We start from the raw sequence: 57,936 nt of genomic DNA on the forward strand, positions 1-57,936 counted from the left end.
TGAAGTTTGGTGACTCTGCGTGCATCCAGGGTCTTTAAACCCCAGAACCCTGTCGTCCATGTGCTGCTAGTTGAAGTGTCAACTACAGGTAGCATTAAGAGGTGAGGTTTTGGACTTCCCTGGTGGTCCAGTGGTTAAGACTCCGAGCTTCCAATGCAGGGGGCACGAGTTCGATCCCTGGTTGGGGAAGTTCCGCATGCCGCCCAGCAAGGCCCACGAGAAAAAAAAAAAAATGAGGTTTCAAAGAAGATAGTGAAATACTGAAGCCTGTGGGATTCTGTCTGACGTCCCTGACTGCTGCAGCTGACGTTCCTGTTATGTTCTTTGTATCTCCAAGCAGCCTAGCGCTTGCTTAAATGTGATGAACAGGACCTACGTTCCTTTCTGTCATCTTTTCCTCATTCTCTGGGGTCTGGCTGGAATTCCGTGGGGGAAATTCGGGTGTCTCATTAATCAAGTCGATTTATCAGACTAGATTGTGCATTTCTCAACACAAATTGTCCTTTTCCCAGGCATACTTAGATTTCTCTTCTTGCTTTTTTAAGTTTTTTCTATATTGTAGACTTATATCTGCCCTTGGGGTGTGACTTTGTAAGAAAAGTTTTTAGAGAAAGCCCTGCCATTACATCAACCTGGGGTCCTGGGGGTCCTGCTTTTAACACGTCCTTCCAGCTTTGCCGAAGCTGTGCTGTCTACATGCTGATTACAGGCAGTTGTACTTTCCTTGGCAGGATTAGGGACACTTGTGGAGGCCGTGCTCACCCCTGAGCAGAAGTTCTCCCTGAAGTGGCTCCCACGTGAGCTGTTGGCAGCCACCCAACTCAGTTTTCCTGCCTTCTGCTCCTACCTTCTCCTTTGTCTTCTTTGAATTTGGATAATTCTCTCTGGCCCAAGCTCCTGTCTCCGGTCAAATGCTGTTTTTTTCTGCTTACTGAGACTAGATTGTCAAGAAGTTAAAAAACTCCGCATGCTTAGTGAAGCACCAAAGGCCTCCGTGATGTCAGGCAAGAAGGTGCCGTGCTTCTCCTTTAAAACCAAGCTGGTCGACCGCAAGGCTGGAGGGTTTTGGTCCTTTGAATGCCTGTTGCATCTGTTGCCTCGCTGGTGTTGGTGAGGGACTCCAGCTGTCCACGTGGCCGGCTGCACGCAAGCAGAGACGCCGAGAGGGGTGAGCGGTGAGTTCTGTGTGAAGCAATTACGTGTAAGAAGGACCACGAGTGTGCCGCCTTCCTGTATGCCGTCGTCCGTCCAGAAACGCATTCGGTGGCAGTAACCCGGCCACTCACCACTGCCTAGTGCTATCTTAGGATTCATTGCTTTTTCTCCACAATGAGAGAGGCTGTTAGAGTCCAGGGATAATTTTGTCATCACAGAACTTAAATTATAAACAGGGCCAAGTTCTTAAAGATGTGTCGCCATCATTCCCACCACGTGATCCATGAGTCAGAAGCTCTCTCTCTGTAAGAGGGTTCATGATAGTTTCCCCACTTCTTGGACCTGCAGACATTAGGTGGGGATCGTGTTACCTGCTGGGAATAAATGCAGAGGTGGTACCTCTGGCCTTTGGGATCTGTTTAGGCTTCTAACTAACTCTGGTAGGCACTGCCCAGCGGGTTCCATCTCCTGCCCTGTCAGTTCACCTGCTTGCCTTCATCTGTCCCTAAATTCACCCTAAGAGGGGGTTGTTGAGGGCGTGCCCCCGTGAAAAGCATTTTCTGGGCTGGAATGAGGAAGGGAAGGGCACCAGCAGCTTGGAGCCAAGGAGCTTCACTGGTGCAGAGGTGTGTGGGCAGGTGGCTGGAGTTGTGTGGTGTTGTCTCTCAAAATCCTCCCTTCAGGGCTTCCCTGGTGGCGCAGTGGTTGAGAGTCCACCTGCCGATGCAGGGGGCGCGGGTTTGTGCCCCGGTCCGGGAAGATCCCACATGCCGCGGAGCGGCTGGGCCCGTGAGCCATGGCCGCTGAGCCTGCGCGTCCGGGGCCTGTGCCCCGCAATGGGAGAGGCCACAACAGTGAGAGGCCCGCGTACCGCAAAAAAAAAAAAAAAAAAAATCCTCCCTTCAAGCAGGTGTGATCAGGGGAACCCTGGTCGCTTCTTTGCCACATGTTCCATGTTTGATAGACCAGTTATCACTTCCTGACTCTCTGGGTCGGTCGTGTGGCTTTTACTCTAGAAGGCTGGTCGCCTATTTTGTCTTCGTCCAGTTTTCTGCATTCTGAAATGCCAACCAAAACACGCGTCTGGGTTGGATGGACCGTCTGCTCACTTCCTAGCATCGCTCTACCTGCCACTCCCCCTCCCTGGCCCTCTGGCTCCAGTGTCTGTGGTTGTGAGCAGATCCAAACCCTGAGAGATTTTATTCATATTTGAATGGCATTCCTCCTCGTTTTTTTTTTTTTGTTTTTTTTTTTTTTTTTCCTTTTTGCGTTATGTGGGCCTCTCACTGTTGTGGCCTCTCCCGCTGCGGAGCACAGGCTCCGGACGCGCAGGCCCAGCGGCCATGGCTCACGGGCCCAGCCGCTCCGCGGCATATGGGATCCTCCCAGACCGGGGCACGAACCCGTATCCCCTGCATCGGCAGGCAGACTCCCAACCACTGCGCCACCAGGGAGGCCCCCTCCTCGTTTTTAAAAAGCTTTTCTTGACAGCTTCAAAATAGTTTTTTCCTTTTCCCAGTGTTGCTACCGGGCTGTCACACTCACTCCCTTTCCTCTAAAATCCATACCAACTGCGCCTCCCTCCACTTCAGTTTAAACGATGAAACCACCAAACAGGCTTCTTGCCACCAGGGGGCGTGGTGGGATGCATTTGCAGCAGGAGGGATGGTAAAGTGGAAGTTTGGTTTGAGAGACTAAGCCACCCAGTTTTACTTCCCCAGATGCCAAAAGCGATTCCTGTTTGAAAAACAATACCCAGATATAAGGGATCCAGCCCGTCTGACAGGCCTGCAGTCACCGCTCCTGAAAGTGCCTGGGTAGCACGGATTACGTTTGGGTCTCGCCACCCCACACGAATGACTGTGGGACACTCTTTCGTTGGCTTAGCCAGGCCAGAGATTCAGCAGCCCCCCTTTTGCTGTCACTGTGGGCCAGGCAAACACACCATGTGGAAGCAGAGCAGGGCCGAGGTGGGGAAACAAAGCAGTGGAGTGTGGCTGGGTGATCACGGTGAGGTAGGAAGCAGGAACCAAGGGTCCATCTGTTCTAAAGTTAACCTTTCTACCCACCTGGCGTGAGCTACTCCTTTGAGTGGTGTCAAGGATGGTAAGGAGAAAGATACAACATTAAACTATTTTTAGAGATTATTTTCTGAGACGACAGCAGATCTTAAAACCAACAAGCTGGGTCCTGGAAGAAAGGATCTGGACTAATAACTACTGTAGAGGAGGAGTGGGATGGGCGAGACAAGAGCGGGGGACCCAGGACTTCAGGAGGGCTCTGGGTCTTTGGGGATGAGGGAGGTACCAAAGGCTTTACTGTCAGCCCGAGGTGGCCAGTGCTGCACACAGACGCCTCTGGGGTCAGTAGTGCTGTTGTGTTGAGGGTAATGCCTTTGGGGGGAGAGCCACCAAAAGCAGGGACGTTATTCACGGTTTGCTCACGCTTGCAGATGCCCATTTGTTAATTATTAAAACAGTCAACAAATGTTTCAGCACCAGACACTGTTCTAGGTGCTGTAGATGCCACAGTGACAAACCCAGCTCCCTGACCTCGTGGAGCTTCCCAGACAGTGAACTTGGCTGTTGTTCGCAAGGGCCACGGGTCAGAGCTGGTAGAGCCGTGCACGTCCATCTCCGTGACCAGAAAAGCAAGTTCAGTCCTTACTAAATGCAAGTTTATGAGATCTTCATAAAAGAACAGAATTATAATTATAGCTGTATTTTTAACTTAGGACACAGCTTCTTTGTGAATCAGCTAAAGGTATTTAAACAAAGGATAAGCAAGAAGGTTGCTGGTGCAAGTGCTTTACACATTTATTAGAGTTTCCGCCTTGATATGCTTTAGGACTCCAGAAAAGAGTGTGGGGTGGGACGGGGGTTTTGCAGTAAATGTTGTAAAAAGCACTGTCTAGGAAGTAGGCGTATAAGCACGCAGCTGTAGGTTTCTTGAATTGTATGTAGCATTTCCACAGATAAGTCATTCCTGCTGTGTACTGGGTCCCGCTGATGGTTCCATGTGGAGTCTGGTTTCTCCTTATACTCCACCCCTCCCCGGCTTCTGTCGTGATGTTACACGGTTGTTACATTGTACAGAGCAAAACTGCAGAGGTGGCTCTCAACGTTGTCTCATGATTCAAATTCAAAAACTTGGAGCATCTGGCCCCATCCTCTGCTCTCCTGGGAGCAGGAGAACTGGCCCCGCCTGCCTGCTGTCTCCGCGGGGACTGGACACTACAGAGGAACTGGGACTGTCTGCTGAGCGCCTGGTGCCTCCTCCAGGGTCATATAGAGCACCCTGAGCGCCTCCTAGTTCTGCTTGGGTCTTTCCCGTGGGGTCCGCCACCAAATGCCGGTGGGGCCACAACTGGATTGGCATTTTTAACTTTTCACTGGGATGAAACTTGTTCATCATTTTAAATAAAGCAACTTGATTTGGGGTTGGGTTGTTTGCATTGTCTTGTCCTTGTTTTCATTCTTACTCATCTGAAAGTCAGTAAAGTGTACTGAGTTTGTCTGCACAATAGGACCTCTTAGATATACACTTGATCTTGAACAACTCAGGGTTTAGGGGTAACAACCCTCCCTACACACAATGGAAAATTCAAGAAAAACATATAGTCAGCCCTCTATATCTGTGGTTCTGGTTTCTGCAGCCAGCCTCGGATTGTGTAGTACCACAGTATTCGTTTATTGAAAAAAACCCGCATCTAAGTGGACTCATGCACTTCAAACCCATGTTGTTCAAAGGTCAACTGTGTATTTTAAAACAAGGTGGACAGGTGACAAAAATAAGGCCCAAACACTTTGGCTGAAAGTGCCCCCTGGTCAAAACCTAGTAGCCAAGAGATAAACCTCACTCCACATTTTATAGCTGTGGGGCATTTTTCATCAACTGCGGCTAAAATTCCTTTTGCGTGTCCCCCCAGTACTATGTGATGCAGCAGGATTAAGCTCACCCTGTGTGGCGCAGCCAAAGAAAGAAGAAATAAGCAATTCAAAAAAAAAAAAAAAAAAAAAGACACTCCTTCCAGCATCTTGGCTTTCATCAGATATCACTGTATGTTTTCTAAAAAAGTATTAAATGCATCCTAAACAAAAACTTGGAACCCTGGTTTTTCAATATTAGGCCTGTGTTTGGCATGATACCTTACAAACTTTGTCCACTCTTTGGTTTTTAAAAATAACTAGAGCAGGGTTTGGGAGTGGTAGGAAATAAAGTTTTCGGTTACAGTGCATTTGTCTTCAGCATACACTGTTCAGTGACAGAGACCTGGAAGGGTCTGGAGAAACAAAAACAGTAGGCTTTTCCTTCTTTCCACCGTCCTACATTCCAGAATTATGCGAAGAAGAAAGACAGTAGGGGAAATAGAGTTGACCCACAGCACCTGGTGCTGAATTCCTGAAGCCCGTCCGTGGAGGCAGCCTCCATACCCTGAGGCCTATGTGGAAGGCTGTTGGGTCCAGACCGGGAAGGAGCCTTCACCGGCCAGCACCTAGAAACGTCCTCTTTGTGAAGACGTATCAAAGCAACCCCAAGGAGTAAAAGCATCTGGTGACGGGTCTATAAAGTGGCTAAAAGTAAGCAGAGTTGGTGTTTTCATTGTCTTACAGGCAGTCCAGAGCTACCGTCTAGTGAAGCCTCCTGTCTTTACTTGGCCCTTAGCATTCCCCAACTAGCAATTCCAAAGTGCCTAAGATGACCTGCGCGGGTCTAAAATGATGCCGAAAGGGCCCCGGAGTACTGGGTATTTCAAACTGCTTTTCAAAAGGATCCTAAGCCCAAAGTGCCCGGGCAGGGAGGCCTCGGCCCTTCTCAGGCCTCAGGAGCACTTCCCAAGGGGCCAGGGCTCTGGTCCCCAGCGTCTTGAGTCACCCCCACCCCCACCCCGGGTCCTGGGAGGTCGGGGGCGGGCAGGGGGCGGGGCGCGGTGGGGGCTCCGCCCCGAGGCGGGGCGCGGCGCGGCACGCTCCCTCGGGGTCCCAGCGGGCGGGCACTCGGGCGGCCGCGGCGCGATGGAGGCGCCGGCCGAGCTGCTGGCTGCGCTGCCCGCGCTGGCCACCGCGCTGGCGCTGCTGCTTGCCTGGCTGCTGGTGAGGCGCGGGGCGGCCGCGAGCCCCGACCCCCCGGAGCCCGCGCCCCCGGAGTCCGCGCCCCCGGCCGAGGCCAGCGGGACGCCCGCGCCGCTCGGCCCCTGCGCGGCGGAGCCGGCAGCCGCGCCCGAGGGGCCGGGGGAGCCCACGCCGCCGGACGAGTCCGCGCCGCTGGAAGAGTCCGCGGCGGCGCCGGCGGAGGCGGAGGAGCAGGCCGCCGAGGAGAGGCAGGTACGGACCCGCCCTCCCGGGCGCCCCTTCCCACTCTGGGGCCAGGTACCCTCCGCGGCTCGGCGCCCCCTGGCGTCCCCGGCGGAGCCGAGAACCGCGCCCCCAGTCTTGAGCCGGGCTGCCTCAGGGAGGGCAGGAGCCCGCGGACGGCAGGAAGGGAAGGTCCCGGCGTGCAGACTCAACGCCCTCCCCCACGAAGTGTCGCCGAGCCTGTCGGAGTTGTGTTTTGTCGCCTGGCTGGCTTTCCTCTTCTTGGCCTCTCCTTCCCCGGCACGGGTCATACCCCACTCCCCACCCCTCACCCTCCAGCCCACGGCTTCCCAAATCCACGTGCACGTGACTTATTTCAAGGGCTGCAATGACAGTTGTCTTGATAGTGGAAAATATAATACTTAAAGAAAAGAAAGAAAAAAAGGAGAGCTGCCTTTTCTTTATAGGCTAATTTGAAATCCAGATTTCTGAGTCATTTATGTGTGAAACCCATTGGGTGGGACTGAAAGAAAGGCACCGGACAATTGCAATCCTTTTTATTGCCGTTTCCAAACTGCACGGTGCTTTGCACACTCCCCCAGGGGCTGCAGATCAGTCGGGCCAGCGTGCAGTGAGGAAGCAGGATAAGGCCCTCCTGCGGCACAGCTGAGCCCCCCAAAGCCGCCCTCCTGCTTCTGCAGTCCAGCAGCTCTGTCCTGACCCCGCGGCTGCCGTCTTGCTTCAGGATATCCAGATGAGCGTCTGATGGCTTGTGGGCACTCCTCTGCCCAGCCCGATACACTTTTTCCGACGTATCTCTTTAGATTGGAAGCCTAGTTGCCAGGCGTGAAGCCATGCGCCTTCCCAGGACTTCAGCACCCTTGGCCCTTCCAGGCCACCAGCAAGGGTCCAAGCCTGATCAGAAGGCCTTGTTCTGACTCCTGAGGTCCCTTTCTTGGAAGGGAGGATGGCCAGGACGGTCAAAACTGTGAGCCAGCTGCTTTGGTGCGTTGTGAACATGTCTGCAGCGCCCACTCTGAATTTTGCTGGACACAATGGTTTATACTGGAGAGAACCCTTCCGGGGAGGAGGAAGCAGCGAGGCTGGGCGGAGGCATTTCTCTTTGCTGAGTAATTGTTCCAGACCCCCTGTGAGCAGGCGCTTTGCTTGACAAGAGGATGACTAATTGTGTCATTAGAGTGTATTCTGACCAGCCTGAGGAGAGCTGTTGTATTCATGCCAGGGAGCACCGAGGCCCTGTGGTTCTTGCTGACCTCACCTGTGGTGATGGCAGGTGGGGTTTGGACGTGTGCTGATGTGTTAGGTTTGCTCCCATATTTAGGATTCTCTTGGGAACAGGGGAGGTATAGGGGCTGTTCCCAGGCTGCCACTTGCTCTCAGTCAGCCCTGCTCCTAGAGTTAACACAGTGGCCCCTTTTCACCCAGAGGCAGCTTCTGGACTGAAGTTTAAAATGTTCTGTAGGGAATTCCCTGGCGGTCCAGTGGTTAAGACTCCACGCTCCTACTGCAGGGGCCCAGGTTCGATCCCTGGTCGGGGAACTAAAATCCGCATGCCACATGTCGCGGCCAAAAATAAATGAATGAATGAATGAATAAATGAATAAATAAATAAATAAAATGTCCTTTAGTGGTGCTCAGTCATCTCGATCCTCTGGGTTACAGCACTCCTCAAAGAACTTTCTACAAGGCCTCTAGGCTCTCGGCAATATGATATCTATGTAATGGGTTTAGTGGTTCTTTAAAAAGCAGCCCTGGTTTGCCTCTGGCTGGGAGAAAGCAGTCCTGTGAGGGTGAGTGGGGGCTTCAAAGGACAAGGCACCTTACGGAGGCTAGTGTGGTGGACACAGCCTCGGAGCTGGTGTGCTGCCAGAGCAGATGACTGTGACAGTTGAGGCTTGTGCGTCCCTCCTTCTTCTCCACGGCCTGACATGATCCACCCAACGGGAGAATTAAGTTTAAGTCCATTTCCTCCTTTGGAGGCCTCGCCCTTCCCTTTTGGGTTCAGGTCTCCAGCCCTCTCTGAGCTAGCAAGCCCCCGTCGACTCCAGCTGTGCACAAGGCCCTGGGCCAGGTGCTGGGGGACACAAATATCCACTGTTACTCACTCCCCCGCCTTCCCGGTGGTGCGGTTACCCTGAAAGGAGCTGCTAGAAATTGTCTGGAAATGGACTTGGGCATTTGCGAGAGCAGGTCCCACCGCTTTCTTCTGATGATCACACTGCCCAGTCCTGGAGAGCAGACCGGAAGGCCCACTGGGGAAAAATAACTCAAGTCAGGGTTTGGGAAAGCAGCAGGGACGCCCTCAGCCAGCCTCTCCCTAAGTGAGCAGCGGCAGAGGCTGTGGGAGTGGAGGGAGGGCAGCCCCGGCTGCTGAGAGCGGGAAGGCCCAGCCCCAGCCCCGGGAGAGTGGCACTTAACTCACCTCTCCCCTCCCCCCTGCATTTTCCATTCTAATCCAATCGCCTTCCTTCTTGGAGGCCTGGGAGGCCTGAGGCAGCTGCTGCCCACGCTCACAAAGCTGATTATTGAGAAGGATCCAGAGCCCAGGGAAGCAGCTGCGGCTGTGGGTCATGGGGAAGCGTCCCCTCGGTGCAGGAGAACCAAGTCGCATGAAGGGCCTCCACGGGCTGGGAGGCTGAACTGGGAGTGAAGAAATGCGGGCAGAGCAGCCAGGGCAGGGAGGCCGAGCAGAGGGCAGAGTTGTATTATGAAACCTGTAGTCATTTCTCTCTGAGGGATTAGTGTGGGAGCGGGCAGGGGAGGGGGTGGGCGTGCCCCACCCTCACAAAGAATTATGGAGAACAACGTCAAGAACGGGAGCTGGTCCCTTTTAAGCCCAGGAAACAGTGCTTTTTGGGAGCTGAGGTATAGGTTAGGATTTTAGGATTTGCAGGCCTCTTACCTAATGGAGATGTGGATTCTAGCAAGGCTGTATTGTAGGATACCAAACAGTGGTCATGGGCAAAGGGTCAAGTGTCCTTCAATAGTACCAGAGTCAGATAACTCTGTCTGTGCCAGGACTCAGACATCCTGGTGCTCGGGCCCTCAGTCTACTCAGAAACGGAGTAGGGACTTCCTATAAGGCAGCTGGCCAATGTCACAGGCAGGGAGACTGTTCGAGATTGAAGGAGGCTAAAGAGGCAGGAAAGACAGATGAAATGCCTGATCATTGATTGGATTCTGGATTTGGGGTGGGGGGTGTGGAGCGGGGGTGTGGGGAGCTATAAAGAATATTTGGGGAACTTCCCAGGTGGTCCAGTGGTTAAGACTTCGCCTTCCAATGCAGGGGGTGCAGGTTCCATCCCTGGTCGGGGAGCTAAGATCCCACATGCCTGGCGGCCAAAAAACCAAAACATAAAACAGGAGCAATATTGTAACAAACTTAATAAGACTTTAAAAAAAAAAAAAGAATATTTTGGAGATAACTGGATCATGTGTCAAATGAATGGTTTATTAGATCATTTTATTGTATCAATGCTCACTTTCTTGAGGGTGATGCCGGCATTGTGATCATGTAGAAAAATGTCCTTGTCCTTAGGAAGATGCATGCTGAAACGTTTAGGGGTAAACATGTCATGATTCAAATAGTCGCACACACAGATCATGGGTGTGTATGGAGAGAGAGTACAAAGATGGATGGAAAAATGTTAAGGATTGGTGAATCTAGGTGAAAGGGTATATGAGTGTCCATTGTATTATTCTGTCAACTTCTCTGTAGGTTTGGAATTTTCCAACATACAATGTCGGGAAAAAGGAGCCCAGTGCGGAATTTCTCGGGAAACGGCTTGGTTTTTCGAGCACTCTAGGGGTGCTGGTCTGATGGAGCTGCAGAGCCTCCTCTGTCTGTCCTTGCCATGCAGCTGGGCCCTGGTCCACCTTTTCTGAAGTTATCTTGCTGTTAGGTCCATCTTGTCACCAGCCTTGTCACCGCAGGTCTGCCCCCTGGGAGCTGCAGAGCCCCTAGCCCTCCCAGAATGATCAAGAAGCAGGTAAATCCCATCCCCCATTATCTGCCTGAACTTCATTTATTTTTTTTTCTTTATTGTATTTTATTTTCATTTTTTCTTTTTCATGTCCTGACCTTCGTGATGTCAGCATGACTCCACTTTTCTGTTCTCTTAACAGAAGCCAGTTTAGTGGAGGCTAACAGATATCTGGCAGTTGTTCACAGCACTTTGAGTCCACTCGGGCTGCTGTAACAAAGTACTGTAGATTGACTGGTTGAAACAACAGACATTTATTTCTCCCAGTTCTGGAGGCTGAGAGTCCAAGATCAAGGTACTGGCAGATTCGGTTCCTGGTGAGAACCCACTTCCCAGCCAGCTGACAGCTGCCTTTTTGCTGTGTCCTCACACAGCACAGAGGACACTCTGGTGTCTTCCTCTTCTTACGAGGGCCCGAACCTCATCACGGGGGCCCCCACTGTCATGACCTCATTAAACCTAATTGCCTCCCCTAGGTCCTACCTCCAAGTACCATCACATTGGGGGTTCAGCATATGAATGCTGGAGGATACAAGCAGTCTGTATCAGATCTAGTGATTTTCTGGGGGGGTGGGAAACAGAAATAATCCAAATGTCCATTAATTAGGACGTTAGATTAGTAAGCAAATTGGTAGCAATAAGTAAGGAAAAAAGCTGAACACAAAACAGGAATAATGTCTTCCCAGTCATCACCATGATGTACATCAACTAAACAAGATGGCGCAGAGGGCTGGAAGCAGAGTTCAACGTTCAGAACTGCAAGAGGGTGTGTTTTATAAAGTTCTTTAAGCTCATAATTTTTTTTTCATATGAGAAAGAAGTCGGGGCTTTCCTAATAGCTAAATTTCGTTCATTCTTTCAGAGATAGAGTCTTGTTTGCACATAGAAATTGTAGCTGTCAGAATTTTTCTACTTAGTGGGAAGACGTGAACTCCTAAAGAACATACCTTAAGAAGAAAGCTGTCTGCCTTCAGAGAGTTAGAAATAAAACACTGAGCGTGTTCACTTTTAGACAGTTTCTTTTTGGTAGCCTTTTCCTTCCCAGACCATCGGCCCAAACCACAGCGTGGGAGGGGTGAGACCAACTTAGACCCTTGGTGGACGTTCTTTTTGAGAAATGCCAAGTCCCTGGTAGCCAGAGCATTTCTGGAACAACCTGAGTCTGAGCGCACTTGGTTTGCCCCTGTTAAGGACAGATAAATCGAAGAAGGGTCCAGAAACCTCCTCCTGTCAGGCCCTGATGCACAGACAGAGCTGTTGGCTGCCATTCTGATTGCCTGCTGCCTGATCAGAACCAAAAAAGGAAGCCTGGGATGCTAATAGCAATCATTCCTTCTCTCTTGCCAGGGAGGTGGGCGCATGGGTCACTTTCCCCTGGCCAAGGTGGCTAAAGAATAGCTAATGAGATTAAATAGCCTGAAGGAAACCCAGTACAAGAATTCATGGAACTTGCTTATCTAATTTTTTTGCCTCAGAATAGCCTTAGGACTTGGGGAAGTCACTTAACCTTGTAGATTTCCCATCTACAAAATGAAGGGGGTGAACTAAAATGATGTCTGATACCTCTGTAACAATCTGGGATTGTCTGCTTTCTAGTCATCAGCTCTTGTTCCATGGCCTGGGTAGAGCGTGTGTCTGCGCACGCTCGTGTTTTTTTTTCTTCGTTTGTGTGTTTGTTTTGGCTGCATTGGGTCTTCATTGCTGCGCACAGGCTTTCTCTAGCTCTGGCGAGCGGGGGCTACTCTTTGTTTCGGTGCATGGGCTTATCACTGTGGTGGCTTCTCTTGTTTCGGAGCACGGCTCTAGGCTTGTGGGCTTCAGTAGTTGTGGCACACGGGCTCAGTAGTTGTGGCTCGTGGGCCCTAGACCGCAGGCTCGGTAGTTGTGGCACATGAGCTTAGTTGCTCCACGGCATGTAGGATCTTCCCGGACCAGGGATAGGACCTGTGTCCCCTGCACTGGCAGGCGGATTCGTAACCACTGCGCCGCCAGGGAAGTCCGTGCTCGTGTTTAATATTTCCAAGTTAGAAATCCTTGCAGACATTGCTAACCCTCTGGACAGTCTGGTTGAGACAATCCTGGGCTTGGTCTCAGCAAGGGCCTAATTCTGTGACCTTGGTATTAATACTCTTTCTCCCGGCCAGATTCTTCCTTGCTGAAGTCTCACAGTCTGAGATCAATCTCAAGACAAGAAAATACCTCTGGCCCAGTGGCCTCCTATGAAGATCTGTAAACCTACTCCAGGGTCAGACCATTCTTTGTCTTTATTCCTCATGATCTAAAGCTGGTTTCCCTTCCTCGGGTGGAGGCCTCCTCAAGAGATCTTAAATGCTGGCCCCCTACATTCTGTTATTGCCCTTGGAGTCAGTCATGGTCAAAATTCTTCAGCCTGGCTTTCCCCAACACAATGATTTCACTTCTTCTGACCCTCTCAGATCTGATTTGGTCAGTCCCTTAGTTTTCTTCCCTGTCCTTGACCTTCTCTATTAATCCCAAAATGTAGAGACTAGAATTCAACGTAATACTCACTGATTGAGGGTCTGGTAGATGCCTGATTGCTGCTTCAGGGTATTTTTTTTAATGAAGCTTTTGATGTCCTCTAAATCCGATTTATAGGAACAGTGCCAAAAACTGTTAATCTGATAGGATTGAATCTGGCAGGCTGATGTCTGAGCCAGACAGAGTGTGTTTGGGGCTTGTGAATGTGCCCTGATTGGGATCTGAGGTCAGAGTCTGGGATGGTCCCTTTGGTCTGGACGTTTGGATACAGCGCCCTACAGGCTGGCTCCTCATGCCCTGGGGCAGTGTGCAGCTCCGAAATCTCTCTCTCTCCCTCTCCCCACAGCCCTGCCCCTTGAGTCAGTGGTTTAGCAGGTACTCTCCTTTGCTCTTTGCTAGAAAAGCTCCTGCCCATAATATCAAGTGGAGCACTTACATCAGGGCCTGGACCACCATCGCCATCTCCCAGAATACACTGGCGACGATCGGCCTCCTGGTCTGTGGTTGATGGTGCCCAAATGTATATGCCCAGCCCAGCACCGTCCCAGCTGCCTCCGGACACCTCCCCTCTGTTGTCTAATGAGCACCGCAGACAGTCATGTCTGATAAGTGTGCCTCATTTCTGTCCCCCTGGCATGCCCTGCACCTCCTCCCCAAGCCCAGTGATCTTCAGCCCATTGGGAGTCTAGCACCACTCCCACAGCTGCTCAGACCAAGCGCCCACGTGTCTTCCTGGTTTCTTCTTTTCCCTCTCCCGCCCACCCGCAGTCACTCCATCCGCCAGTCCTGTCACCTGTGTCTCCAGAAGGCCTCCTGCCTGCTGCCACGTCTGCCCATCTTTCTGGCCACTGCTCCAGTCCAGGGCTCATCCGGCTGTTCAGTAACCTCCCAAGCGGTGTCCCTGCCTCTAGTGTGTACCCCACCCAAGCCCCACCCCGCAACCAACATAGAAACCTCATCTCCTCATCTCCCACAGAGTAAACTCCGGGCTCTTACCAGGGCCCCTGAGGCCCAGCAGGCACACACACACAACACACACACACACACACACACACACACACACACACACACACGCACGCGCGTGCCTGGCGCCGCCCCTCCCTTGCCTGGCAGACTCTCCCCAGCCTAGGTCTTCACAGATTGCTCATCCTCCCCTTTCAAGTCTCTGTGTCCTTGGCCACCTTGGCGGATATAAATTCCCCCCAGTACATCGTCCCATCCGGCTGGCTTCCTTCTCAGCACTCAGTACGGGCTGAGATCATCTTTTATTTTAGCCTGCATTGTCTGCCGCAGTGGAATGTCAGCCCATGAGAACAGAGTCCTTGCGTGCCACGTTCATGGCCACGTCCCCAGCTCCTACAACAGGCCCGGCGGACAAGCGGCACTCAGAAAGAACTTGCTGAATGAATAAAAGCTGCAATGACAACAAAAAGGAAAGAAAACTCTGCTGGTTCCTGCCGAAAGGCAGGCGCTGCCTCCTGGTAGGACTGCCCTGGGCAGCAGGGGTCTTATTTCCCTTCACGCCCCGGCCTCTAGCCCAGGGCCTTGCGTGTCGCCTGCCTGCAGTGCACCCTAGAGCTGTGTATTATGCCCCAGCGAGGCAGACGGCTCTGCAAGGTAGTCACCCCCCCAGTGTGAGACGTGTTCAAACAGACTGGATAACTGGCAATTCATCAAAGGTTTTATCCACTGGAGTTTTGTACTGGGTAGAAGCCATGTTAGATCAGTGGCTTTCTAACATTTTTTAATGCCCCGATACCTTTTTCCCTCTTTAATCTTACACGGGAGGAAGCCCAGTGCACAGAGGAAAAGCGGAGCTGCTCTGGGCGAGGGTCTCCGCCCTTCTGCCCCTCCCCCTCCTCCTCGCAGTGGTCCCCGCAGCCCCTCCACTCGGCTCCAGGGCTCTGCCGACCGCGGGTAGAATAATAACATCAGCTCAAGACCGTCCAGGTCAGATCCTGTGATCTCAGAGGACCCCATCCAGACAGAGGAAGGAGAGGGGCTCAGGGGTGAACAGCCAAGGACAGATCCTGTGCCCGAGGCTGTGGTCCCAAGGATGACCCTACGTTCCAGCCCACCCCCGCACCCCATGGCACACGTGGTGGGTGGGAGAGGATGGCACTTGCCAGTAAGCCCTTAGAGAGTGACCTCCCTGAGTCTGGAAGCAGGAGAGCTTTGAAAGCCAGGGGTTGTTTGGATTGAACGTGGCAACCGTCATTATGGGGCTGTGGCAGGAAGAGCGTCATGAAGTCTGCGTTTTAAGCTGTCCTCAGAGCAGATGACTGGAGGAGAGTGGAGTAGAGGACACCGTGCCTGTGAAGGCACTGAGTGATTGAGACAGGAGTGGGGAGAATGAGGGGGCGGATCCCAGACGGCTCTCCAAGGCGGGGAGAGTCTAGAAGTCAGAATAGAAAGGAAACAGCAGGAAATTCCCTGGCGGTCCAGTGGTTAGGCCTCCACACTTCCACTGCAGGGGGCTCGGGTTCAGTCCCAGGTCAGGGACCTAAGATCCCGCATGCCGTGTGGCATGGACAAAAGAAAGAAAAAGAAAATCAGCATTCCCGAGCTGTGATAAAGTGTCAAGATGCTGTGACTGCAGGGATAAAATGGACACGTTGAGGGGGCCAGTTTGGGACAAGAAGACTTCAGTTTCTTGTCACGGGGCACGTGCCTTGTCCAGCTGCACGTGTGGATTTAGAGAGCTGGCCTGAGCGGCCTCAGCCTGGAGCGAGGGTGGCTGAGTTGTTTTGATGGTGCGGGCAGAGAGCGCAGCCTGGTCGTGACCTCTGCTGGCCCGTCCTCCCCACCCAGAGCCGGCACCCCGGGGACTGGCGCCGGCTCTGCTCTCTCTGCTCGTCCGACAGCCGACGCTCCCCTCTGAATGCGGAGGATGAACAGCCTGACTGCCTGATGGAATAATCCTTCTGGAAGGAGTGCCAGCCATGTCCCGCCCGCTCCCGCCTGAGTGGGAGCCTGGAAGCAGCCCTTGCGCCAGGAAACCCTCTCCGGAGAAGGAGGGGTCAGTTGGCCCGACCCAGGCTGCGGGGTGGCGCATAGGGGATGCTGCGGCCCCTGGAGAGCTTCCTGTTATCTCTGTCGTTGCCTCCTACGCAGGGAGGGAGGGACAGGCTGGCCTCCCCCTCTGCCTGCCTGGTGGAGCCATGGTCCTCCCTGTCTAAAACCAGTCCGGACTAACTGGGGGGCAGGGGCGTTGGTGCAGCCACAGCAGAAGGCAGCTCAGGTGGCTGGTCACAGGGTCCAACAGACCCTATTTGCAGGACTCCAGGGCAGACCCATCTCCTTAGGCAGACAGACAGACAGACGGACAGACAGCTGTCTCTCTGCCTCTATCTCCCCCCATCTCTGCTCTACTTCAGCCTGTGTATCGGGCCTGGATCAGCCAGGGCAGCCATAAATGGCGATGTGCTGCCTGTCAGCTATGCATGTGGCCCCTGGGGGCTCTGAGAAGCCTCCTTCCAAGCCCCTGTGTGCCCTACAGCCCCCTCCCATCCCCTCCGCCACCCACCCCTCTTGGCCTCTGGGGGACTCCGGTCTTGGGCTCCTGGCCTTGGCAAGGCTGTCAGGAGGCCCTCCCTCCACCTGCCTCCATTGGTGGAAAAGCTGAATTAGAAAAGTAGCCCATATGGCAGGCTATAGTCAATACTAATTTTAGTAGATATTGCCGTGTCTTTTTTTAAAAATGAATTTAATTTGTATAGGAACAAAATATATCTTTCCCAATTATAAAAAAAAAAAAAAGAAAAGTAGCCCAGGGCTTCCCTGGTGGCGCAGTGGTTGAGAGTCCGCCTGCCGATGCAGGGGACACGGGTTCGTGCCCCGGTCCAGGAGGATCCCACATGCCGCAGAACGGCTGGGCCCGTGAGCCATGGTCGCTGGGCCTGCACGTCCGGAGCCTGTGCTCCGCAATGCGAGAGACCACAACAGTGAGAGGCCCGTGTACCGCAAAAAAAAAAAAAAAAAAAAAGTAGCCCAGAACGTGTGAAGTTAGAACTAGTCTCTAACCTGCTGAGACGCTGGTCACTGAGCAGACCGGGGCAGGGTCTCAGTCCCACGCCTGCTCTGGGGAGCAGCCAGGATGACACCAGCTGTCAGTCTCAGAGGGTGTCACCAATTCACAGTTTTCATTAAATTGATTTACTTTCATTTGCACTTGGGGTATTCGTCTGCTAGGGCTGCCATAACAAAGTACCACAGACTGGGTGGCTTAAACAACAGAAATGTATTTTCTCCAGAACTGTAAGGTCAAGGTGTCGGGGGTCTGGTCTCTCCTGAGGCCTCTCTCCTTGGTTGCACATGCTGCCTTCTTGCTGGGTCCTCACGTGGTGTTTCCTCTGTGTGCAAGCTTCCTGCCGTCTCTCCGTGTGTCCACATTTCCTCTTAAAAGGACACCAGTCAGACTGGATTAGGACCTACCCGAATAACCTGACTGAACTTACCTCTTTGTAGACCCTCTCTCCAGATACAGTCATGGTCTGGGGTACTGAGGGTTCAGACCTCAACATATGAATTTGGGGAAAGACACAATGCAGCCCTTAAGGCACGGGTACCATGCAACAGTCTCAGGACCAAGGGCATGGACCAGAAATCAACAGTGGTGATGGCCTCCTGTGAGATCTGCAGTCAGCGCTCTGAGCAGCTGCTCGGTGCATCCTGCCTCCAGGCCTGGTCCTGGCCGAGCTGTGGGGCACGGCTGCCCCACCGGCCACAGGAGAGCAAGCCCCAGCGTGGGACTCAGACCCTGAGAGCCCTGAGGGGTCGTCTTGGGCCTTCGAGACTCATTCAGCAAAGACAGAGATGAGGGCCCAATTCCTTTAGCCTCTCGGTTCAGGCCCTTACATCTCTCAGCTGTGCTTTGAACATCCCACTCACCTGTGCTTTGAACCTTCCTGCCTCCTGTCTTGCCAGTGCATCCCCCACATACTGTTCCCAAATGCAGCTCTCATCCTGTTTCTCGGCACTTTGAAGCTTCCGGTGGCTCCTCAGGGCCTTGTCCTATATAAGCTCTCTAGTCCAGGCCCTGCATTCCTGGCCTCCTCCCCGCCACGCAGTCACACCAAACTCCAAGGAGTCACTGGAAAAGCCGGGATGTTCCAGGCCTGCCCAGCTCTTCTCAGACCCAGCTCAGGATCCTCGTCCCTTCCAAGGCTTCCCCTGCGCCTCTCAGGCTTAGCTGAGCTCCCCTCCTTAGGGCCCCCCACCATCGTGTTGCTTGAATGCATAAGGTATGTACCTGCCAAAGCAGAACTTAAAGATGGGATGTGTTGCGAGCAGGTACGCAGGCAGGTAAAATCTTTATCTTTTGGCCGCACTATGCAGCTTGCAGGATCTTAGTTCCCCGACCAGGGATGGAACCTGGGCCCCAGCAGTGAAAGCGCCAAGTCCTAACCACTGGACCACCAGGGAATTCCCAGTAAAGTCCTTACTGACTGCTCTTCCAGACAAAGGCTTCGACAGAGCAGTTCCAGCATTTTGCACACGGTCGGTCTCCCTTTATTCTTTTCCTTTGCTGCCGTGCACACAGCTCACCATCTTGAAGCAAAGAGCACTGGACTGAGGCTAAAGAGTCCCAACCTCCAGAAGGGTTTCCATCCTTGTCTCAGTCGCTGTTACACATTTTTTATAAAATAAGGGCAAAATGCAATAAAGAGTGATTTTTAAACTTTTTTTTTTTTTTAAATAATGGAAGGCTTTCCATTATTATGATGTTGTCTAGAAGACCAGTAAGTAACCCAGATAAATGTGAGGCCTTGGGCACCACCCTGGAGCAGCACCCCCTACCCACCCCCTCTGCTGTGTAGCTGGTATTTGACAGAGGCAAGAGCCTCCTGGCAGAACGTGAGATGTTCTGGGCTTGCAGAGTGGGATGTGAGTGGACAGTGGCCGTGGTCAGGACTCTGGCTGTCGGTGACAGAAACTGGGTTCAGGTGAGCTTTCGCAGAACCAGGATTTGAGTCGCTCACATACAGGGGAGGCAGGGGTGGAACAGCCAGGGACTCCCCGCCCCGGTGACCCTGGGCAGCTCCCGAGCTCCCAGTTCTGGAACCAGAGGTCCCTTGTGCCCAAGCAGAAGTTGGGCCCTGGGTCACATCCGCCTGCCCTGCCCATCATGGTGTGCAAGGTGGGGTGGGGTCTGATTGCCCATCTGGCAGTTCCCACCAGGACCACAGGCTTCAAAGGGCATCTTCTGAAAGAAGGGGGTTTCTGTGCAGACAGAAAACAGTAAATGGCCGATTCAGCAATGTTTTCCAAACTTCATTAAGTCTCAAATAAGAAATCTATTTGAATTGCATCCCTGTCTATAAAGTCACAGAAGTTTTATAAAACGGTATCTACATCAACCACACACACACCACTATTTATCTTTAATTTCATATTGGGATACAGGGTCGCCCCCGAAGTCTTAGTGTAGTTTTAAGTCTTAATAACTGAAGAAGTGTAAATGCTACAAACCTACAAAATACATCAGTTGAGTATTTACTTATTTAAATTCCTTTTATACTTAGTTTCCTGACATTTGAATGCTGTGTTTTTCATTTTAAGTCTTTGTGAGTGCTGGAATCTGGACGGGCGAGCAGGTAGAGGGGTCCTCTCCTGTGGGCACCTCAGATACCTGGTCGACCTCCCTTGAGGTCATGTCCAGACTGTCACGTGTGCCTCCAATCCTCATAAGATCACAAGGCTGGACTCACAAAGGCAGTCCCTTTAGTCACTGACCATCCGCCCATGAATGGTTTTCCAAAGTCTGAAAATCAGCTAGAGCCACTAGACGGGGGTATTATATGAATCTGGATAGGAAACGTCAACATATTTAAAATGTAGATAACTAACCTTTCAAATGTCATTTTTTGGTATGTTGGGAGCATTTATGCTTCTGAAGTTATTAAATCTTAAAAAATCACATTAAGATGTTGGCTGCACAATTTTTAAATACTAGTAGCAACCTCTAAGTTGCTTTCGTGACTCACCAACGGGTCATAACCAGTTTAAAAAGTACCACACTTCAGGGGCTTCCCTGGTGGCGCAGTGGTTGAGAGTCTGCCTGCCAATGCAGGCGACGCGGGTTCGTGCCCCGGTCTGGGAGGATCCCGCGTGCCGCGGAGTGGCTGGGCCCGTGGGCCATGGCCGCTGGGCCTGCGCGTCCGGAGCCTGTGCTCCGCATCGGGAGGGGCCGCAACAGTGAGAGGCCCACGTACCGCAAAAAAAAAAAAAAAAAAAAGTACCACACTTCAAAAGTCAAGTGCAAAATCCAAATGTAGACCAGCCTCTCCCCAGGGGGGTGTTGGCAGGTCAACTGACACCGTGTCTCTTTGGGATAAAGAGGTCTGCCTTGGTTCTTGAATTTACCATCCTGGGTAGCAATTATCTGGGTATGTGTCTTTCCTACCGGACTGTGAGTTCCTTCACGAAGGGGCTGTGCTTGCTTTTTCTGTTGTTTTTCCTTTAGCCTTTGTGTCCCTCGAACACAGTAGGAGAATTGGCCTACCCTCTAGTCTTGATATTGGGCTTATTTCTGGGCTCCAGCCCTGATTAGATTAATCTGTTTTTCTTTCTGTGTTTTTTCTCTTTCTTTTTTTAAAGAAAAAACTATATAGTAGCCCCAAGCTCACTGTTCAGAGATCCCTGTGTAGCATTTTAAAAATGCAATTCATGCCTATTGTTAAAAAATCCAAATTATACTGAAATGTGTAAGATGGAGAGGAAAGGCCGCCCCCAACCAGCTCTTCTCCCCAAAGGCGGTCGCTGTTACCGGTGTCTTTGCGTGTCCTTCCAGAAAACGTTTTCTCCGCATTTATGAGTGTATATGTGCACTTCTGTTTTGACATGCACACCAAGAATGTTGCACTCTTCACCCTGTGCTGCTTCTTGCTTCTCCCTTTGGTAATGTATCTCAATGTGCTTTTCACATCGGTACGTATGGTCGCCTCCTTTTTTAATTTTTTTTTTAATTTAAAAAATTTTTATTTTTCTGGCTGTGCCATGTGGCATGTGGGATCTTAGTTCCCTGACCAGGGATCGAACCCGTGCCCCCTGCAGTGGAAGCTTGGAGTCCTAACCACTGGACCGCCAGGGAAGTCCCCAGTCGCCTCCTTTTTAAGGCAGTGTTGCACAGTATATGCGTGCACTGTAATATATTTAAGCTGTTAATATTTTGGTGAACATATCGACCAAACTGTTTAACTATAATATATTTAACTATACTATATTTAACTCCATGGATGAACATTTAGTTGTTCCCAGTTTTGTCTTGTTCTCCCCTGCACCCAGAGTCCTCGTATAAAAACCCGGATAGATGGTTTTCCAGCCCAGAGCAGATCTCTAGAACTGGGTTTGCTGAGTCAAAGGGGTGTCTCCTTTGTCCCCCAAAGAGGCCTGCCTTCCCCTGCAGCCACAAAGACGCTCTGCTGGGCAAAATCCCAGAGGCGTCTGGACACCCGAGCCCCAGGTGCTGGCCAGCGCTCAGGGCAGCGTGCCTCGCATCAGATGGTGCTGAGCCTGATGTAAACTGCTCACTGGAGAAGAGCCAGCTCCTGCCTCCGGCCCTGCTCCTCCCGGCGGCATCTTGTGGGGTCCAGTGAGAGAGAAAGTCACAAGAGACTCGAGGCCCTTTGGGTTTGCCTAAGATGACCGGCTCTTGGGCTTTTGTGCAAACTTTGCCTCCCAGCTTAGCACTCTCTGATTTGTTGGGGGGGACTGCCTGCCCGGCTTGCTGAGGCTGCAAGCCGCTGGACCCCCGGGCCGGGAGCCTGAAGGCCTGGGTGTGGATTAGTCCGCCGCGCTGTCTCGGCCCCCGTGGGGCAGCTCATTCACGTCTGGGCTCCCCTCTCCTAAACCTGCCAGCTCTGCCTTGTCTGCTGTTGGGCTTCCTCGGGCCGCAGGTCCCCTGGCTCTTCAGTCCCTCAGAGCCACAGCACCGGCACCTCCCTGTCATCCTCCAACATTCCTGCGAGTTGAAGTCACTCCTGCCTTCCACTGAGGCCATCCCGGGACATTCCTTCCAGCCTTCTGTTTAATTTGTCTGTGTGCGTGGGAGAGAACCAGGCTGAGGGAGGTGGAGCTCCCATTTTGGGAAAAATGGAGCCTGAAATGGTCAGGGATGGAAACAATGTTAAAGAAAACAGAGATGGAGCCTCTGACCACAAACGCAGCTTCTCTGTGACACCCAGCCCATCCCGGACCCCAGAGAACCCGCCAGCTTTCCTCTCGTGCCTTTTGTTCTACTCACTATAGCCAGGAGTGGGAGTCACCCAGTCCACTTATCGAAGTGGCACCCACCACTTGACCAGCACCCACCTGGAAAAGGCAAAGGGACCGAGGTCAAAAATTCAGACACTGGGCCTCCCTGGTGGCGCAGTGGTTGAGAGTCCGCCTGCCGATGCAGGGGACACGGGTTCGTGCCCCGATCCCGGAGGATCCCACATGCCGCGGAGCGGCTGGGCCCGCGAGCCATGGCCGCGGGGCCTGTGTGTCCGGAGCCTGTGCTCCGCAACGGGAGAGGCCACAGCAGTGAGAGGCCCGCGTACAGCAAAAAAAAAAAAAAAAAAAAAAAAAAAATTCAGACACTGATGTCCCTGTTTCCTTTTTTGCTTGTTGGTGTGTTTTGGCCGCACCGCATGGCTTGCGGGATCTTAGTTCCCTGACCAGGAATTGAATCTGAGCCCACGGCAGTGAAAGTGCCGAGTCCTAACCACTGGACCACCAGGGAATTCCCGCTGATGTCCCTGTTTCCACCTGCTGTTGACCGTGGCCCCCACTCAGGACCTCCTGGCCACACTCTAAGGACAGCGCGGGTGCTGTGAGTGGTCACGCTGGCCCTGGGCGGCCCCCTCCTCTCCCCGCGACGTCCTGTCCACCAATGCCCCCTCTCCCCGAGGCGGTCACCCGCTTCCGGTCCCCAAGCACATCTATCCTAAGAGCAGACCCAGGGGTCAGGTTGCTTTGACCGAGGGGTCAAACCCTGAATGACAGTATCAAAAATGTAAATCAGGTGCGCAGGCACTGAGCCCTCCCCTTGTCTTGCAGGAAGAGGAGCTGGATGGCGTGGAGGGCCCACCCCTGGCAGGGCCTGAGGAAGACAACGGTGAGTGGGACCCGCGCACCACTGCCCGCTGAGGCCGGCCAGATCGTGTCTGGCTGTGGAGGCTAGGCTGTGCCACGGCCCTTTGGATTCCCCAGCTGAGGATTTGAGTGGCAGGAGGAGAGAGGATGGAGGGGGAGAGGATAGAGGAGAGGGGCTGCGAAGCCGTGTCTGCTGCAACCCAGAGGACACTGAGGCTGGAGCCCACTCCTCTCTGACCCCCTGCTTTCCTGCACGCATCTCCCTGACCACCTACTTTGCTCTTTTGTTTTTGTTTTTTTTTTTTTGGCTGCACTGTGTGGCATGCAGGATCTTAGTTCCCTGACCAGGGATCTAACCCGAATCAGTGCCCCCTGCAGTGGAAACCTGGAGTCTTAACCACTGGACCACCAGGGAAGTCGCTGCTTTGCTCTTTTGGCCTTTACTTTTCCATTTATACAATGTGAGTTGTCTCCAAATACAGGTGGCCCGTCACTGACCTTCTGTTTCCTGCAGTGCCTCTTAACTCCTTTCTCATCCCCGATTTGTACATTTCACATTTCTCTCCAAACATCTCGGACCTATTTTATGGAGACTAAAGCCACTTACAGGGCCGCCTCCCAGGGTTCTGCAGGTTAAAGTCCCCCAGAGAGGAAACGCCTGATTCCCAAGCAGCTCCAGCTGACTAGCGTGGCCATCAGGTTCCAGGCAGCTAGGGGAAGAGAAAGGGAGTGACCGGGAGCATTGAGCAATTTGGACTTGACCAGCTAGAAGGCAGTGTGTTTGCTCTGGCCACCCACGGACCAGTGCCCCAGACAGACAGACAGGACCAGACACGGTGTGGGGCTTCTGCTGGTTCTGTCATGTTTTATTTCTTTAAAGAAAAAAAAAAGAAGAAGCTGAAGCAAAAATAGCAAAATGTCAACATTTGTCAAATCTGTATGGCAAGTACAGGGAGGACTTATTACTTGCTGTACTTTTGTGTACGTTCGAAATATTTCATGGTTTTTTAAAAAGGGAGTCTGTTGCTGTGATTTTAAGTCAACAACTGGCTGGAGCCCTGGAAAGAGAAGGTTGCAGGAATGCAGTAACCAAGGCTGGTGTGGGCCAGGCAGGCAGGGCTGGGATGGGGGGTGGGGAAGCTTTCCCTGAGGCCCAGCAGGGATGGGCCTTCAGTTTCTATCAATAGAGCCTTAGAGGAAGAGGGAGGGGCAGGAGGCTGCAGGGGGGCGGGGGTTGGGTAGGGTGGACATCAGCCCCTTGCCAGGGGCTCTCCCTCCAGCTGTTGACTCTCCAGATCCTCTGTGGGAACCGTGGGCCTGGGGTCTGCCCCTGCCACGTTATTGGATCCCGGTAGTGATTTGGGGACACAGGAGGCAAGCGCCAAGGCTGCTGGAGGCCCCTCGGCCAGGACAAGGGGAGGCTCAGCAGACCCCTCTTCTGAAACACCGTCAGACCCCATAGATGTGCAGCCCCACACCCAGCCGTGGGCAGTGTCTCCGGGCCCTCCGTCCTCATCTGACTGCTGCTCCTGGACCTTGCCCATCCCCCAGCCGCCTCCTCCCAGCCCTGACAAGGCGGAGGCAGGAGAGATTTAGGGCCCCAGCTGTCAGAAGAAAACGTGAGAGGCCCCTGGCCCCTCTGCAGTGAGCCGCTCAGTGTCCACTAAGGTGCCTTCCCTAAGCAGCTGAGTGGATTCAGAAGACTGCAAGAGGAAGTCCCCCCTCCCAGGGGTCTCTCACGTTGAACCCACCCCCCTGGTCTAGCAAAATTGGAGGCTGCTGTGGAACCCTCGTCACACCATATGTGATTAAGTGAAAGCCTTTTCAAGCCTTGTTCTCTCTGGCTCGAAGCAGCATAATCAGGCCCCACAGATTGAAACCTTGAGTAGTACCCAGCTGGCAGCATTTTTTATGTTTTATTTTTCTAAAACATAGCAACACAATGACCTTGAAGTCGAAGTTAATCCGTCGTCTTTGTCCGTTGCCTCTTTCTGAGGTCCAGAAGCCAGCATGGTTGTGAGCTCACTCTGAGACTAGCTCCGTGTGATTCTGTCCCATGGCAGGTTCTTTCCTGACAACCAAAGACCCAGGCCCCTTAAACGGCGGCCCCAAATTACTCAGCATAGTTCCCAGATGCCCGGACACCGCAGTCCAAGCCCTGAGCCTTTAGAAGCTCCTGATGCTGCGGGCCCTTTGCTCATCAGCCTGAGCTGAGCTCAGCCTGGAGGGAAGAGAAGCTGATGGGAGCGGGGTCTCCGGGGCTGGGGGGTCGGGGGGAGTCATCCTGTCTGCGCTGAGCCCCAGCCCCAGCTCACCAGGAGGAAGAGCCAAGGCCTGCCCTGGCAGCCTGGCTTCTCACCCCATGTCCTCCTGTCCCCTTGCTTCCTGCCCCCCGCCTCACTGGCTTCCTTGCTTTGCTGGATCTGTCTCCCCAGACCTGCAGCATCACCTGTAGAGCCCTTCCTGACACCCCCCCTTAAACTTCCAAGCAGCCCCCTCCCTGCCTCTCTCTCCCCTCCTGCTGTGCTTTTCTGAAGAGCTCTCAGGACCTACTGCAAACTCTGTATTTTATTTTATTTTACTTATTTATTTATTTTATAAGATTTTTTTTAACATGGACCTTTTTTAAAAGTCTTTTTTTGGCCACGAGGCATGTGGGATCTTAGCTCCCCGACCAGGGATCAAACCTGCACCCCCTGCAATTGAAGGCGAAGTCTTAACTACTGGACCGCCAGGGAAGTCCCAAACTCTGTATTTTAATTACTAATCTTTGCTTGCTGTATGTTTGCTTCGCTGCTAAGTCCCCAGCACCGAGCAGAGTGCTCGCTAAGTATTTGCTGAATGAATGAAGAGCGAATTAATCCTGGTACAAACACCGTAACTGCTTCTTAAGGCAAGGGCTCAGCCCTGGCGGCCAGATTCTCCTGCAAAGTCAGGCTGTGGTGAGAGCAAACACCACCCCAGCTACAATGCCTGGGTTCTGAATTTGCATCCAGAACCTTCTTTTAGCCCAGAGAGAACTCGAATCTCAGAGGCTGCAGCCTTTTCCTCCCTGGAGCCTACATCAGCCTGTCTGATCACTCGGGACAGCTGCCAGCTGGAGGAGGTCCGGGTGGCCCCAGGGCAGGATGTGGAGGTGTTTGAGATCCCTGACACTGGAGTGACACAGAACAGAAGTGAAAAAGAATACGTCCATGTGGGAGGGTGATTTGCTGGTCTATAGAACAGAAGTGAAAAAGAATACATCCGTGTGGGAGGGTGATTTGCTGGTCTTGCATTTCCCATGCTCAATTCTTTATACATTAACTGAAATTAGATAAGACAGGCACTGAGCCTCTATCCCCGAGGCTGACCGGAGGCCACCTACCCTCCACCTGCTGGGCTGAAGGACCACATAAGGGCATTGCTTCCTAAGGGAACTCTCTCCACCTGGACACTCAGCCAGGGGAATGCTCTAGAGCTCTTTCCTTTTCTTCCCTTGCAGCCTTCACCTGTACATGCTGCCTCCTCTGGCCTGGCTTCCCTACATCACACGTCCCTGTCTTCCTCTGTCCACATCCCCTGGTGTGCCTTCTTCAGGCCTCTAGAGCTGCCCTTTCATTTGTTCCAAAGCAGCTACGGGGTCTGCTCTGGGACTGGCAAAGCTGGGTACACCTGTTCAGCAATAAGTACTGGGGATTTTTGGTTTGGTTTTTTCGGTTTTTAAGTTTTTGACCACGCCACGTGGCTTGCAGGATCTTAGCTCCCTGAGCAGGGATTGAACCCTGCCCTCGGCAGTGAAAGCACCGAGTCCTAACCACTGGACCGCCATGCAGTTCCCTAAGTGCTGGTTTTTGTGTTTTGTTTTTGTTTTTTTTGCTGTACGCGGGCCTCTCACTGTTGCGGCCTCCCCCATTGCGTAGCTCAGGCTCCGGACGCACAGGCCCAGCGGCCATGGCTCACGGGTCCAGCCTCTCCGCGGCATGTGGGATCCTCCCAGACCGGGGCACGAACCCGTGTCCCCTGCATCGGCAGGCGGACTCTCAACCACTGTGCCACCAGGGAAGCCCTAAGTGCTGGTTTTAATGACCGATTTGAACACTGTGTGAACAAGCCACATCATTCCCATATCCCACTGTGGGCTGGATGCGTTGTTTCAGATTTTTAATAACTGGTTGCGGGGAGGGGCATAGAAGGGGCCTGCCGACATGATGCCCCTGGACGGCAGGGCGGGCACCCCCAAGCCTGGGAGACCCGAGGACCTTGGCAGGAGGGTCGGGGGTCCCTGGAGCCTTCCGGACCTGGGACCCGAGGAGAGGCAGGGCACCCATCGCCTTAGCACAGGCTGTTTCCCAGAGATAAGGGCCCTCCGACTGTGTAACGAGCGCAGCAGTCATGGGGAAGGGGGTGGTTCAGGCTGAGGGGGAGAAAAGCCTTGCGGGCAGCTGCTGGGCCAGAGCCCTTGCTGGAGAGGGGCCCACAGGCAGCTCTGTGGATGGCTCAACCTGGTCTTGGAAGGGAACTGGCCTTTGGTGGATGGAACTGAATAGCATGGGCGGGGGTGGGGCGGCGATGCTCCCTTCACTCCGGCTGCCTCATCCCCGGTTCAAGTTCCCAAAAGAGTTTCTAAGTGGAAGGGGTGTGGGGGGAGGACCTGCCAGGCCCAGGGGAGGGTGAGCAGATGTTGTGGGCGTCCAGCCCTCTCTGAGGCTTAGGTGAGCTGGCCCGGGGTGGGCATGGGGCCCGTCTGCCCCTCTTTGAAGCAGGGGCACCTTCTCTGGCCCAGGTGGTTCTTTGGAAACCCTTCTTCGGAAGGGAAAGGGGCCTGAAGTTGCAGGCGGGCGCAGCACCCTAACTGGCTCTTACTGGGTGTCCTCTCTGCAGGGGGAGAGGCCTTCTCCTTCAAATACAGTCCCGGGAAGCTGAGGGGAAACCAGTACAAGAAGATGATGACCAAGGAGGAACTGGAGGAGGAACAGAGGTAGGCCACCCACCCTCTTCGGGGTCGCTCAGCTTTCTACAGTACCGGTACCGCCGTGAGCCCCCTTCGTTGCAGGCGGGAGAGGAGGAGGGCCTCCTGTAAGCTTCGCTAGCCCCCCACTCTTCCATTTCCATTTTAGGGTTTTCTCCCCCATGTCCTGGCAATATTCGGCCAGGCTCGATTTCCCCCGACAGTCCCCTTGGGGCCCTCGGGAGGAGCGTGTGAAGGTGATGGGGGGGAGGGTGGCCGAGCCCCTTCTTGCACCCCACCCCTCCCCCACCAAAAGGGAAAAAGCAGATGCCTGGGAAGAGCCTGGAGCAGATCGGCTGTTCACTTACACGGAGGGTTCATGACAAAACCAATCCATCACTGCAGGACAGAGCATGATTCTTCCTGCTCATCCACTTGGCCACCAACCCCCCTCAGCACCCCCCAAACCCCCCAGCCCGGGGCCAGCAGTCGTTTTTTATCTGTTCTGCTCCACGGAGCTCCTCCTCTTTAGAATTGGGCTCTTCCCCCACCAGCCCCCAGCCGGGCACCCATGCACACCCCTGGGCTTCCCTCATAAGGAGCAGTAGGGACAGGCCATGGGGGAGAACCAGTGGTCTGACACGGGCCAGCCTGTGGCCTGGGGTCCTCTGGTTTAAGCACAGAGCTAAATGGGGGCCTGTGTTTTCTGAGCCCAGCAACCCGGAGGGGCTGGGTGATCACCCCCTACTTCCTAGCTAGCGTAAGCTGGGTTCTAGGGTCAGAAATGGAGGCTTTATTATTCCAGGATGCAGATCTCAACTACCCTTTATTACCAAGCCACGCTGCGTCCCTCAAGTCAGAAGGCCCTGTGCCCACGAGAACCCCCTTTCCCCTCCTGGAGCCGCCGCCAGTCCCTCCAAACCTGGCCTGGAAGACTCTTCACTGGGGGCGGCGGGGTGGCAGGGTGAGCCCAGCCCGGGGAAGCCCCCCACTCCTCGGTGCCCAGCCGCTGCCTCTGGGTGTGATCCGGTTTGCTGCCTTTATATTTCAGGATTGAGCTGACCTCTGACCTCACTTCCCTGTAGCAAGTTCCTTAGGTCCTGAGCCACAAATACCCTTGCAAATCCTTTTGGTAAGGAGACTGGCTTCTTAGATCAGTGGTGCCTCCCTCATCCTGTCTGTTACTGTGTCCCCATCACGACTGAATGTGGTCCAAACCTCTCCTCCTCCGCTGCCTTCGTAACCAATTAATTCATTTCTGTGCACCCGGGCCTGCTCATTCTTCTCCAGCACAGGGCTCCTGGGTGAACAGGCTCCCCTCCCAGGGCTGCAGGGTTCTTGGAGGCCCAGTTAACGCAAGTCCCTCCTGGGCCTAATGGGCCAGCTGGTTGGAGGGCCAGCGCCCCCTTGTGAGGCTGGGGGGGAACTGTCTTCCGCTGGACTGCATGGTGTCACGCCTGCAGTTTTCATCTTTCCCTGAGAAGGTAGAACGGTGCCCGGCAGAAACCCTGTGCCCTCAAGTTGTGGTTCAGGCAGGGTGTTATGATCAGAGCAAGGGCTGGTGGACTGCAGCCCTGTTTTTGTAAATCCAGTGTGACTGGAACAGGGCTGCGGTCACTGTTTTTCTGTGGTCTGTGGCAGCTTTTGCACTGCAGTGGCTGAGCCGAGTAGCTGCAGAGGGACCGCACGGCCCACAAAGCTGAAAAGAGTCAGCATGTGGCCCTTTCCAGAAAAGGTGTGCAGCCCCAGAGTTAAGGATGGAGGGGGCTTGACGTGCCTGTGGTCCCTCAAAGGGCCCTGTGGACAGAGGCTGTGACTGGGACCCTGGCCCTATTCTGTGTGCTCTGCGGAGATGAGGGGCCATTAGAATAGGAGAGGCCAGTTAGCCGACTCAGTGGCAGGTCTCGGGCCGGGGTCAGACTGCCACCGTCCCTGGGTTTAGTGCTGGGACCTCGGGGAGGGACAGGGAAAGTCCTTCTTCCATCGTGTTCAGACAGGCTCTGCGTTGCCCAGGAGGGTCTTTCCCTAGTGGATCTTTGGGGGTCTCTAGATGAGTGGTTCACGCTGAGCTATTCTGCGGGGTCAAGACTGCCCAAGCGCTGCTCTCGGGGTGAGGGTTTCTCACCTCCTCACCTGCAGGCTTGGTTATCACAATCGTGCTTGAGCTGAGAAGGAGGGACTGGTGGACTTCATGGTGAACACGGTCCTCCCAGGGTGGGGCTGGAGTTCATGTTCACTCTCATTACTGCCCCTCCCAGCATGCTCCTGTGGCTGTCCGACACATCTGCCTGTGAGGTGCGCTTGCTCCCTCCTGCCCCTGCACGTGGTCAGCCCACTCAGCACTGCATGGGGCCCCCGACACCCACCCCTCTCGCATGTTCCCCGCACAGTGACGCTTGGGGTTGCAGAGGCTGGCAAGTGTGGCTTGGCGTTTTCATCTACAGCACGATAGTTCCAGTGGGGACCGGGAAAGCTGACGGGTGTGAAACAGCTCCGGTCCCAGCTGAGTCTAGGAAACTGCCTTGGGATTGTCAGTATGAAAAATATTGTCAAACCACTAAAACCACAGGCCAGTGAAAAGTGTGCGCTCTTCTTTGCCTGTCAAATTCTTCTGGACCAAACTCTGCTTGTTCCTAATTCCCTTCCTGGCATTCAGGGTCCCCGTCAAGTTGCAAGCTGGTTAAAAACCCATGCTGCAAACCCTTGACTTTAAATTCTTTACCTCAGCCAGCACAGCAGTATCTAGACCCTAAATCTTTAGTAGTCACAAGACCCAGAGTTCCTCAGAAGCTGCAGATCACAAGTTTTCAGGGCATGGCACTTGGTAAGCAGGACCCAGAGAAAGACACCCCAAATTCGTTCCTCCACGTGGTTAACACCTGGGCGTTCCCATCCTTGGAGCAGCTCACAGATGAGATTCCTTCTGCCCACGGGGCAGAAAGTGTAAGGTTTGTAAATCCAGAGACATGCTGCTTAAGAAAGACCCTGCTTCCTCTCCCTTCTGCCCACCTCCTGCTGGGTCTCCCCTGGGGCTGGAGCTCACAGGCTCCCTCAGCACTGCCTCTGCCGGGATGGGGGTGCCCCTGCGTTCTCCCCGCAGCTTTTCTGGGAGGTGCCATATCCAGCCTCAGTGTGGCTGGGACACTGGGCTTGCAGGTTATGACTGCTCCCCGCAGCAAGATGCCACCCCCTCACCCCCAGGGCCAGTGAAGCTGGCGAGCTTGGCTGACTTGGCAGCAAAAAGAAGCGGCACCATCGGCTACTCCTCTCCTTGTACACCGTCCCTTCTTCCCATCTTCCGGTCCAGGGGAAAAGTGGAACCCAGGAGGTAGACTAGGTTGGCTCTGATAGTGAGGACCCAGGACCCCAGCACCCATTCCATTCTGAAGGTCCCCAGGAATGGCCTGACGTTTTTGGAAGTGGACACCACTCCAGTGGATGGTGTTTTGGAATGCATAACTGGCAAGGGTGAATGGATATTCTGCTTTCTGCCCTCTGATGGGTCCACAAACCATCCACCAGTGTGAATTTCTAGGAACGCGTGCTGACTCACCTCCACATGAGGGCGCCAGAGGGATAAACTGGAACCCCACCGGTTTCCCTCAGTGCTCACCTGGGTAAACCAGTGCTTCTGCATGTCCCTTACAAAAGGTGGGCACACCATTTGTGTCATCTGGGGAGCACATTTCCTTGGAAGCCACTGTCCCCAGAAGGGACAAAACCTACCCAGCAAGGATAAGAAATAATCTGTGGTGAGAGGACCGGCCCAGAGAGGACCAGCCCAGAGTGGCCACAAAGCTGAGGATCTGACCCTCGGTCTGACCTGCCAACTAAGTATCTCTGGCACCCTACCTGCCCACCGACCTACATGTGGACCCCATGCCCAACAACACACCTGTGGTACCCTCCCTGCCCAACTACCTAATTGAGGACCCTCCGTTTTAAACTGTGCACAAGGGGGCCCCAACCTGCCCAACTACCTACCTGAGGATGCTCCCTGTCTAACTACCCATGTGTGGGACCCGCCTTGCTCAACCACCTACATGTGGGACCCAAACTGCCCATATACCAACATGTAGTACCCTCCCTGCCCAGCTACCTACTGTGGCACCCTCCCTGCCCAACTACCTAATTGAGGACCCTCCCTGCCTAACCACCCACATGTGAGACTCGAACTGCCCAAATACCTGTAAGTGGGACCCTCCCTGCCAACTACCTACAGGTGGGCTTCAACCTGCTCAACTACTCGCACGGGCACCCGAACTGCCCAGATACCTAAACGAGAGACCTGCCCTGCCCAAGTATTTACTCTGGGACCCTACCTGCCCAACTACCTGAAGTCTGACACCCCCTGCCTAACTACCTACAGTGGGACCCTACCTGTTAAACTATGTACAAGTGGGCCCTGACCTGCCCAGCTATCTTACTGAGGACGCTCCCTGACCCAACTACCTCCAAGTGGGACCTGACCTGCCTCGCTCCTACATGTGGGACCCAACCTGTACAACTACCTAAATGAGGGCCCTGACCTGCTCAACTACCACCGTGTAGGACCCTCCCTGTCCAACTACCTACAATGCCACCCTACCTGCTAAACTACCTACAGGTGGGCCCTGACCTGCCCCTGTAGGCCTTGCAGACTTGGAACGGGGTCTCGGGCTGGCTTTGGTTAGTGGGCTCTCCTGCAGCAGGTGATGAGAGGCAAACTCCCCTGGGTCTGGATCCCAGCGTCTGGGCTGGCTTCTGCAATTCCAGACGTTCCCCTTCCTCACCCCGTTTCCCCCTTTCCTTTCCTGCAGTACTGGTAAGATGGCATGAGTGAAATAAATTATCTTTTCTCCTTATTTCTCTTTACAGAACCGAGGAATAATGAAGTTATCTTTAGCCTCCTCCTAAAGGCTTTTCCTTTTGGCATCTTAAAACTTGAGAGATAAAGTGGAACCCCCAGAGAGGAGCCAGCAGGCTCCTGGGGCACATTTTCCTACATAAATCTGCCGGGACTAGGCCCCCATCCAGGACTTTCCTTGGCTGGGAGGATCCCGAATGCCCGGGGTGCTCCCCTGTAGAGGCATTCCTCCCCGTTTGCCTGGATTGCTTTGTTAAGCGGAAGGGTTTTCCTGGACTTTCATTTTCCTTATTACTCAACCTTCCTGTCCACACACGCTTTGCACCTGAGATATCACCAGTGTCAGCAAGGCCATCATTTTAAAATCAGTGTAGTTTCATTCCAGCCCTCCTGCTTTTCATCACCAAAGCCAAACCAGGAAAGACTTTGAGGTGTGATGGACAAATGAGGGAGAGCTGCCTGTGCTCGCTGGCTGGTCGACTGCCCTCCTTCCCCTTGGGGCCCGCTCCCCTCTCTGTCTTCGGCTGGCTCGGCTGTGGGGGTGAGAGCCCGATGATTGATGAGTGGGCAACAAAGAACCAGAACCAGCTGTTGACTTCCTCTTGCCCTTACCCTCCGTTGAGAGCAGGCTCGGATCCAGCCCGCTTGTTGCTAAGAGGCCTTTTCATTGATGTTCCTACCAGCTCAGCGGAATCTCCACCTTCGCTTTCGCAGAAGCAATAATGATAGTGTTCGCTTAAAACAGCTGTCTCGATTCTGCCTTTTCCTAGGTTTCATAGATGAGTTAGAACTTCTCCAGATAATCAGATCAGTCCCAGATTCATTTCTTGGAATTTTATATTTGACAATATTTATACTATACCAAACTAACCTGCAGTTTTTAGATGTGTTGGTTAAAACATTTTTTGAAAGCAGTAAGTTTATAGAAAAAAAATTTTTTTTCCTCTATTTAGTGGAAGGCCGGGAAATGTCCACTGTCAGCCTAGGGCATGGTACATTCCCAGGGACCTTCTCCTCTGGGTCTAATACCTTAGGTTCACGGGTTTAGGACAGAACAGGCAACAAAGCAACAGCCACACAGAGCCGTGTAGCCTGACCCACACAGCAGTAGCAACAGCAATGTCCTTGTCCAGGCCGGGGTCTGATTGAAAAATAGGTGACTCCTTCCAGGTTATTAAGTTTGTCGGGACACTTTCTGAACATGGCTTAGAGGCGCCTCACATACTCCCAATGGCTGGGATCTGTGTATTCAGCCTTTGTTCGGTCCAATAAACTTTGAGTAGATGGTCTTGATTACTGTGTGTTTATTTCAGTTTTGCTTTGTTTTTTAAAAAATCATCTTTTTGAACCCATTAAAATTTGAGCTCTCTCTCAATTTGTGCCTGTTACTCCCCAGCAGAGTGTGAAGTCCTAGGCCCACCCTCGTAAAAATATGCAAGCGCCACGGCCATTAAGAGACGCGCAAGAGGATTTGTGTTCCTTTGGGGGGATGCCCACTCATACACCTGGACTGTGATTCCTTCCAAAGAGCTAAACACACAGACTGTCATTTCACAGTACTCCTTTCTTCAGGTGGTAGGGTATCGCGTACTTCTCACAGGCTCCTTCTCCTCCGGACAGGAAAGCAGACTGTAGAAATAACTTTCCCAGCATGACTAAGAGAGGGTTGGATTTGAGACTTCAGTATTTCAGCTTCTAGATGCTGCTGTAGTCAGAAAACCAACTGCTTGCTGTTTGGGAGATATGGGGTTACTGCAGAAGGAATATGTTAGGACAAGCGTAAGACCAGACATCGATCGGATCCCCCTCTAGGCAGGGTTGGGGTGCTGGTTGGGCAGTGCTGTGCCTTGCAGGGCCAGGGTGGCCAGAGGCTGTGCTGAAGCTCTGCCTCCTGGTGGGTCTGCAGGGACCAGAGCAGACCCTGCCATTTGGTTTACATCCTCTGAAGGTGGCCCGTGCCGAGCCAGTAGGGCGGTGTGGAGGGGGGAACTGCAGAAGCCTGAAACCGAATGGGGAGCCCATGCCAGCACACAGCGCCCAGCCTCGCTGATGAGCACAGCACAACAGAACAAACAAGAAGCAAACCGTGGCTACAGAGTCTCACCCCACCCTTTCTTTTTTTTTTTTAAGATGTTTTATTAATTAATTTGTTTATTTATTTATTTTTTTGCTGTATGCGGGCCTCTCACTGCTGTGGCCTCTCCCGTTATGGAGCACAGGCTCCGGACACGCAGGCTCAGCGGCCATGGCTCACGGGCCTAGCTGCTCCGCGGCATGTGGGATCCTCCTGGACTGGGGCACGAACCCGTGTCCCCTGCATCGGCAGGCGGACTCTCAACCACTGCACCACCAGGGAAGCCCCAATTTATTTATTTTCGCTGTGTTGGGTCTTCGTTCCTGTGCGAGGGCTTTCTCTAGTTGTGGCAAGCGGGGGCCACTCTTCATCGCGGTGCACGGGCCTCTCACTGTTGCGGCCTCTCTTGTTGCGGAGCACAGGCTCCAGACGCGCAGGCTCAGTAGTTGTGGCTCACGGGCCTAGTTGCTCCATGGCATGTGGGATCCTCCCAGACCAGGGCTCGAACCTGTGTCCCGTGCATTAGCAGGCAGATTCTCAACCACTGCGCCACCAGGGAAGCCCTCACCCCACCCTTTCATGTTTGCACTCGTGAGAGGTGTCCCGTGCTGATTAGATGGTGTGGTCCAGCCACAGAGAGATAACAGAACATCACTCCCAGCATCCCCCCGGCCCCCCGGCCCATGTGTGAACATAAAGCCGATCTCCAGCCAAGCCTGTTTCCTGGTAAAAGGGCCAGGGCCCCTGCTGGCTATAAGGTGTCTTTGTGCAAACTGGAAAGGCACCCCTTCCTCTGGGCAGCGAGACCCCACACCCACCCTTGCCCCTGGGCCAAGCACCCTGTGCACACATCTGTATGCTCCCGTTTCCCAGCCAATTGTGTTTTTCTTCCTCCACTTTTGGCTCATCCCTCTAAACGAAGGCTGTTTCTAACATGTCTCTTCATAGGCTCTCTAGCCGCCCAATGGAGCACCTCTGCTTCCTCGTGGCCTCCTGGGAGGTGTGTAGTCCAACATTAAAGACAGGCCCGGGAATTCCCCGGCGGTCCAGTGGTTAGGACTCCAAGCTCTCACTGCCGAGGAGCCGGGTTTGATCTCTGGTCCGGGAACTAAGATCCTGCAGGCCGTGCGGCACGACCAAAAAAAAAGGGAGGCCCACAGGGAAACTGTAGCACCGAGAACCTGAATGATAACCTGGGATCCCCAAATCTCCAGGGTAAACCCAAGACTTAGAACCCCAGTTTGTAGAAGTCTCAAGTTGAGTTTTTTTTAGACCAAATCAGCTCCTGTGTTAAGAGTGGGTTTTGTTTTAGTTTCATTTTCTTCTTATTCTGGAAAGCAAAGCAGTAATACAGGAGTGAGGAGTGTCCCAACTCCACGGGATGTGCACGGCCTCTCTCTCTCTCTCTCTCCCCTGGTTTGGGAGCATCTTTTTCCTCTTTATCCTTTCTTCTTGACAGAGTTCAGAAAGAACAGCTGGCTGCCATCTTCAAGCTCATGAAGGACAACAAGGAGACGTTTGGCGAGATGTCGGACGGCGACGTGCAGGACCAGCTCCGGCTCTACGACATGTAGGTGCCTCCGCCTGGCAAGACGCCGCCACGGTGGGGCCGTGACTCTGCCCTGGCCCCGGGACCCAACCCCGCGCCATTCTCAGACTTCTGTAGGCTTCAGTTTATCTCATATACATAGATGTAGAGGTAGATCATATACAGAGTTGCTCAGTTCTTGCAATTTAGATATCATGTCATAGGAATCAGGACTGTTGTCTTCAGAGAAGAAAAATCCCTGACTTGTTTGGCTTCTGCCTGCTGGTGAGCTTCCAGCTGTCACATGGGCTCCCCTCCGAGGCTGTCATCTGATCCAAATTAGACCTTCCGTGCAGACCCTGAGCAGGCAGCAGCCCAGAAGGGCTGGCTCGAAGCCTAAGAAGCCCCAGCACATGGTGTTGAAAGGATTTAGGGGTGCTGTGGGATGAGTATCAGGTCCCACTGCCCGAGCATCCAGTCTAATAACACTACACCTTCTTCTTCCTTAGAAGGATTTCTGGACACTTCTGTAACTGTATGGAAGCAAGCAGTAGGGGAGCATCCCTAAAAAGCAAAAAGTCTGATTCAAAGACTCACCTTCGATCCTGGACCAAAGCAACAGTATCAGAGTTAAGACCCTCTAAGTTTCTCTTATTTAAGCGTGAGACTTACTTTATATACAATTAAGACTTCTATGAGTGCTTATCACACACCTAGACCTGTGCTAGACACTGTCAATGGAAATAAAATACACAACACAGTCCTACCTTTAGAGAGATTAAAGTCGTGTGGAGGGGAATTCCCTGGTGGTCCAGTGGCTAGGACTCGGCGCTTTCACTGCTGAGGGTGCGGGTTCAATCCCTGGCCGGGAAACTAAGAAGCTGCAAGCCGTGGTGCGGCCAAAAATAAATACATAAAAATAAAGTCCTTTGGAGAAGCCAGGCATGTGTGCAGGAAAAGAGAACCTCACAAGTCAGCATTCAATAAAATGCCAAAATGACCTCACAGAGAGTCTGGGCCACCTTAGCACATCAGTAAAGTTCAGTGAGTCAGTGAGTGCATGACGACGGAAATAACAGCGATTCTTCCGTTCTGCCCAGGTCCTGTATCTGATCACCCCACTGGCAGAAAAATTCATAGCAAGCTGAATTTAGGAGGGTGCGCTAAAGGGACAACCTAAGAAAGTTCTTGAGAATATTTTTTATTTGCTGAAATAAAACTAAACACACGAAATTAAAAGAAGCAGTGGCGTTTTACGTACCACAATTTAATAATTATCACGGGATCACAGTGAACCTTTCATCGTCTCTTGCTTGTTAGGGTTCTTCCCAGGCCTCCCCCCATCACTGTAACTGCTTTTGCTTCTTTGCTGACAATCCATAGCAGGAGGGTCTGATCTGTGTGTCTGTTGTTATATCCAAATGTCAGTTCTTTTTTCTTTTTTAAAAAAATATTTTTATCTTTTTTGTTACTGCTTTTTTAAAATGTTATGATTTAAGTATTGTTTGTTCCCTCTCTCAGGTCCCAAGGACCCCCCGGGTTGTTTTTTATCTCCCTGCCCCCTAAATGCATGTCAGCAGAATATGCACTGCCCTGTAGCCACTTTATATCTCTTTCTTCACCTCCTTCTTCCAGTTCTTCTTCTCTTATTATACCAAACAAACAGGAATGACTCGTGGGTATGTGAGTCAAAATTCTCATGGCTATGGGAAAAGTAAACTGAAGGAACTTTTCTATACTTGGTTCAGCTAAGATGTTCCAACTGCAAAGAGCTGAAAACTCCAACTCAACTGTCTTAAACAAAAGGAGAATTAGGGCACGGGAGGAGTCCAAAGGCAGAATGCCTGTAGGTCCATTAGGGTCAGGGCCCAAGCTATATTTCTCTTAACTTGGTCTTCCTTGCACTGTGGGCTTTTGTCACAGACCAGCTCTCCTCAGGGTTGCAAGATGGCTGCAGGAGTTCAGATATCACAACCAGGAGCAGGAAAAGGGCCATCTCTTCTTTGTGTCCTAGGAGTGAGGGAACCAATTCAGGTGCACCCTCCCCTTTTGGGTCCCAATTGGCCAGAATGTCATGTGTCCATGCCTTCACCAATCACTAGCAAGGAGATGGGACCACCATGGTTGGCTGAGATGCCTGGGGCTGGGGCCGGCATCCCCTGAACACTTAAGCCATTCAGAGGAGGGGGCCACTGGACCTCACTGGGGCTCTGTGAGAAAGGGGTGGGAGGGATGGGTACTGGGTAGACAGGACCTGTCACCTGGTGGGGACTTGGAAGCCAGTGTCTGGAGTACCCAGAATATGTGACACTCTTCCTGGGTGGTGGTTCTGTTGCCCAGGTTCTGGGCCTTTGATGCTTTGTGGAAGCACTGCTGGCTTGCTACAATTGTTGGGCGGCTCTGATGCCATTTCCAGATAAGCTCCATCTTCTGTTTATATGATTTCTGTCACTTCATCTGCTTCACTGGCACACCAGTGGCCAGAAGAGCCCTCTTAAAACAAAACCCATTTCCAACTGACACCCATATGTCCCACCAGATCTCAGTATTGCTACTAGTCAGGAAAATCAAAGCACCTTCGAAAAAAATGTACCTGCAGGCTCAGAACTTGTTCTTAAAAGTTCCCGGGAGTCAATGTGAGAACTTAACAGATGACCATAAGATAACAGCCTACCCTGCAAGCTGAAAGCAAGAGGAAACATTTGTTCATAAGTGTCGGGAGGAAGAAAAATTGATACCATCTGGGCCACTGCATCGTCCTTAACAGAGAACCTTGTCAAATTTTGGATTTTTGTCAATTTGATAGGTCAAAAATGTTAGCTCAGTGAAACTTTAATTTGCATTTTTCTTATTATGTAAAAGTTTGCACAACCATTCAAATGTTTAGGGGCTCCTTGCATTTTTTTTCCCCCTGTAAACTGCCCCTTCCTGTCTCTTCCTGTTTTCTACTGACCACCAAACATTTAATCTCAGGTTTAATTCACCGAACAGCACCCATTTCCGATTATCTGGCCATAATTTGGGGTACAGCACCCGTCATCCTCAAGCCCTTGATCCTGAATTGAGAAGGGAACCTAGATAATTCCAGGGAAAGCTCACCAAATTCAGGAGCCTTAGTGGAAGTCAAAACGCCAACAAAAGTAGACCTCCGTCGGCAGCACGATTTCAACCAAGGGTTAATTGCCTACTTTATATACTCTGAAGAACCACGCACCTGCAGATTGGACCAATCATTCTCCACGGCCAATATCCTTAGCGGCGCCTCAGTGGTTCAAGCACCTGCCAATCTATTGCGAAGGCGGAGCTCTTGATTGCCATTGGGTACCGCATCCTCCCATCGCTCCCCGCCTCCACCCGAGCCCGCTTCCCTCTGAGGTGGGAATTCCGGATGTCCGGTCGCGTCCAGACAGGTTTCCTCAGTGATTGACAAGAGCCTTTGTCCAATAAGGAGTGCAAGCTGGCTCATCCCGCCCACACGCGGCCTTGCCTAGATCCTCCGCGTCGGAGGCAGCCGCGGGCTGGTTGTGGGTAGGCCTCTCGGCCGGGTGCGAGCCCCCAGGGCTTCCTTGGAGCCCAGACGCTGCCGGCTGCCAGCCCCTCTGGGCACAAGTCAAAAGATCTCTCCTCGGGCCTCCCTGGTGGCGCAAGTGGTTAAGAGTCCGCCTGCCGATGCAGGGGATACGGGTTCGTGCCCCGATCTGGGAGGATCCCATATGCCGCGGAGCGGCTGGGCCCGTGAGCCATGGCCGCTGGGCCTGCGCATCCGGAGCCTGTGCTCCGCAACGGGAGAGGCCACAACAGTGAGAGGCCCACATACCGCAAAAAGGAAAAAAAAAAAAAAAAAAAAAAAAAAAAAAAAAAAAAGATCTCTCCTCGAATCGAGTTCCCCGCTGCGTCCGGGTGCGGCCTGGCGAGCTGTCTTGACTGGGGCCGTCTCTGACTTCCCTACCAAGGCCGGGTTTCCACAGCTTAGCAAACAGCAAAGCCTTGAGCCGCCCACCGAGCTAGACCCAAGATATGAAGACGAATTCGAGCCGGTCCCTGCACCCCAGGAGCCAACCACCACCACCACTACCTTCCCCCCAGCACTCCCCAAGCCCACCCTAGACTCCCAGACCACTGTCCCACCTCCGAATCCAACACACCCCCAAACCCCCCTGTTATTCACGTTCCCCTTATCACCGCGCCCAAGGCAAAATCCAGGAGATCCTTCTGATCAGGCAACTGCACGCACCCATATATTCTCACCAAGGTGTCTTTGGTATTGGGCTGACCTTCAAGAAGGTGCAAGGAGAAATGAGTCACACTTTCCCACACCTGTGCTCACCCTTTCACGTTATGCCCGAGGCGCTTAAGCTGAGGTTTGCTAAAGCAGCTGCTGAATAAGTGTGAAGATCAAGTTGGACTCACCACCTGGCCTGAGTGATCAAATTGTTTCCATTCCGACACCCAAATCCGGCCCACTGGAGGCTCCACAGCCTTAGAGGGTTCCCACCAACATCGAGTCTTTGGGCCTGATGGTGGCCTGGGTCCTCTACAAATGAAAAAGAGAGCCATGCCCCACAGCAGGTTGGGTCATCAGGGGTTACTGAACTGTTAAAAACCATCCATCTGCAATCAGGGTTTTTTGGTAAATTTCATTTCTCTCATCTCTTTATGTACTTTAATTACTTTTTGTTGAGCGCTCCAACACAGGACAGGTTATATTGACAGGTTGTCAGTTATTTAGCTTCTTCAAAGGTTGATCATATTCACCTCAGAACAGTGTTAGGCGGTGTCTTTGGTTCCCTTGTAATCAGCTTCAATGATACCGTAAGTTGAGTTTCAGGAGAGGAGACAGCTGGCAAGAGGAATGAAATTAAGAAAATTGTTCCAGGATGAAAAGGTTTAATGAAGGAAATGGGAGCAAAGGGACAAAACACATAGGATCCAGATTTGAATATTGAATGGTGTGAATTGGCACATTTACCCTTTCAGACATTTATTGAGTCTGTCTTCAAGCAAAAACGCTATGCTGGATGATGTAATGCTAAATGCCTAGGTGAGAGGAAGGTTCACTAACTTTTTGGAGCAAGTGCTAAATGCAGAGAACTGTGTGCCTTGCCAACGCTCTCTCATGAATCTTCACAACAACTCTGTGAAGGACATAACGTTCTCCTACAGAAGAAGAAAACAAGATTCAAAAAATACTGATGATCCAATTTAAAAAAAAAACGAGGAAAGGATCTTAATAGACTTTTCTGCAAAGAAGACATACAAATGGCCAATAAGCACATGAAAAGATGTTCAGCAGGCAAATGAAATGTAAATCAAAACTCCATGGAGGGCTTCCCTGGTGGTGCAGTGGTTGAGAGTCCACCTGCCGATGCAGGGGACGTGGGTTCGTGCCCCGGTCTGGGAAGATCCCACATGCCGCGGAGCGGCTAGGCCCGTGAGCCATGGCCACTGAGCCTGCGCGTCTGGGGCCTGTGCTCCGCAACGGGAGAGGCCACAACAGTGAGAGGCCCGTGTGCCGCAAAAAAAAAAAAAAAAAAAAAAAAAAGAAATACAAGCAATTGCAGAACAATTATTTTAATTATTAGGGACATTTTATGTAGCCAATTTAATTTGCAGGCATACAAATTATTATAAATGATTTGGTGATTACTGTGGGATTTTTGGCTGTCGACTGGTTCTGTGTGTGGTTCTAATTTGAGGTTCAGTGGAAGACTGAACCCAGGTTATAAAGGGTCTGACCCATGTGTATGATAATCTAAATACAACCCAACTGCGGGTGAATGGACAGAGGAATAGTAAGACTCGGCACTTCCCAAATTTTTCACTTAAGGTTTTTAAGTTTTTCTTTATTTATTGTTTTATGTGAACAAGTTATAGAACTTAGTAATAGATTTCTAGGATTTGATTTAAAGGCTTTTTTTCTTTAAGGCTCTTTATGGAAAATTTCAAACATATACAAATGTAGAGGAAATCATGTCATAAAACCCTCAGTATAAACAAGGTCCTACTTGTTTAGCAAGGGGAACTATATTCAATATCCTGTAATAAACCATGATGGGAAAGAATATGAAAAATATATATATATGTATAACTGAATCACCTTGCTGTACACCAGAAACTAACACAACATTGTAAATCAACTATACTTCAACAAAATAGATTACAAAAACAAAAAACCCTCCGTACTTATCACTCAGTTTCAACAATTACCCACGTTTTGCCAATCTTATTTCACTGCCTCCCCTCACCCCTGGCCAGTCTTTTTCAGCCAAACACAGACATTATGTCATTTTACCCATAAGTACATCAATATGCATCTTTAATAAGAGCATTCGAAAAAAAAATAATCACATGCCATTGTCCCCTTAATAAAATTAATAATTCCTCAATATCATCTAATCTCTGATTATCTAAAGTAGTTGGTTTTTTCAGATCAGAATCCAAACAAGAGCTATACACCACATGTGATTTTGCCTCAAAGTCTCTTTTATTACATAATAGTCTTCCCTCCATTTTTAAAAAAATGACATTGATTTGATAGAGAAACCAGGTCATTCATATGTTTTATAAAATCTTCCACTTTCTGGATTTGGCAGGTGGGGTCCTGGTATAGTTTTCCCTAGTCCTTTATACGCTGTGTTTCCTGTGAACTGGTGGTTAGCTCCAAAGGCTTGATCATATTCATTTGCATTGGTTTGGGCCAGAACTCTTCACAGGTGGTGCCACGTTTATTTTTATTATTATTATTTTATAATTTTATTTATTTATTTATTTTCGGCTGCATTGGGTCTTCATTGCTGCATGCAGGCTTTCTCTAGTTGTGGCGAGCGGGAGCTACTCTTTGTTGTGGTGCGCGGGCTTCTCATTGCAGTGGTTTCTCTTGTTGCGGAGCATGGGCTCTAGGCACTCGGGCTTCAGTAGTTGTGGCACAAGGCCTCAGTAGTTGTGGCTCGCGGGCTCTAGCGCACAGGCTCAGTAGTTGTGGCGCCCAGGCTTAGCTGTTCCGCGGCCTGTGGGATCTTCCCGGACCAGGGATGGAACCCATGTCCCCTGCATTGGCAGGCAGGTGGATTCTTAACCACTGCACCACCAGGGAAGTCCCAGTGCCATGTTTAGTGGTGCCAGGATTGGCCAGAGGAGTCATGTGGTGTCAGCCTGATCCCTCCAGGGTCCCACCTCATGGTTTTAGCATTCATTGATGAGCATTGCCTTAGGGTTTGCTAAGATGGTGGTTTTCTAATTCTATTATTTCTCCTGCACTTATTACTGGAATTCTGTAAAGAACTTTCCTTTACCAGTTCTATGATTTCACTAAAATAGTTTGAATAGGAAAGAAAATTTTTTACATCGACTCCTGTGAGCCTTTTTTCCCTTTGGTAATTTTTTAAATTTTGAAATAATGTTTGACTTACAGAATAGTTACAAGAATAGGACAAAGAACTCTCATAGACCCTTCATCCAGATTCCCCAGTTGTTTGCATTTCACCCCTTTTGCTGACTCATTTTCTCTTTCATATATACAACCTTTTAACTACTGGAGAGTGAAGTGCACACATAATGCTCCTTTACCTACAAATACAATGGTGTGTATTTCCTAAGAACAAGGATGTACTCTTAAATAATCATGAACAATGGTTGATATCAGAAAGTTAACATTGATACAATGCTATTATTTAATCTATGACCTTATTCATGGTTTGCCAGTTGTCCCAACAAATCTTTTATTTAAAAAAAAAAATTCTATTCCAGGATCAAGGCCAGGATTCAGCATTGCATTTAATCTCTTTTTTCTTTAGTCTCCCCAGTCTGGAATGGCTTCTAAGTCTCCTGGTCTTTCATAACCTTGACATTTTTGAAGAGTACAGACCAGTTATTTAGTAGACTCTGTGAACTTCTAACGCGATCAGGCTTTGATAGCTTCCTTGCTTTCTGGCATAACAAGATGTCCCAAGTTCACCTGTACCTTCCCTATTCCGTATCCTAACGGCCATTTCTCTAAAGATCCCTGGTTTCTTTCAGTGGGAAACGGGACACAGAGATGGGAAATGAATTCTGATGACACCATTAATGGGGACGAGGCATGAGTGAGGGTAACGGGTAGATGAGTAGTGCCCTCTGAGGCAGGACTGGCCCCCCAACTGTGCCCCAGACCCCGCGTCTGGGGGAACAGCATTTTCAGGCTGGCCTTTGTGGATCAGTTTTTCTGACTGGGAAAATCAGGGGGAATGTATGGCCCTTCTCCACTGACGTGGCTTTGGGTATGGTTCACCCAGTATAATCCCTGAGTTGCTTTCCTTCTCCTTTTTCATTTTACGACTTGTGAGATTTACTTGTCTTTTCTTATCTAACATTATTGATTTATTGGAGGTGCAAACGCAGAACTGGGACATCAGGAGGCTGTCAAGGAAGGGTCAGAACACCTGCATAAACATTAGGTGATTGAGCAAAGCAGAAGTGCAGCCATATATACACACAGTGGCACAGAGGAGTCAATTTGCCCCAGGCCGGCCACCTGTGCATCTCTGGAGGTCATTGTTCTTAGCAAAGTCCTTCCCTTTGTGCTTAGACAGGCTTCTGACTCATTGGGAATATGGCTGTTCTACTATCAGCAATCCTGTATCTTGTTCTTATGAATTATCTAAAAGAACAAACTTCTTAAGTGATACGCAATCCTGGGTCCTGGGTTCCTACCATTCCACTGTCCCAGGGGCCACAGCTCCCAGGGAAACGGGAAGGCTGAAGTAAAAACACAAGAAGAGGCTGCCTACCCTTGGGATGCTAAGGAGCCTGCACATTTGCCTTATATGTTTCCCATAATGAAGGGTAGCAGAAAATGCTCCAGGGTTGTCTCAGGACAGAACTGCAAGTGCCAGAGAGAAGGGAGATTGGGGGCATCAAAGGAGCAGCGGGTGGGGGTGGGCTGGGGGGAGGCTGGGGGTCAGAAACTGTGGTCCAGACAAGAATCTAAGTGCAGCCATTTCATTGAGCCTCAACTCAGTTCTCTATTTTCTAAGCACCACTTCCCACCATTCTAGGCTAACTGCCTTTCCTGTCCCTTGCAATGTCTTGGGCAGGTTCAGACACTTTAGGCTGTTAAGACTCATGCCAGCTCTGTTTCAAACTTCACTTGCACACGTGACTCAGAGCTTTGTCAGCTCCTCTCCCTGAAACAAGCTGGGGCACTGACCCTGGTTGCTGGGAGAATGCAGGAGACTGCGGGTGGGTGTGGTCTGGTTCTGTGATACCTCCCACACCCTCTCTTTTCAAGGCCCAACTTCTTAGCTTCCCTGGTGTAGAGAGCAACAAATTGAAATGGAAACCGCTGGGGTGGGAATTAAGGGGGAATTAAGGGGGAACAGATCCCTTAATTTAACCTGCTGTGTGTCCAAGACAGGGAGGGCCCGAGGTCTGGCCGGGTTTAGTTCTATCTACTACTACTGGTCTCTGATGACAGGGTGGACTCTGCATAGATGCAAAGATTACATAAGACATGTGATAAGTGTTATTGATCAAATCTTGGTAGGGTACATGTGAGTGCAAAGGACAGAGAGGTCAATTCTAATTGGGGTGTAGAGGGACTTAACCTGCTTTAGTTTCATAAACAACCCAAGAACTAGTGGATTCCAGAAGCTTTAGGAGCCCTATCTGATACAAGAGCTTCATCTAGTACATGAATGATGATATAGGGCAAGACTGTTTCAGACATAGTACAGCTCCATGAATGACTTATTCATGAAGATGAGTCCTACTTGGTTTCTCCTATCTTTAGTGGTTTCTGAACTTGTATGCTGGTGAAAGTTCTGGGGGATGAACAGAGCTGACATGGAACGTTCCTCTTCTACACTTAAAACTGCCAAGACATGGAAACAGCCTCAATGCCCATCAACAGGTGAATGGATAAAGAAGATGTGGTGCATATATATACAGTGGAATACTACGCAGCAATAAAATAGAATGAAATAGTGCCATTTGCAGCAACATGGATGGACTTAGAGATTATCATACTAACTGAAGTAAGTCAGAAATGAAAAACAAATACCATATGATCACTTATATGTGGAATCTAAAAAAAAGACACAAATGAACCTATCTACAAAACAGAAACAGAATCACAGACATAGAGAACAGACTTGTAGTTGCCAGCGGGGTCATGGGGGTGGAGGAGTGATGGATTGGGAGTTTGGGGTTAGCAGATGCAAAGTATTACAGTGTATATAGGATGGATAAACGGCAAGGTCCTACTGTAGAGAACAGGGAGCTATATTCAATATCCTGTGACAAACCATAATGGAAAAGAATATAAAAAAGAATGTATATATATATATGTATAACTGAATCACTTTGCTGTACAGCAGAAACTAACACAACGTTGTAAATCAGCTATACGTTAATAAAAAAAAAAAGAGACAGAGAGAAAGACAGGGCACACACGATTGAGAGATTGGGAGATTATGGGAATAAAAAGTGAGTTGGAGGGGCTTCCCTGGTGGCGCAGTGGTTGAGAGTCCGCCTGCTGATGCAGGGGACGCGGGTTCATGCCCTGGTCCAGGAAGATCCCACATGCCGTGGAGCGGCTGGGCCCGTGAGCCATGGCTGCTGAGCCTGCGTGTCCGGAGCCTGTGCTCCACAACGGGAGAGGCCACAACAGTGAGAGGCCCACATACTGCAAATAAATAAATAAATAAATAAAAATAATAAATCTTCCTTTAGATGCAGAGAAAAGATTCCATTAACTTCTTGTTTCTGAACAGCCTACTGCTCAGAGATAGGGGCAGTGCTCTAAAATAAGCACCAACACTCCTACCAAATGGCCCAAAACAAGCAAGAGCAAATGACACACCCAAGTGGAGCTTGAATTCTGGGAGCAGGTGGATCTCAACTGGTAGGAATGAGCTCCTGGCCTGGAAGAAAGTGCTGTCAATTTTAATTCTATGTGTGAGTCAATGCCACAAGCGTGAAAGAAACTGTATGTAATTAGTTTGCTTCTTTGCAGAGAGCTGTTTAAATGGAGTATTCTACTGGGAAGCGGTTATGTAAAGGACGATGCAGCACAAAGGACCCAGGTGGGAAACTGGAAAAAAAACCTCTGATCTGGGTAGTGTCCTCTCTACCTGTTTGCCTGCTTTTTCAGGCACTGGGCACAGTCAAAGCCTTGTCCCCTGGTCGCCAACAGCAGGTGTTACAGTCTGCCTTGGCTTGACTTGGCTGCACAACAGTCCTATTAGCATTTTCTTATTCTGCCGGCCCTGAGCTTGTGATTTTTTTTGACATCGACAAAATAGCTCCTCAGAATTTGTTTCCCAAAGCTTTACTTCATTTCCACCTTTTTTTTTTTTTTTCTTTTGGCCACGCCACTCAGCTTGCAGGATCTTAGTTCCCTGACCAGGGATTGAACCCAGGCCCTCAGCAGTGAGAGCACAGAGTCTTAACCACTGGACCACCAGGGAACTCCCCACTTCCACCTTTTATGAGAAGTTTGAGATGTGTGAGAGAGGTTGTCCTGGAGAAAAAATCAGAACCGTGGAAGAAGGACAGATGTGTTCTCTAATGACCACGTGACACTCATTGTACAGCAGTTGGGGGCTCCAGCCAAACAAGGAAAAGAAACATACATGCTTATCACCACAGGTGCTGTGTTTAGCAGACCCTCGGGTTATATGGCACAAACCATGAAGGAAATCAGCACCATCCTCAACTTCCTGGAGCCCCCATCATCCCCCCCTGGCCAAACCTGGGGGCTGAGTCTCCACCCATCAACCCCCCTGCACCTTTAGAACTCTCTCCAGCTCAAGACCTCCTGTGGCTTCTCATCACAATTAGAATAAACTGCATACTCTGGTTTTCTAGGGTAAGGGCAAATACAAGGAAAGAATAAGAGGCTTAATTCTCCTGTTGAAAGTAAGGGAAGAGATGTCCTTCCCCCTTCCTTTTCTTAGAGCATTTACTTTAGAAAACCTGTACGTTCTTTCCCTGTCTCTTTGAAATGTATGTGAATCTGTTTAAAGCTAAAGAATCCTCTCGCCAGATCTGGGAATGTCTTTCTCAAGGACTTGGGAAGCCTCCCTTTGAAATGCCACCATCAAGGACGAGAGCACCCCACCTCCCAACTTCTCTGGGAGCTCAGGAGCCTACGCCTGTTTACCTTTGGATAAAGCCAATTAGTGAACACAGATGGCCTCCCCAACCACCAAGGGAAGTTAGGATGCGTGCTGTGACACAAGATGCTGCTTAGCCCTCTTACTTGAGGACCAGTTACTGTTTCTCTCGCGAACATGTTTGCAATAAGTTGTATCCGCTTGGCTCTAGAAAAGGGTGGGATGTCTTCCTGTCTTTGCCACCTCTTAGTGGATTGCCTATGATGCACGTCAAATTCTGGTTTAATGCTTATTCAACAATGAAATTGTTTTCTTTCTCTTCTGCCTTTGTGGAGAGATTTTCTGGGTCAGGAGGAGATTTTGTTTTTAGCTACCCTTCCCCCTCCTTCCCTTTGTACTCAGCTCCAGCCACCCTGGCCTTTGTATGCATCTTAAAAAGTGCTGAGCGCGCTTCTGACTCAGGGCCCTGTATTTTTGTTCTTCTGGCTCAGCCCAGTTTCTGCCCATAGATTTCTCGTGACTTGCTTCCTTCTTTTACCTGGTTATTCCTCAGAGAGCCCGTCCCTGATCACAGCTCTCAACGCCCTTCATTTTTCCTTACAGCACTGATCACTATCTGTTCATGGACTCTAGTCTCTGCTGCAGGAGGTTAACCAGCATGAGGTCAGGACTTGGTCTGTGCTGCTCATCACTGTACCTGCCGCGTCAAAGGTGCTTGATGTAGAGGAAATACAGTTTAAAATAAGTCTCCTGGGAATTCCCTGGTGGTCCAGTGGTTAAGACTCCGTGCTCCCAATGCAGGGGGCCCGGGTTCGATCCCTGGTCAGGGAACTAAGATCCTACAAGCCACACGGTACGGCCAAAAAAAAAAAAAGTCTCCTTCCAAACCTGAAAACCTCTCCACAAGGCACCTTCAACACAACAATTTTTAACATTGCAGGTGTCCTGCAATTTGGACATTAATTTTCAACCCTTCCTCTCTGGGTACTAGTGGACATCTGGGCTAGATGTGGCCAGGGTAGAGTTTTTCTGCTTGAGTCTCATCCTCAGCCTTCCTGGTGCTGCCTTTTGTGGGTCTGTGTCCCATGTTATTCTGTGGGTCTCGCTGGCCATGATGGGAACAAGGCATGGGGAACCTTTCTGCACTCATGCTGGTTAGACCCCCCTCCTGTGTGCCTCCAGTGGACTCCCGTGACTTCTGACACACGGTCACACACCAGTTTCCAGTTCCCACCCCAGGAGTCCAGCATATAGTAATTTCTCAGTAAATGTAAAGTAAATGAATTCACCAGCAAAAACTTTGATCTTGTGTCATGTTGCTTTTAGACGGCACTTGTTACCATGACAGTGGGCCAAGGTGTACATCTACCTTTCCCTCAGACAGTAATTCCTCCAAAAGGAGAGGCAGTGGGATGGTAGATGACCTCCCAAGCCCTGAGGAACGGTAAGCTGTGATCTTAGAAAACGAACGAACTAGGGTTCTATTGTTGATATTGGAGACTTAAGAGAATAAGAAATACCGTAGTTGTGTCCAGAGACCGAAGAAGGGTCATCATACAAGTCTATCAGGGTCTGCCTGGCCCTTCCAGAAGACAAGAGGGCTCACAACAGGCCATCTGATCCAGATTCAGTGTCCAAGATGAGCACACCTGCTGAGTGTGACCAACTGGGAAATAGAACATTCTGTGTGGGAGAAAGGCTAGAAAGCCAACTGAATATTGAATCCTTGCCTAGGGCACCCTTAGTCATCAACTCCTTCACTAAACAACAAAGATCCATGAATTAAAGTTCTATTTTTTTTCCTTTTTTACCAAACGATATTATTTTTGCCTTTGTGTTCCTGTGAGAAACCTCTAAAAAATGGATATGTCAGTTGAGCCTGTTACAAAGAAAAACCAGAGGCATTCTAGCTAGAAAAAAAGGAAAGTGTGGCCAAAACAGAGTATAGAATAATATCACCTTGAGACACAGACAGGAGCCCCTTCCCTGGACCCTGTACTTTAGAAGGCCCTATATCACCAACATATAAGTACAGACTTAAAGACCAATGAGCACCTATGTCACTTGGATCTGGGGCTCATAGCTGCCACAGCACGACCACGACCCATAACCATCAACATACATTCTTTTTTTTTTAAACAATGAGTTTATTTTTTACTTTATGTATTTATTTATTTATTTTTGGCTGCATCGGGTTGTAGTTGCAGCACATGGGATCTTTCATTGCAGCACACGGGCTTCTCTCTCTAGTTGTGGCATGCGGGCTCTCTAGCTGTAGCTTGCGTGCTCAGTAGTTGTGGTGCGTGGGCTTAGTTGTCCTGCGGCATGTGGGATCTTAGTTCCCTGACCAGGGATCGAACCCACATCCCCTGCATTGGAAGGCGAATTCTTAACCCCTGGACCACCAGGGAAGTCCCCAACATACACTTTTATGACTAACACTGGTCAGGCCCCAGAGAGGCTTCCCTACATCCTTTTCCCTATGTCTTCAAAATCCAAGGCGAGAGCGCCTGGATGCTGTGAAGATCTGTGGGTTCTTCAGATATAAGCACATTTGGGGGAAATAATTAAAAGGGGTGTTAGCTCCATGACAGTAGTAGAAACCAACATAGTAGCAGACCAGCCAGAAGTTTAACAGAAAGAACCAGGGAAAGAGACAGCCAAGAAGAGTCTTCCCAGGATCCCACTCATCCCTGGGGCGTCCGGAAGGTGGGTGCGTGTGCTAGGCTGCACCTATGCAGAAGCAGTCAGAGCAGGATATAGAGCAGATTTGAGAGCATTCTCCACACCACACAGATCCATCAGCAAAGAGCAGGAGCCCTACTGGCTCAAGGGACTGAAGCACAAATTCTGACCAAATGCTGGCTGAACAATAAGCTGCTGCGCCCCAGGGTGACTCCTGAGATTCATACCCAAATAAAATCACACTCATCCTTGGTGGTCTGGAAGACTGTGCAAATGCCCAAGGCTGCACCCCCTCCCCTCAGAAGGGATGAACATGGGGCAAAACTGTGAACTCCCAAACTGTGAAAGCTGTCTCCTAGCTACACACCTACATCCAATAGTTGAGAAATAAAAATATAACTGGTTAAGGGGTCTTAAGCCCAACTTTTGACCAATAAGTGGCTTATGCTGACCTGGGGTGATCTGTAGGAAACCAGGTTAAAAGATTTTTTTTTTTTTTTAAGAAAAAGAAAAATCTGAGCAGAGACATCAGTAGATGCACACTCTACACACAAACCAGGAAGTTGACTTCACAGAATTAGTTAAGAATTAAACAAATAAACTAGTGTCCAAACAAACAACAGTTACAACAATAAGGCTCAGAGCAGGAGGAGATTGAGTATATAGTGTTGCTACAATATATCATCTAAAATGTCCAATTTTCAACAACAGCAAAAAAACTTTAAGACATGCAAAGAATCAGGAATGTGTGATTCACACACATGGAAAAACAGTGAGGCAATATAAACTGCTTTTGAAGGGGTCCAAAAGTTGAACACATCTGAGAAAGACTTCAAAGCAGCTGTTATAAGTATGTGTTAAAAACCAAAGGAAACTATGTTTAAGAAGTAAAGGAGGTATGACAATGAGGACTCATGAAATGCAGAATGTTAATAAAGAGATGGAAATTGTTTTTAAAAAATGACAATTCTGGAGTTGAAAAGTGTAATAATCAAAACAAAATTCACTGGAGGGGCTCAATAATAGACTTGAGTTGGCAAAAGAAGTCAGTCAACATGAAGATAGATCAATAGAGATTATGCAATCTGAAGAACACTAAGAACACATAATGAGAAAAAATGAACAGAGCCTCAGAGAAATGTGGAACACCACTTAAGCACACCAACATGTGCATGATGGGAAGGAGCAGAGAGAAAAAAATATTCAAAGAAATAGCACTTGAAAACTTCCCAGATTTGATGAAAAAACACCAATCCACACATCCAAAAAGCTCAAAAAAGTTCACATAGAATAAATACAAAAAGATCCACACCCAGACTCATCAGAGTCAAAATGTTAAAAGCCAAAGATAGAGAAAATCTTGAAAACATCAAGATAAAAACAATCTGATATGTGTTAACAATAAGATTAACACCTGACTTCTCTTCAAGAACAATGGAGGGGACTTCCCTGGTGGTCCAGTGGTTAAGAATCCGCCTGCCAATGCAGGGGACACAGGTTTGGGCCCTGGTCAGGAAGATCCCACATGACGCAGCACAGCTAAGCCTGTGTGACACAACTACTGAGCCTGCGCTCTAGAGCCCACAAGCCACAATTACTGAGCCTGCATGCCACAACTACTGAAGCCCACACACCTAGAGCCTGTGCTCCACAACAAGAGAAGCCACTGCAATGAGAAGCCTGCACACCGCAACAAAGAGTAGCCCCGGCTCACCACAACTAAAGAAAGCCTGCGTGCACCAATGAAGACCCAACGCAGCCAGGAATAAATAAATAAATAAATAAATAAATAAATAAATAAATAAATAAATTTATTTATTTTAAAAAAATTTTTAAAAATCGGAGGCTCGAAGGCAGTGGGGCAACATATACAAAGTACTAAAATAAATGATACCCAAACAAATGACACCCCAAAATCCTATACCAGGCCAAGCTATCATTCAAAAATGAAGGTAAAATTATATATTAAACAAAAACTGATAGAATTTTTTGCTAGCAGATTTTCCTTATAGGAAATACCAAAAAAAGTTCTACGAGCAGAAAGGAAATGACCCAGACAGTGATTTGAATCCACATGAAAAAACCAAGAACTCCAATAAAGGTAATTATGTAGGCAATAATAAATGAAAGTATACTTACATATTTATTTTTATTCCCTCTCTTAACTGATTTAAAAAGTAATTGCATAAAACAGTATCTATAAAATTGTACTGTTGGGCCTAAAACATATGGAAATGTTAATATACTTGACAACAGTACAAAGGAAGGTGATGAGAATGAGGTTATATTGGAAAAAAGGAAATGACACCATGTGGTAATGCAAATCTACAAGAAGAAATAAAGAAAACCAGAAATGATAAATAAGAAGATTAATTTTTTTAACTCCATAAACATATATATATATATATATATATATATATATATTTTTTTTTTTTTTTTTTTTTTTTTTTTTTTTGCGGTACGCAGGCCTCTCACTGTTGTGGCCTCTCCCATTGCAGAACACAGGCTCTGGACACACAGGCTCAGCGGCCATGGCTCACGGGCCCAGCCGCTCCGCGGCATGTGGGATCTTCCCAGACGGGGGCACGAACCCGTATCCCCTGCATCGGCAGGCAGACTCTCAACCACTGCGCCACCAGGGAAGCTCTGGGAACATATTTTGTTCTGAGTTGTATATAAATTTGGATAGATAGGAAAGAATAAACACAGATCATAAGACAGAAAGGGAAAGGAAGTATGTACTTGGTGTGTAGCCACTAAAACACAGACATACATTCACACCATAATCAGACACCATTTCAAGGATACCTCAGTCCATGGTATTAGCTAGCATTAAGAATTTCCACGGATGGGACTTCCCTGGTGGTCCAGTGGTTAAGAATCCACCTTCCAATGCAGGGGATGAAGGTTCAATCCCTGGTCAGGGAACTAAGATCCCACATGCCACGGGGCAACTAAGCCCATGCACCACAACTACTGAGCCCCCGTGCCGCAAACTACAGAGCCCACATGCTCTGGAACCCGCGTGCTGCAACTAGAGAGAAGCCCTTGCACCGCAACGAAGATCCTGTGTGCCGCAACTAAGACCCGACGCAGCCGAAAATAAAATAAAATAAATGATAAATTTTAAAAAGAGATCCTGTTGCATAAATATATATTTAAAAAAAAGAATTTCCATGGAAACAGTGTAGCAGAGGAATTAAGAATTCAGGCTCTCCTGACTTGTAAGCTGCTCATTCATAGGGTATACCTTGAGAAGCCAAAATGACAAAAAAGGTCAGGGTACTGGAGACAAGGATTTGTGCAGGAAGGAGTCAGAAATCTTCACAGAAATCTGAGTCTATTGGTGAATACTAATTTGAGCCAGTATAGTGCAAGAGTCCACAAAGCCAAGCAAAGGAAAGCCACCAAAGAAAGAACAACTACTAAGAATTGGGGAGCTGAATGAGCCAGAGCTTACACAGCTCAAAAAGTCATGGCCAGCGATGCCAGATGGATACTCGGATCTACAAAAAGAGAGTAAGAATTCTGGAAATGATAAACACATGGGTAAATATTTCATTGCTCAATGTTTTTGAACATGATTGATTGATTTGATGATTGATTATTTAAAGCAAAGACAACAGTGATGAACTATAGGGTGTTTAACACATGTAGAAGTAAAATGTACAATAATATTGGTACAAAGGATGGGAAGGGGAAATGGAAGTATATGGTTTCTACATTACACGTGAAATGGCATGCTGTCATTTAAAAGTAGACGATGATAAACTAAAGATGAATATTGTAAACCTTAGAACAACCATTTTCAAAATAACCCAAAGAAATACAGCCGGGCTCCCCTGGTGGCGCAGTGGTTGAGAGTCTGCCTGCCGATGCAGGGGACGTGGGTTCGTGCCCCGGTCCGGGAGGATCCCACATGCCGCGGAGCGGCTGGGCCCGTGGGCCGTGGCCGCTGGGCCTGCGCGTCCGGAGCCTGTGCTCCGCAAAGGAAGAGGCCACAAACAGTGAGAGGCCTGCATACTGCAAAAAAAAAAAAAAAAAAAAAAAAGAAATACAGCCAATAAGGCAATAGAGGAGATAAAATAGAATAGGAAAGAAAAAAAAGAATGAAGAATACATGAAACTAATAGAAAACATACAGTGATACAGTGGGCATAAACACAATCATATCAATAATTATATTACAGATAAATGTACTAAATACTCTAAAAGACAGAGATTGACAGGCTGGACAAAAAAGCAAGACCAACCATATATGTGGTCTTGTGTTTATAAGAGATGCACATTAAATATAAAAACAAAGATATATTAAAAGAACGAAAAAAGTTAACCATGCAAACACTAATAATAAAAAAGCTGGAGTGGCTATATTAATACCAAACAAAATAGACCTCAGGACAAGGAATATAATCAGAAACAGACAGTGCATCAAATAACAGAGTTTCAAACTACATGAAACAAGAACTGACAAAACTGGGGACTTCCCTGATGGCACAGTGGATAAGACTCTGTGCTACCAATGCAGGGTGCCTGGGTTCAATCCCTGGTCAGGGAATTAGATCCCACATGCATGCCGCGACTAAGAGTTCCCATGCCACAATTAAGGAGCCCGCCCACCACAACTAAGACACAGCACAACCAAATAAATAAATAAATATTAAAAAAAAAAGAACTGACAAAACTGAAAAGAGAAATAGACAAATTCAAACCTGTTTTGGAAATAAGTCAGGCCCTTTCTTCTAAGGCTAAACATATACCTTCCTTATGACACAGCAATTCCACCTCTAGATATTGACCCAAGAGAAATAAAAATATGCACACAAAAAGGTTGGTACAACAATGTTCATAGCGGATGTACTCATAGTGCATATTAGCCAGAAACTGGAAACAACCTCAATGCCCATCAGTAAGAGAATGTATAAACAATGTGTTGTATATTCATACAATGGAATTATAAATACTTACAAGATAAGGGAACAAACTGCTAATGCACATAATCACAAAGAATACAGACTGTGATTTTGACCGTGTGTTTAGAACAATCTAAACTAATTTATACTGAACGAAAGCAGCATAGTGGTTGTGTCTAGAGGCAACGGCAGATTGATTGGATGGATAATGGAAATGTCTACATTTTGATTGGGTGTGGGTTACATGAGCGTATGCAGTTTCAGAATCCATTGAACTGTATACTAAAATATATGTATTTCAGGGCTTCCCTTGTGGCACAGTGGTTAAGAATCTGCTTGCAAATGCAGGGGACACAGGTTTGATCCCTGGGCTGGGAAGATCCCACATGCTGCAGAGCAACTAAGCCTGTGCGCTGAAACTACTGAGCCTGCAAGACACAACTACTGAAGCCCGTGTGCCTAGAGCCCATGCTCCACAACAAGAGAAGCCACTGCAATGAGAAGCCCGTGCACCGCAATGAAGAGTAGCCTCCGCTCACAGAAACTAGAGAAAGCCTGCGCACAGCAGCAAAGACCCAATGCAACCAAAAATAAATAATTTTAAAAATTAAAAAAATAAAATATATGTATTTCAGTGTATATGAATTATTCCTCAATTTAAAATATGGGATGGCAACAGCAATCAGTATAATTCACGTTAACAGAGGTAAAAGAAAAACCTAATAGGATCATCTCAATTGATTCAGGAAATGCATTTGAAAAAATTCAAAATTCAACACCCATTTATGATTTTTAAAATTTTTAGAAAACTGGGAATGGAGGGGAGCTTCCTTAGTGTGATATAGATCAGCTACCAAAATAAATAAATAAATAAATAAATAAATAAAGTCAGCAACAAATATCATTATGAATGGCAAAATATTGAAAACTCTCCCTGAGACTGAGAAAAAGATAAAGATGCCAGTTATCACTACTACTATTAAACATTAAACTGGATATCCTAGCCATGTCAATAGGCAAGAAAAAGACATAAAATGCATAAAGATTAGAAAATCATTATTGTCTAGCAACATGATTGTACACATAAAAAATCCAAAATAATCTAAAAACTATTATAATTAATTATTGAATTTAGCAAGATCTCTAGATACAAAGTCCCTTCAACAGACCATTGTGTTTCTATATGTCAGCAACAAACAAAATAAGAAATGAAAATTTAAAAGCAGCATTATATTAAAAAAAACAACAAACAGCATTATTTACAATAACATCCCAAAGCACCAAACTCCTAGGAATATGTATAAGGGAAAATGTGCACATCTCTATACTGAAAATTATGAAACATTACTGAGAAATTAAAGAACTCAAATAAATGGAACTATACACAATGTTAGCGGATTGGAAGATTCAATATTATTAAGATATCATATCTACCCAAGTTAACCTATAGATTATGTGATCCGAATCGAATCCCAACAGGTTTTTGTAGAAACCAAGAACTGATTCTAAAATGCATGTGGAAATGCAAAAGGCCAAGAATAGCCAAGTCAATACCAAAGAAACATCACAAAGCTGAAGGCCTTACACTACCAGCTACCCAGATGTATACGTAGCTACAGTAATTAAGGCAACATGGCTATTGGCACAAGAAGGCTAACCATAATAACAGAGTAGAGTCCAGACAAGATGAAAAAAACTAAGAATTTGTTGCCAACAGAACTACCCTGAAAGAATGCCCAAAGGAAGTTCCTCAAACAGAAAAGAAATGACGAAAGAAGGTAACATGGAACATCAGGAGTGAAGAAAGAACAATGGAAAGAGTCAAAATATGAGTAAACA

At 49.7% G+C, this 57,936-nt stretch overlaps 1 protein-coding gene across 5 annotated transcripts; it reads left to right on the forward strand.

Annotated features, from left to right (window-relative positions):
* Positions 1–6,153: 6,153 nt before the first annotated feature.
* On the forward strand, positions 6,154–56,545 carry MXRA7 (matrix remodeling associated 7). 5 transcript variants are annotated; one of them, XM_060080470.1, is made up of 5 exons: positions 6,154–6,479; positions 22,994–23,051; positions 27,893–27,989; positions 36,339–36,449; positions 56,446–56,545. In XM_060080470.1, the coding sequence occupies exons 1-5, from the start codon at positions 6,171–6,173 to the stop codon at positions 56,543–56,545; spliced, it is 675 nt and encodes a 224-aa protein (XP_059936453.1). In that variant the 5' UTR covers positions 6,154–6,170. The 5 variants fall into 5 exon arrangements, with proteins under 5 accessions (XP_059936453.1, XP_059936455.1, XP_059936454.1 ...); XM_060080472.1 differs by lacking the exon at positions 56,446–56,545 and adding an exon at positions 46,174–46,198; XM_060080471.1 differs by lacking the exon at positions 56,446–56,545 and adding an exon at positions 37,508–37,866.
* The last annotated feature ends 1,391 nt before the right edge of the window (positions 56,546–57,936 follow it).

Source organism: Mesoplodon densirostris, chromosome 18 (assembly GCF_025265405.1).
Source record: "Mesoplodon densirostris isolate mMesDen1 chromosome 18, mMesDen1 primary haplotype, whole genome shotgun sequence".
NCBI classification, from domain to species: Eukaryota; Metazoa; Chordata; class Mammalia; order Artiodactyla; family Ziphiidae; genus Mesoplodon; species Mesoplodon densirostris.

Excerpts from the sequence above, each read along its gene's own strand:
- MXRA7 (XM_060080470.1), top strand. The coding sequence starts at position 6,171 with ATGGAGGCGCCGGCCGAGCTGCTGGCTGCGCTGCCCGCGCTGGCCACC. Across the intron at positions 23,052-27,892 it reads AGGGCCTGAGGAAGACAACG|GGGGAGAGGCCTTCTCCTTC; the intron begins GTGAGTGGGACC and ends TCCTCTCTGCAG. Across the intron at positions 36,450-56,445 it reads CAGCTCCGGCTCTACGACAT|GGGACACAGGTTTGATCCCT; the intron begins GTAGGTGCCTCC and ends TTGCAAATGCAG.